Below are 60,948 nucleotides of genomic sequence, written 5' to 3'. Positions count from 1 at the left end.
GTGGATGGTGACGGTGGCGGTGGTGCGGACAGGGATGTGGATGGGGATGGTGATAGTGACAGTGGTGGGGACAGGGATGATGATGGTGACAGTGGTGAGGACGGGGATGTGGAAGAGGATGATGGTATGGCCGGGATGTGGAAGAGGATGCTGGTGCGGACGAGGATGTGGAAGAGGACGATGTTTCGGACAGGGATGTCTCGCCGCCCTTGCCGGTGCCGCTCTCCCCCGCCGCCCCTCCCGCAGCCGGGTTGGGCGGGCAGCAGGACAGGAGTGTGGAGCTGCTGGCCGAGCGCGTCGATGAGGCCGGCCCGCGGGCGGGGCGGTCGCTCGCGGGCTCGGGGATGGATTGCGGGTGTCCGGCGCGGGCGGGCGGTGCCGCCGCCGGACGGAGCGCGGGGGGCGCCGGGCCCGGCGCGGCCTCAGGTACCGGGAGCGGCGCCGGAACGGGAGCGGGGCCGGGAACGGGCGGGTCTCGCTGCTGCCGGGGGCACCGCGGGCGAGAGGCCCCGTAAGGCTGAGCGGGGCCGGGCCCGGGAGGGAACTTTGTCCCTTCGTGCGGGCGGAGTGGCCGTGCCCGGCCGGCCCGGGGGTGTGCGAGCGCCCCGCGTCCCGCCGGCCCTCGGCCCCGGCCGCCCGTGACAGCGGTGTGGGGAACGCGCTCTCCGCTCCCCGGCCCGGGGAAGCTCCCCTGGGCGGGCGGGGGGTGTGTGGCGGGCTCCGCTGTCCCCAGAGCGAGCCTGCACCCGCGGCGGTGCGGGCAGCGCGACCGGGGCAGTGACTGTGGCCCTGCGCTCGGCGCCGGCGGGGCCACACCTCGGCCGCCCTGCCCTGCCTGGGCCGTGCGCTCGCTACAGGAAAGACTCTGAGGCGCTGGAGCGTGTCCGAGAAGGGCAGCGGAGCTGCTGAGGGGTGTGGAGCACAGGTCCTGTAAGCAGTGGCAGAGGGAGCTGAGGGAGTTTAGCCTGGCGTAAAGGAGGCTTTGGGGAGACCTTGTTGCTCTGCAGAACCCTCTGACAGGAGCCAGCTGGGTGTCGAGCTCCCAGGCAGCAGTGACAGGACAAGAGCACACGGTGTTAAACTGCGCCAGGGGAGGTTCAGGTTGGACGTTTGGAATAATTTCTTTACAGAAGGTTGATTAAACAATGGAATGGGCTGCCCGGGGAGGTGGTGAAGTTGCCATCCCTGGAGGTGTTTAAGGAAAGCCTGTGCCACGGTCTGGTTGACAGGGTGGTGTTTGGTCATGGGTTGGATAGATGATCTCAAAGCTCGTTTCCAACCTAATTGATTCAGTGATTCTGAGCTGGCACCACTGTCCTGCGTTGCTGGGGCTGAGAGGTACGTGCTTCCCCTGCTTGGGCTGCAGGTCCCTTTCCTTTCCCCTTGCAGTTTCCAGTGTTCTACTTGTGAGTTTCTAGTCATTCTTCCTCCTCCGAGGTCCCCAGGGCTTGAGCCATATATCTTTTCTCTTAGGCATTCACTTTTCTGTGAGTGCATTAAGAAGACTTACTCATTTCCTTCTCTTTATTCCTGCTGCTTTTCCCCAAAGATCTCTGTGAGCAGGAATGAGACCCCTGTTCACTCCAATGCAGTGATTTCATGGATTTCTACCTTGCCTGGAAGGCTCAGCTTCCAGCTGCCAGGGTGTCTCTCTGCAAGCTGCCCTGCTGGTTCTTATCAGGAATCTGTCTTTATATCCTGTGACAAAGCACGATATGTTTAGTCCTTGCTCTAGACAAGATTAGATCTGGAGCATGTGAAATGGATGTCATTTGTAATCCTTAGCTGATGTTAAATGTGGAGCTACTGGTGGCTGGGATTGCTCTGTACGTGGTGAAGCTTAGAGAGGCCTTGGCAGCTTGACATGGAGTTTTTTCTCCTAATGTTGCTGGACAAGAATAACAAGGAGGTCAGTGTATGTTCTGCTTGTCAGCTTTCACTCTGCTGACCTGAAGCTGGGGTGTTTCCAACTCATTCAGTCAGACTTCAAGTCCAGCAGGGTCACAGGCTTGCTGGGGGTGCTGCAGGAGTTACTGAGAACTGTGTGCTTGGATGGCCTGGTAGCTGGTAAGGACTCTGAGATAGGAAACAGATTAATACTTTGCACTACTAGTTCTATATAGGAACATTTGTTTGAAGCATTGTTTCATGAATTTTGAGTAAGTGCTGAATAGGAAGCTTTCATTTCATTGGTGAAAATGTTCAAACATTCTTGTTATTTTTATTCCTCAAATACCCATATCCAGCTGTGCCATGACAGTTTGATAGCATGACTGTTACATACCAATAGATTTCTAAAACATACCTTTAATTAAGCTAAATTCTCTTATTTTAGTAGTAAAATTAATGTATTTTCTGTGCAGACTTTGTCTTGTGTAACTTCCTATGCAAATGGGAGCAGTGATCTCTACTTGCAGAACTCAGTACTGGTATGAAAAACTTGGTTGCTTTTTTGATCTTTTGCTTTGCTATATTCTAAGATCCTACAGGAAACTTTCTTTGAGTAAAAATGACAGGGCTGCAGTGAATGTAATAGTCATGTTGCATAAGGCTCACTTTTCTATCTCTTCTGAATATTCTTGCCTTTGCTGTCACCTCATGGTACCCTTTGGAGGTTGAGTAGACATCAGAATTGTGTTAGATTAATGTTGCTTTAATGTAGGCTTACAGATTTTGACATAGAAATGTAAATCATTTTACTTTCAGGTTTTTTTTTCTGGTTAAAGTGAAAGCAGGGTCTCTGTTTCTCTTATCTCAAAAGCAATCCAATATGAAACAAGAATCACTGATGACAGAACATGTTAAAAGGGGGAGGAGGTTGTATCCCAGAACTTGTATTGTTGGAGCAGCTGGTATAACTGGAAAAACTAAACCTTATCTTGATATGTTGTCTTTCAAATTGTATATGAAATAATCTTGAGTAAATACAAGGAAGAATTTCCAGTTGACTTGCTTGCACCATGGCTTGTGACTGAGATGCTGTTCTGTGTCTTTCTTTTGGCATTCTTGCTATGTCCTTTTTTTCCTGTATTTTGGTGGTAGAGGGGAGAGACAGGCTGTGTGTTCTCCTCCTGGAACAGCCAGAACAGCAATACTTCTGTTTTGCAATGATTTGGCAATTCTTTGGCCTATAATGTTCTTTTCCCTAGTTGTCAGTGCAGTAAAAGTTTGAGAATTTCATGTGATTTTTCTCTTCTTGGGCGGAGCTTGTAATGTGGAAATAATCTGCACAAAGAAACATTTGATGCTGTCCAAATGAGCTTGCACATGAAGTATGAGTGGTGCAGTTTTATTTCCTGCCCTCAGAAGTTGCTTGTTGCATGTTCAGAAGAGGAGAGTTGGACAGGCTGCTGAGCCTGGTGGCTTCAGTGCAGTCAGCTGTGGGAACATGCACTGTAGACTACACAGTGAGACTGCTTTTTATATCTTTTGATATCATAAATTGAAGTGGTGGCTCTTTTTACACAATCTAGGGTACTGCAGCATTTAAAAATCAAAAGTACAGTGTCATGACAAGAAAATTTTTAATGTTTGTTTTTCAGAAGATCTTCATGTAACTGGCTGAAAAATGGTTCTGCAAGATGACAGCACCAACTCTAAGACTGTTGGAATGGTAAATAAATTTTAAAAAGGAGACTTTAAAAGTTCTCAGTGCTGTTTGCTGAAAATCATAATGATATTAACAAAAGTCTTTTCAATGAATATTCCTTAAATGTCAGATTAGAGCTGGTATGTTTAAAGTTGCACCATGTGGAAAGCATATTTATTTCCTAATAATGGAAACAAAGGGCAAACATGCTAAAGTTTCTGCTCTATAAATAGAGTAGAATATGATATTTACTTTTAAACCATAATTTTTATTGCAGTCTCTGTGTCTTCTGGTGGCTTAAATTTATCATAACTTTTTGCACTTGATAAATTAAATGTTCAGTAAGGGTAAAGCCTTACTGAATACAATAGTAATGCCAAGGTTGTGGCTTCAATCCCTAGGCCATTCACTTAAGAGTTGGACTTTATGATCCTTGTGGGTCCCTTCCAACTCAAAATATTCTGTGATTTTCTGCCTTGGTGTGCAGGATATTCAGTGAGCATTGTCTTAATGGAATAGAAGATGGATAATCGCATGATTTTGTCTTAAAAAATGCATCTTCCAGTTTGTTGGGTCTTTTAAAGCAGTTATGATAATTTGGTAAACTGTGGAAAAGGTTTGAACTTGCTGTGTGTAAATGTTGAGTTCAGTGGGGGCTTGTGGGGTCCCTCTTAATGAGTTACCCCTTAATCAAAGAGGTGAAAAGCATGAATTTAGCTATTGCTCCCTGTTAACAGTTTACAAACTCTCAGCCATGCTTGACAGGTGATCAAAAGCTAATTTTGGGTAAGCATTTAATCCTGCTCTTGGTGCCACTTCTGTTGGGGACACTAATTTGAGACTCCTTAGCATAGTGTGTGACTCCTTTTGATTCAGGATATCCCTAAAACAGAGCTTAGCAACATTTCACATTAATAATAATAAAAATTCCAGCACTTCCAGGCAATAAAACTTATGGCTCTATTTTGTATCATGTAACCGTGGATTTTATTGAATGTGTTTATAGGATCTGAGTTTAAAAATTATAAATAAATTTTATGTAAGATGGTGTTTTGTTTTAATACACTAATAATTCTGTATCCATTTAAGGAAGGAAAGATACTGGGCTTTCACAAGACATAACATGGAGGTGCCTTATCTTTCTAGATTATTTTAAGGCCAACAGCCTGTATGTTCTTCCATTACCTTCCTAGTTCTAATGTTTAAATTCTTTGCTTAGGAATGTGCACTGAAGAAATAGTGCACATTTTCTCTGCACAGCTTAGAAAATCAGAATTTAACATCATCAGGTTCTTGTTCCTCATGTGAACCTCTTATAGTCAATTAATAAGGAAGAGATTGTGTTCTTTGTAATATCAAAAGTAGGTAAGGCTCTTGTTTTCTTGCAATTCAGGGCTGCCCTGCTGGCATTTTTGATGCATACCAGTTCTTAAGGTTCTAGATCTGTATGTCCCCAACACTTAGGACTTGAGCTGCAGAAGACACTTGTAGAACTTGAAATTTTAAACAGTCTTTTGCAAAGATAAATGCTTAATGTATGTAGGCACATGGTGTTTCACACTTTGCTTTTTTTTTTTGTTTTTTTTTTTTTTAGGAGACTGTCTTCACTTTGACATGAAGTGTGAAGTTTGTTAGTCACCACTTTTGTTTCTTTTTTGCAGTTATTGTGGAAGGTAATGTGAGAAAAATCTTGTTCTTTTGTGTTCAGTTCTATCAGAGCATATTACCCTCAATGTACAGAAGCCAAACATGAAAGTGTGGAATTGTATTTCATTGCAAGTTAGTGAGTACTTTTAATAAGTAACAATGTGTCTCTCTAAAACTTCTCAAAATAGTACTTTCAATCTGTCTTTGCAATTTTGCATTTTGTGTGATGGTTTACAGGGTTTTAATTCTGTCCTGAATCTTATTATTTAGGTTTCAGTAGGCTTTTGAATTTCTGCTGAACTTCACACATACATTTTAGTATTGCTGCTTGTTAACTTTTTTAGTCAACTCTTAGTTTGAAGGTGATCGTGCTGCACTTCGTAGTCACCTTTTCTTGTTAAGCTTTTTGCCTTGTTAGGGAAGGATCAAGCAAACGCTATATTAGGCACACAGAAATGTTAAACAGATACTTGGTAGTCAGATGAGAAGTAATAGCTGCTCTTACTGCAACATATAAAAAATTCCAACTTCCAAGGCATAATTATGGGCTCTTTATTTAGAATTTTAGCATCTACTTATCAAAGTTACAGAAGAAATGGTGTAAAATGTGCATAGACTCTGAATAACTTTGTGTAACCTCTTTTCTAAGAAGTGCTGGGTGTTCCATCATCCTTTATTTTGCTCCTGTTGAAGGATTTTAAAGGGATTTGTTCAAGCCAACATAGACAAGCTGAGCACAAGATTAAACAGCTGCAGAATGTGAATGTTATCTGTGCATGATCTCTGTTCACAGAGTGTGCTTTGAAGCAGCCTGTGGTGAGAGCAGCAGAGCTGTAGGTGTGAGGGACCATCTGATGTGGAGATGTCCAGTTGATCAGGCTGCTGCCATTCCCTCCTGTCTCCCCAGCTACCTCTCCCCTCTGCCTGCAGCACAGAGCTGTTGGAAGGCTGCAGTGCTTTCTATTTCTAGGATACTTTCCCACTGTCCAAGAGTTGTGCCATAGCCTGACAGGAATGAGATTTCTTCCTTCCAGCTTGTTTGAACTCTTCTATGCCCAGCTTCCACATTAGCTGCATATTATGCAAACACACGAGCAATTTTTAGGCTATATATAATATAACTTTATGTAATGGCTTGTAGGCTATTAGTCATAATAAAATGAAGGCAAAGTTTGTAGAGTATAATATGTAGTATTTGTTAAATCAATTCCTAAAAACTGAAAAAACCTTTATAAGCTTTCAAGCTTGAAAACCTCTATGTTAGTTTCTTCAAGTTTCATACATTTATTTGCTCTTTCTTTGAGAACAAATGTTTTCTCCTTTATTCTGTATCAAGTAGAAACTATAATTCCTTGCTGAGTCTTTCAGAAGTTTGCCTCTCTCTATTCAGAGATTTCTGCTTTCTTTTGTCAGTCCCACCATTTTATCAGAAAAGCAGAGTAATTATCCAGAACTGATGCCCACACATGGAATATATCGGCATAGATCTAGTGGTATAATTATACTTCAGGGACTCTGCCTGTTCATTTTCCTTTTGAAAGAAGCTCTTTAGAAATGGAGGAAAAAGTGTCAAGATTTGAACATGGCAGAGACTGTATAGAATATGAGTCAATGCAGAAAACATTGCTGTGATCTCCAGTGTGCTTGTGCATATCTGGGCATTTAAATCCTTAATCTGAGGAACAGGCTACTCTGGAAAAAAAGTAATGTACCTTCCTCACTCACTGAGGACATTATTGCACTGTCTCTTTCATCAATCATTTGTAAATAATGAAAAGAAGGCAAGTATTTGTATGTTGACACATTTGGAAAAAACCAAGTTCAATTAAAATTTATCAAGCCGTATTAGCAAAGAAGATGACCTCTATTTATTATGAAAGTCAGAAGCTGCTCTCTAAAGATGACTTAGATTGTAGTTCCTTGAGCAGTTCTCTCAGATGTGGTGTTTGAGTTTATGGTATGCTGTGCCATCTGTAGTTAATGAACTCTTAATAAATTGGTTCTTAAAATATATACATAAATAAGTGAAGGTTAATGATAGAAATAACATACATGTTTGGCTGACATGCTTTAGAGAGTTTGTAAAGGATTCTAGTACAAGAATGAGTCATCAGTCTTTGTCAATTGTATTTGAAGCTTTTTAGTAATATGATTGAAAGTTTTCCTGAATTTAGGCCATCGAATGGGCAGCTGGAAAGCTGTGTCACAAATCTGAATTCCTTTGCGGTAGCATTAATGAATTTTTGATAGATTTTCGCTAGAATTGGTTCATGCCTATGTTTCATAAATTACCAAATAGCCATTTAATAATTTTTTAATACTATTGAATATGTAGTCTACTTTTTTAAGTTTACAATTATTCTATTTTTTCTTGAATCACCTCTTGTTATAAGAATTTATAATTTACCCAAATGTTTTCCTATGTCTTCTGAAATATTTGTTGAATGCCTCTAAGTTTCAGCATGTTTCTGACATTTGTCACAACACATCAATCTAATTTATACTGTTTGCAGAACTTGTAGTGTAAATTCCAAAAAGAGATTGTGTTTTACCTACTATTTTCTTACTTCATTGCTAAAGAAGTTAAGAAATTTTTGTAAAGTCAAGATTTACTTTCTAGTTGTCCCTAAAAATCTCTGAAAATTTCTGCCGGATCGGTCAAAGATCTGCTTTTTAACAACACAGTCATGTGTGTCCTTGCATATTAGGTCCTGTTCATGTGTATGAAACAGTTGCCCCCAGTGTTTATTTCTTTGTGTGTGTCACTGTAACATTTTGTGTGTTATTTCTTTGTCTCCTTTGCCCAGGTTCCAAATGGTGTGGGTTTTTATCATGAACCGGATGAGCTCCCAGAGCAGCTCATCTGCCCAGCGCAGGCGAATGGCTCTAGGAATTGTCATTCTCCTCCTGGTTGATGTCATCTGGGTGGCCTCTTCAGAACTCACTTCTGTGAGTATTGCTCCACACACTTTAAGGGAAAATTAATGAGAAAAATGCAGCAGAATCATAATTATCAAACTTGGTGTTTCACCCGCGTGAATCCACTAAAAATTACAGATAAGTTCAACTCATTTTCTGTGTCAAGACAGAAGGTGTTACTGACAACTTAAACAGCATAAACTCATCACTGGGTACTGTAATCAGGGAGTTCATTTTGTTTTTGCTGTATTGATTAAAATAATGCCCATATGGTTCCCAAAAATTAGTAAATGAGCTGTAACATGGCAGGCTGATTGATGTGGTGAATTGCAGTTCAGAACATCCAGAAGTTCAGGATGAAAAGGCTCAAGTCATGGAGTTAAGCCCTGTAATTTCATCTAGTTCATATATTAACCATATTGAAACTATTGAGGTATTTATTTCATGTTAAGTTTTAGGACTTAAACCAGAGCTTTAGCAATGGAAATTGAGTTTTTAATGAATTCCTAAATTAATTTCTCTGAACAGTCATTAAGTTATGTTCTACATCAGTTTTGAAACTAAATGTATACAATTGTTTGTGCTTATCTTGTGATATTAATAAAACATTTTTTTCAATGAGCTGGTGGAGTCACTCTTGATACTGAAATGTTATTTAGCCAAAGTAGTCTTCTCTAATTTATGATTAATATATTATTGCTTATAAAAGTGGCCTTCAATTTAGAAAATATTTGTATGTAAATGTATTTTCAGTGCTATTTGAGTAGCATGTAAATGTGTTGCTTGGTGAGACAGAAGTAAGAAGTAGTTTTCTGTGGCATTGTTTCTTACAAAAAGTCTCCTTGTTGTTGGCATTGGAGGTAGTTTGGGAGAGGGTTCCCCCAGAACAGGCAAGGCCACTTGATTCCTTTGGTTATCCATGCCAGTACTCACAACTCTGGTATTTTGGGAAGCAGGCTGTTCTGGACTGTATATTTACACTTGATCGTTCATTTTGTGAACTCTTACCTACTTGGTAATTTTGGATACTACAATTACTTTCTTTCCACAGTATGTTTTTACAAGGTACAACAAACCCTTTTTCAGTACATTTGCAAAAACATCCATGTTTGTTCTATATCTTCTGGGATTTATTGTTTGGAAGCCATGGAGGCAACAGTGTACTCGTGGGTTTCGTGGAAGGCATGCAGCTTTTGTAAGTATTTACAACTCTGTAGATGTTGTGATAGTTGTCTAAGTTTGTACAGAAAAAAACCCCTTAAAATAGAGACTAGAGAAGAGCAAAGGTTACATATTTGAGGCATAAGCTGAATCATGCCACAGGAAGGCCTGGCAGCCATAACAGTTGTCATGTGAAAGGATGAGAGGTGAGAAAAAGCAATGTGAGATTGTCAGGAGCTGTAAGTAATGCTCTGCTGGGCCAGGCCATAGGTCCCTGCAGCCTGGTTTTGTGTCCTGGGCAAATGCAGAGGATAATTCCTCTTAACAAGAGCTTATGGAACTCACTGTTGGCTCTTGGTTCCCTTTAACTCCCCCCACATCTGCAACCAATGGAATCAGAACTTGATCTTTTTAGCTGATTTTTAGCACTGACTCTTTTTGTCTCTGGCACAACTATGAACTGTTTGCTGACTGTTTTGAGGGGATTAAAGTTACATTTAGTAAGGGTGGTAGAATTACATTTTTGTTGTTGTTAATATTATAGCTTTTATGCATGAGTGACCTTGTGATGCCCATTCCAGAGTTAGGCATAGTTTGTGCTAGAAGCTAAAATTGTTGTTATATGACAGAAATGCTGGGTTTTTTTCCAAGAGATGCTGGGAAGAGCAGTTGTTTTGTGCCAGTGTTTCAAGATGCTGAACAGCAGCACTCAGGAAGCAGGAAGGCATTTGGCCTGACACTAATCTCACATTAAAAAATCCAGAAAATGTGATCCAAGAACATGCTGTTAATCGACATGTCTTTATGGAAAATAGCTTGTGTGAAAGAGACTTAAGATTTTCTGGATACGTTAGACTTCACTGATAGTGACAGTTGCAGGCATAACATTTAAAGTGTGATTTTTTTTTTTTTAAAGAAAAGACAAAGCACAAAGAACAACTGAAAAAATATTTTTAAAAAATTCTTGAGTTAAACACATAAAGCTTTTAAAGTTGGCTGATGTCTTGATACAATTTTTGCTAGATCAGCCTTCAATACCAAGTGTTTGTGTGTAATATGGCATGTGTTAGACTTGATGTTGTTCAGGATCTTCATAAGATAATTTGGGAATTAACAGAACTTAGTTTCTTTGCTGACAGTAATGAAATACGAACTGGAAAGCAATGACTAAGAGTGCCCAGTCTGTCACATGTTGTATGTGGCACTCATGACACTGCTACTGGAATCCCATTGTTTTTCCTTTTCAAAAGAACAGTGCAGACAGGACTGTAATATGCTGTTAGAAAATTCCTTCCCCTTCAAGGGGTGTAGTTAAATCTTCAACTCTGTAATTATTGCAAGTGCCTTTAAAGTGTCTTGTGTATTAGTCTGGACAACACATCCATTTATATGCTTTTATTTCAATGATTGCTTGGAGAAACACTCACACATTATTTTGAAGTTCTCGTCCACATTAAAAGCTTTGTTTAATAATTTTGCTACAATCGTGGTAGAACAGCAAGCTGCAGGTCAGGGCAAATGGGTTTGGCAAGGTGCAGAAAGGAGGAGGGAAAGGAACTTTGCCTCAATAAAATGAAGAAAGAAGCATCTTGTTGTTAATAGATGCACAATCATTTAGTGGGTATTGTGTCCCTAAGACTGAATTTTGCAGGTTTTCTGTATCTAAAGAGCCTCATCCTGCATTCATACCTGGGTAGTTGAATTCAGTGGGGTTCAAGAGGTACAAGGAAATACTGAAATTATTTACTGAACTTGTAAGCCCTCTTAGTATTGGGGAGGAGGGCTGAGAGGAGAGAGGGAAAAATCCTTACTCTTCAAAAATTGCAGTTACTAATAACTTTGTCTTGGTAGTTTATTACATTAAAATTTCTGTAATTAGTTTGCAGATGCTGAAGGTTATTTTGCTGCTTGTACAACAGATACCACTGTGAACAGTTCTCTGGTAAGTGCCTTAATTTATGAAGGTGAATGCTTTACAATAACATGGCACAGCTATCTTGACTTACTGTTTATAAAATATGGCAGTTTTAACTGTAGTAGGTTTTGTCAAAGGGGATTGGTAACTTACATCCTTATATGTTACTAATAAGTACTGCAAATAATGGTATTGCTTACTGTAAGAAATATGGGTTCTCAGCTCAATAAAGCACTTAATTGAATCCTTCTGTAGTAGTTTGTCAAAGAAATATTATCTTCTACTGAGAAAACCTTTACATATTCAGCTCATACCATCTCTGTAATAGAGGGGGGAAAAGCAATTGAGCATTGCAAATTACTGTATGGATATTTTATACAGAATTACTTGAAGAGACATTTTTTTCAGGTGTATTCTTCATTTAATTTTTTGGGGATTTTTAACTTTATTTAAGAATAAAATCTTCTTGGCCTTCTCAATTCATTAAGATCATGTGACTCTAGAAAATTGAGCAATTTTGCATTAATTTAAACATCCACCAAAATTCTTATCCTAAGCAAGCCTAATGAAAATCCAACTACCAGATCTTTTTAATGACTTTAGAGTTTATCAGTTTAATCTAAACAAGCAGCTTAAAACATGTCTTGTTAGCAAAAGTTTTAATTGTTTGAAATACTTCTAAGTGCCTTATGTATTGTAGATATTTCCCAAAGTTTTTTGATGTTTAGGTCTAGGGTAGAAAATAAGGGCTTTTAGGGTCATGGGAAGAAAATGAGTACTTCAGTCTTTCTACATACAGTCTGTGTTTTGTGTGTCTAGTTTGTAATTTGGACAGAAGCTATAGCTAATGAAATATCTGTAATATTGATGACTTACTTTGTAATTTTAAATCAGTAGGCTGTCCATATGTTTTGTGTTCATGAGGATACACACAAAAGAGCACAGTTCTCTTTTAGTACTGTGTTTTACCAATATGTGTAACATGCAGTGTGTTGTATACATGTATTTTGACAAGTCTATCCACTGTGTGCAGACCTGCTTTAAGTCTGATTCTCTTGCTATTAACTTTTTCTTTATTTAGTTTTCCAATTCATTAAATAAATTCTGGTAATAATTGAATTATACTGCTTAACTGTATTTTTACTTATACTGATTCATTGCAGAGTGAACCTTTATATGTTCCTGTAAAGTTTCACGATTTGCCAACTGAAAAAAATGGCAGTAATAGTAGTGATGCAGAGAAAAGTGAGTAAAGACTTTTGGAATGCTGTAATGTTAGTTCTTTGGAGAAGGAGTTACTTTTCTCTTTGTTTAGTATAACTGCTGTCATGTTGCAGGACATGCTTCCCCTTCATCCCCTCCTTTTTGTTTTTTTCCTTTTCTGTCCTTTCTGAAATCTCTTATTGCATGAATTGCAGCCTCATATATTTACTTTCAGGTAGAGAAAACATAGGCCTGTCGTTCAGTTTACCTTTCTTGGTCACTACAGATGCAGCCTATGTTTATCTCAAGGGACCAACTAGGTTCAGTACTTGTGATTCTTTCCCTCTGGGCTTGTAAGACCAGCAGCAGTGAGTCAGCCTCTGGAAAAAAAAGCTATTGTCATTTTTAGAGCAGGAGCAAAGCAGTCAAAGTAAGAATTTTAACAGTCTATGTGCATTCTGGTTTTATTGAAGCCTCACTATCTTGTGAGAGTACCTGAAACAGGCCTGACTGGCCCAGACAATTGTAGGAAGGTTGGCTCCAGAACATCCAGTTAGCCGGTCCTCAGCAAGAGTCCCTGCTTATCAAAGGGAAGCTCTTTTAATTTCTCCATAGTACACATTAGGAACCCCTTTGGTAGGCTCTGCTTCCTGTGGCAACATGCACCAATCACTTCAGAATTGTTCCACTTGCAGCTTTCCCTTTACTTTTTTTTTTAGGAAACTAGGTATTGTTTCACATTGATTTAAGCTAATATTTGCCTGTAGTGTTTAGTGTAATGTTTTATTTATGGAGGAAACTAATGATACTAAAATAACCTTCTAAATAAAACCTAATCCTAGTTTGCAAGATTAGTTAGAGAGTGGATTTCAAAAGGGCAAGTGACTTTATGGTCTCTGCTAAGCTTTGAGGCTGTTGGACTTTAATCTTCTAAATGAAACATTGTCCTTGCAGTTAGGTATAATTGTGTGCAGGTGTTGGCTGTTTGGCTATTAGACAATTAAAGAAAATCATATATATATAATAGTTTTTAAGATGGAATAATTGTTATCTAAAAATTGTTACCTTTTGTTGATATTTTTGACAGGGAGCAGGGGTGGTGCTTTTCAGTGATGTTTTCGTGGGTGGACAACTTACTGATGGAAAACAGTAATTAATTGTACTTTGTCTTATTAGTGGCCTCCTAAATAGCAAAATATTAGTTTAATAAATCATGATGGCATGTCTTCTAATTGGATAAGAACCTGTTATTTGTGCAGTATTTTAATCAATGGTGTGTTACAATATCATCATTTTCTTTGCATATTGTGTTGGCTCAAAAAGTTTAAAAATAAAATGAATTTTTTTTTTCTGTTTTTTCTGCCTCTCAAGCACCCAAGAAACCTCGTGTGAGGTTCAGTAACATCATGGAGATCCGGCAGCTGCCATCAAGCCATGCTTTGGAGGCAAAGCTGTCCCGCATGTCCTATCCAACAGTGAAGGAGCAGGAATCCATCTTAAAAACTGTGGGAAAACTCACTGCAAGCCAAGTAGCAAAAATTAGCTTTTTCTTTTGCTTCGTGGTATGTGCTCCATTCTTTCAGAAAACTTAAGTAAAGATGCATTTAAAACTTGTATAATAATAGTATTGCGATGAATTAAGTATTGAATATTGAATATATTGAATTAATATTGAATAAGTATTGAGATGACTTGTATTCTTTAAACCTTATTTTATAAATGTGCTATAAGAAGTAAAACTTTCCATGTGCAAGATGTAATTATGAATCTGCTGGTAGATGCTGTTACTGCATCATGCCTCAGTTCTAGGGGGAGAGAGAGATTTCAGTGGCAGAAAAATGTAGAGGGCAGATCAGTGATACCTTTTCTAGAAGCACCTTCACAGCTACTGCCAAATGGATTCTATGTAGTGTGGACTCATCATGGCTTTTCCTCAGGGAGTGGAGCTATTTAAGCATGATTGTTATTATTATTGCTATCATCATCATCAACAATAATACCACTTATGCATGTACCAGAAAACAGTGGTGCAATTTTTTCTGGGGTAGTGTCCTCATGTCTAAAACAAATCTGTTTATTCTGTTCATGGACACTACTGGCATGTACATGTATTTCTTCTTGGAATTTGTGACTATTTCTACATAAGACTAGAATGGTTACTTCCCTTAGAATATATCTGAGATCTTACTAGTGAGATCTCAATCAAGAAGTGAGAAAACATTTGCTGTTTTTTTCCTTTATGGAGGAATTAAGAAATATTTTTTAGGCATTCAACGTAAGAGATGCTTGTTTTTAATGGTGAAGATGTGTGCTGGTTTTAAGTACTCTGAAAGAACCTCCTTAGGTTGACTAATGTCACATGCATTACTGAAATTTCTTTGCAGCCCTTGTGCAGTTATCATCTTGAAGCACTCCAAAACAAGTTAAAAGTACCTTTAGTTACTACAGACTAGCTATTATAATGTCATTTTAATTCTTTTTAAGTTCTGAAGTATGGTATTTCGTTATTAAACATGTACTTGAATGTGGTTGGTTTGAGCCAGTTCTAAATTTGTTGCTGTCTTTTAATGTCACTTCAATAGAAGTTAGAAGTCTCTTTAAGCTAAAAATCTAGCTCTGATTTTATTTTTTAAAAAATTGGATTTTTTTTTAAGTAGGATTTTATTGCACTGAGAAACTTAAGCTCTGTTGTTGTTACCCATATAATAACAAAATTATTTTTCTTTTTCCCCAGTGGTTCTTGGCAAATTTCTCGTACCAAGAAGCTCTGTCAGATACCCAAGTTGCCATAGTTAATATCTTGTCATCAACCTCTGGTAAGTTTTGTTTACACCACCAGATAATGTATTACAACACTGTTTATAACATACAAATCTCATTCATTACAATGGGTTTATGTGACATTTTTACCTGTGGATTTGACCTAAAGGCCTTGAATATGTGTGTTTAGAAGATTAATTTTGTATTTGCAGAGATTTTTTTAGAGTACCTTCCTATTTCCCCTGCTTTTTGTGTGTGTACTTCTGCAGCTACATCTGTATATTGAAGAAATTTATTTGGAGCTAATTTATAATAGCTTTGAAGTTGTATAGTTTTCTGAGCAAACTACTGGCAAAACTTGGTTGTATAAACTCCTCTGAATTTCTCTTGCAGGGCTTTTTACATTAATTTTAGCTGCAGTCTTTCCCAGTAACAGTGGAGATCGGTTTACCCTGTCCAAATTATTAGCTGTTATTTTAAGGTAAGGTAATGGGAGGGAACATTGGGTCCAAAACTCCCTGGTACAGTGAGAGGACAACTGTACCTACTGTACCTGTGCTATCTGTGACAATAAATGATACCCATCACTTTTTAAAAATCCTTGTTTCACAGATGAATTGAGCAACTGAATTAAGGATTCTTAAATGCTTCATATCATGAACCATTTCCAATCTCATTCTCCTGTAGGAAATTAGATTAATTTCTGTTGGAAATAGATGAAATTATTTCCTTGTTTATTTGTGGTTTGTTTTAGTTTTGTATGATGGTGAAAAGGTTTGACACTCAATGTTTCTTTATGTCAGGCTGTTTCATTAAATGCCTGGACCATTGTTCTGGGAAGTTAAAGGTGGGGTTGAGAACTCATTTTTACTTTCCAGAAAGGGGTTTGGTTAACTAAAAATGCCAAAAGATAGAACCGTATATTTGTTTTTCTCTTTCTTTTATCTGTTTTTGTAAAGAAATTCCTGAGTTCAAGCAACATTTTGCATTTCTTTTTTTTTTTTTTTTTTGCTAGCATTGGTGGTGTGGTACTTGTTAACCTTTCTGGATCTGAAAAATCTGCTGGAAAAGATACAATAGGTATTTACTTATGGGTTTTTAATCCTGGAATATGCAGTGATCAGTACCATCTTCTGACAGTACTAAGTAGTCATATAGCAAGCTCTACATCTCTTATTCATGTAACATTTCACTATCTGGCTTTTTATTTTCAACTTCTAAAACTTGCAATTTATGGTAATTTCCCACCCTATATGTATGTTGGGAAAGTATTTATATTCTAGAGCTTTCTCCATTTTCCCATGTTTTTCATTTAGTAATGGATTCTGTAATCAACAGAGGTTTAGGAGAGTTGATCCTTCTGTGCATAACATGTTTGGCATATCTCAAGGGAGTATTTTTTCCATTTTTCCAGGTTCCATTTGGTCTCTTGTAGGAGCAATGTTGTATGCTGTCTACATAGTCATGATAAAAAGGAAAGTAGATAGAGAAGATAAACTTGACATACCAATGTTCTTTGGTAAGACCAAAAGTAACTAACTCTGTTGAAAGCTTTAATTCAATGTGTGATTAAATGATATGCTTTCAGGCACTGAACTGTGTCTGAGTGGTAAAGGGGCTTAGAAAAGCCAAGGAAGTAGAGAAAGCCTCTTACTCCCACGGTTATGAATCCTTTAGAGGCTGGTTGTATGAATTGTTTCTTGTTCAGAGCCTTAACAACAAGAGAAACTTCGTGTAGGTATGCAGACAGCCCCACTGACTTAATGAGATTTCCTAATTTTTTTTTTTTTTCAATTTCAAACCTGTAAATATCTGATGCAAATTTAGTTTGTGAATTTCAGGTTAAATTTCTTATATTTATTTCCTTTGAAACATTTCAAATATTGCTTCATGGCTGCTTTTTTATATGCATATTGTCAAAATAGCTGATTTTAGCTGAGATTTTGATTATGTTGAAGAAAATGTATTATGATTTACTTAATACTGTTTTTATATCCAGGTTTTGTAGGACTGTTTAATCTGTTGCTGCTGTGGCCAGGGTTCTTCCTGCTTCACTATACTGGGTTTGAAGCATTTGAGTTTCCCAATAAACTGATATGGATGTGCATTGTCATAAATGGCCTTATTGGAACAGTTTTGTCAGAGTTCCTCTGGCTGTGGTATGTACTCCATACGTTGAATATAATTTACATGAATTATCTTTCCTATGTTGAGCTGTAACTTTGTGCCCTTTTCTTTTTCCTGTTTTTCCTGTCCATATGAGCAGTTTCACCATTGTGTCACAGTGTCCTGTTAAAGACAACAGCTAACTTTAAAAAGTAGCTGATGTGTGCTTGTAGTAATTACAATGCTGTGTCTTAGCTTATTGCAGAATTAACATTTGAGACAAAGAGCCTTTGTGCTACAGAGTTGCAGTAGCAGAAGTAGAGTATGAGTTCTGTTGTAACAGTTCTGTGGCAATACTGCAACAAAAGATTAAGGTGGGGTAGGTGGAGTTCCTTTTGGTTTTTTAGGGGTGTGGATTTTTGTTTGTTTTTTCAAGGTTAAAGTTATGTATGCATTTAAGTAATTTTTTGTTTATTGACAAATTTTTACACCAGTCCTAGTTATAAATGCATTGTAGCATGTGTTCCTTTGCAATTGAACTGGTTTGTTGATAGAATATTTTTGTGATGTTAATGCCATCCTGGAAGATTAAGCTGCAGCTCAGTATCAGTGTCAGGTTAAGTGAAATTTGAATGTAGGCGAAATAACAAACAAACACATAAACCCCCCAAACCTCAAACATTGTCTCTCCAAAATCAAGTACTAGCATAGGAGTAAGTGCATGGGTGTGCACAGATTTTTTACATACATGATATTTGTTTAATTACTCAGAATGATATTCCAGTCAGTTTAAGACTAGTTTTACTTCCAGTTCCTTTGCCCTAGAGTTTTGGACTGGTTCTAATTACAGAGTTTGTGCTGATATCATTCTTTACCAGTGTAGTGTGCCACTAGTGTAGTCTTCTTTACTTTTTTAGAAGTAAATAATATCATTTAACCGACTTGTTTACTCCACCCAAGCACATATTACCAACTACATAATGTAGGGATAGATATGACTCTTTGTGGTCTTTTTTTAAACTTGCTGATAAATTTTTCTTGGCTTCTGTACCTTTTATGCATTTACAGTTTTCTGTGGACAGGTTGGTTGTAATTCAGAAGCAATCTCTTATGCTCTAGAGAATCAGGGTATGGAAACAAAATGCAGATTTTTCTAGACGAAGTTAGTACATGTGAAATAGGGAAATTTCCATCATCTCAAAAGATTGGTATGGGAATTAAAACCTCAGCCCAGAAGACATTCATTGCCTAGTTAAGAATTCTGTGCATTTTCACAGATTTATGATGGAGTGTGATGGTGTGGGTTAATTTTTGACTATTAAACAGTAACTAACAGTTTATCAAATGTCTTCCTCTTTGATGTATTACTTTGGTTGTCTTTTAACTTTTAAGACCTCATTATTATAATTATTATTTATTGTCATTAAATTGTATAATTGTTATGATTTTATTGTCTTTTAGGGGCTGCTTTCTTACCTCATCACTGATAGGCACACTTGCCCTAAGCCTTACAATACCTCTGTCCATCATAGCTGACATGTGCATGCAAAAGGTAAGATACTACTAAATTTTGATCATTGTTTACAGAATTTCTTCTAATTAAATTATTTTAGGCTTGTACTTGTTTATTTGGTGCAAGAAATTAGTTGAGTTTTGCACTTGGAATGTTTCCAGCCAAAAAGAGGCTTTGCTGTTCAGTGTTTCTGCAAGCAAAGTGTAAATTGTAATGAGTACTTTTAGACTTCTGAAACTTTGTGTATGTAAAAGTGAAGTAAAAAACCCCAAACATAACTTGTATTTTGCTTTTACTTCATGTCAGTGTGGATTTTGGGAAATAAGTCAGAAAAATAAAAGGATAAATATAAGAAAAGTCAAAATGAGTCAGACCCATACAAAACTTTTGTAATGAACATGTGATAGGCAGTATATTTTGTGTTAGTCTTACCTGCATATTCCAGTCTGGAAATAGAGCAAACACTGCAGTGGTTCCAACAATAATAAAACATTTGTTGGTCAATACATGTGAGCTAATGCTGGTAGAAAAAATAAGAATTTTATATGTAGGTTTGTGTGTCAGTACACATTTTAGATATACACAGATGTGTGTGTATGTGCAAATACATTGGTAGAGGTGTATATATATAGTTACATATATCAAGATATAAAAATTTTAGGTTGTCTTCTGAAGCGATTCATCTAAACTTCTGGGATGCACTGAAAAATGGACTATACTTTTCTAATTCCCAGTAAACAGCCTAATCTCTAGGTTTTTTATTCTGAATAAACACAGAGTCCCGATCTTGTCCAATTTATTTATTCTTCATGTACTAATGCAACATGGAGGCATTTCAAATAGCAGAAACATCTCCTAAGCTCTGTTGGATGACTTTCAGCTGACATTGGTAACAAAAGGGCAAATTACTTTTTAACTCACATTGTGGGAAGTAAATCCTTTCTGTCTTACATTTTAGAAAATAAATTACTAGTATTAGAAGCACAAGTGAGGAACCCTGATTAAAGGCAGAGTGCTGCAGACTTGGAGGGTTTTTGGAGAGGTTTATTTGTGCAAGTCTGTGCAGAATCTTCTAAGCCAAGCCCTGTGCTCACTGAATTTTCAGGTGTCCACATCTCAGATAACCTGACAGAAATTTTAGCTGCCCTGCCTCTGGCCAGCCTTGTTTTTACTTAAAAGAACCCTGCACAAGAATGCCACTGGAATGGCTAACAATCATGGAATCATAGAAGGTGCTGAGCTGGAAGGGGACCCATCAGGATCACCCAATCCAGCTCCTGGCCCTGCCCAGGACACCCCAAGAAACACGCCATGTAGTGTAAAGATTAAAATACCAATACATGTAGCCTTCATATGACTGTCAAATGGCATGGTAATTATGTAATATTCATAATTACTAACTTTCTGGGTATTTATTTTTCTGTCATTTTCTAACATAAATCTGAATATTAGGAAATTATAACCAGGTTTCTAATGACTAATTCCTTTTGGCAACTTACATGTTCTAAATTTCATTAGAAATCAGTTGGGAAACACAGGGCTTAACAATTGCAGTTGATGAGATCTTTGAGGAGGATCATCAGTGCCAGGTGCCAAAGCTGAATCTGTTTTCTCCAAAGTCTTCAGTTTTGGATCTTCTCTCCACACGGGGGGGCTGTGCCCACGGCTCGTGGCTCTGTCATCCTGAGAGGCAGGTCCCAGGCTCCTGCTGTCCTTGTGCCCTTGCTTTGGAGTTACAGAACCATGGAATGCTTTGGGTTGGAATGGCCTTTATAGATCATTGCTTTCCAACCCATGGGATGTCTAGGAGACTTTCTCCTTGGCACCAGAAACACAACTAAAAACCTAAATCTGGGACTATTTGGGAATAGCAGTCTTCATTCAGCTCTCAGTGCAAACAGAATGTTCCATTGTTAAGAATGGGTTAGTGGGAACAGGTTATGCAGTCCTTAGAAGAAGCAATAACTATAGAAATTGTACAAAATAACTCACACTGTTTAAAACTACTCAAACTGCATCTCCAATTTACAATAATAATAATTGCAAATATACAGCATGTCAATTATTTTTTGAACTATCTAGTGAATGATGTTTGTGTCTCAATTCCAGGTGCAGTTTTCCTGGTTATTTTTTGCAGGAGCAGTACCTGTATTTTTTTCATTTTTCATTGCAACTCTCTTGTGTCACTATAACAACTGGGATCCAGTGATGGTGGGAATCAGAAGAATTTTTGCCTTTATTTGTAGAAAACATCGAATTCAGAGGTAGGGCAGTCACAAACCATAATCCTGTCTCTTTAGCCTTTCCAATATCCTATAATCCTCTAGTATTTTATTAGCCACAGTACTCATACTCTGTTTATTTTCACCTGATTTTATGTTCAGGTGCACTAATTTCTTAATAGCAGTAGTTGCCAATCCATTCATACAATTATCCTATGCAATGCTCAGAAAATGAAAAGATGTGAAGTCTGTTTACCTTTTAAAAGAAGTTTCCTAGTGGTTGTCACAATTTTTTCCCTTAATGCATCTGTAATAATTTCCAGCACATGCAGTGAAAATTGTGCAAACTTGAGTATCCACTTGATAAATTTAAGGAGTCTTTGCATGGTTTTAATGGCTAAAGTTCAAACAGCTGCATACTTGGTGCCTATGTTGGCTTCATAACAATCAATTAAATATTACTGTATGACTTGAAATAAATGTGTTTCTTTTAAGAATGCCAGAAGAAAGTGAGCAGTGTGAAAGCCTCATCCCTATGCATAGTGTTTCACAGGATGGAGATGGCTGCTGTTCATAGACAAAAGGTAAACCTTTAATAAACCTCAAACAATGCCCAAAATGGTGAGGATTGGTTTTCATGGTGGCATTTGTGTTATGCAAGGACACATTTTTAAAGAGCATGCAGTCAGTCTTGTTCTGTATTGATGGACAGAGTTTTAAAGTGTATCTTCAAAGTTATTATTATTACTTGTTGCCAAGCATTATTCTCACGGTTCTTGGTCAATGGTTTTGAAATACAGTTTTTTTCCTAAAGAGTATTCCAAAGTTCATCCAAAACTGGATGTGAGTCAATACACCAGAAGAGCCATACAACTTCTTGGCATGGGCGATGTGTTTGGAAGACATCCAAAGTAATTAATTCTCTTTAGTGCTGTTGGGGTCTCATTTTGGGCTGCTGAAGCTCATGAAAAACACCAACCATTCAGGGAAGTTTAAAGATTACCAGACTTTATCATTACTGGTCCAGAAAGTGGAAAGGAGCCCTTGTGTTTGTGGATGACAAGAATTAAGTTGGTAAATTCCATTAAATACTAGACTAAATATTTCTCATGGTAAGCATAAGGAAAATAGACTAGAATGGCTAAAGAGTTTGTGTACTCTTAAAAGTGGGATATTTTGCAATCTCTAAAATGAACATTAGATGGTTTGTCAGTACTGGCCTGGAGCATTAAAGCAGACAAAGTTTAGAGCTCTCCTAGCCCTGTGCTTCAGGTTTTTCAATAATGTGTGCAGAATTACATGAGAAGTATTTTTATTTATATTTTATCTATTTATATTTTATTTATCTATATTTTTATTTTCCAATGTTGCTTAAATCTAATAATGAAATTAAAAATAGTCTAATCAAAACAGTCATCTTGATGTCTTGAGACACGGAGTTATTTTCTTTGTTAGTAAGATGGAAACAAATACTTATGGTAATTTCTCTTTTGTAATCCTGAATTATGTACTCCTGATAATTTTTTTTTCTTCTCTTTCTTCTTAGTTTAAAAATGGAATGACGCCCAGCGGAGAGACAATCTTCTGGAAAAGTCCCTAAGGAATCAGTTTCAGTGCCTATTCTGAATTTGTAGTAAAAATAAGAAGTTTCAGTTCTTTTGAAACTCTAAACTTTTTCTCTTTCTTGCTTTCATCTGATTTTATAAATGAACAGATCTACTACACGCCTGTCACCGTGCGAGTCTTAGTCCATCTGAGCAACCAACCTGCCTTATAACACTTCAGCTGGTGACATTACTTGACAAAATCAAGAAAGCAAATGCTGTTAAGTGATTTGTTTCTTTTTTTAAGTCACAATTTTGTTAAATGCTGGACAATATTATTTTTAAAAGATACTTTAAAGTGAGTTCTGTAAATAAGTTTGCAGGTCATCAAGTCTTACAGGCTTTCAGATGAAAAGCTAAATAGATATGTTACCTGTAGTAGGTACAAATTAAATTTTTTATGTTGTATAAACTATTTGCATATTAATAGATGAAAATAGAAAAATAATTTATTAAGTGCATTCCTATAATTCCTGAGGCAGGATCTTTGTACGGTCCTGGAACACTACATATATAATGTCTTAGGCCATTTTGAGTAGCCTTGTCATGGCAATGGGTGCTGATGTTTAAAAATCAAAAAAATTGCCCAACAATCAGGAATGCTTAAAATTTTAGTGAATGGTTAAATATTTCTAATTACAATACATTTGGGTATACATCCTTATACATGATTTAAAACAGACTGGTTCTGTAACCCATTCTCAATCCCAGTTGTCTCTCCAACGTGGAAATTTTCAGGTGTAGCTGCCACATTGTGAAAGAGATCAAATTAATTGTGAAAGTTTTCAATCAGTGGGTTGGCACTACACTAATCTGCTAAGCAATATGAAGAGGAAAGGTGTTTGCATTGATTTTTCTTTCCCCCCAGCTGTATTAATAAATTTATTCTAAAACTGATAATTATCTTCATTCCACTGCAGTGTTTAATCCTTTTGAATCCAGAGAAGCTATTATAATTATATTCAGGAATATTTGAAATTAGTAAATGCTATTTTTCAGCTCCTGGCCTATAAGACACTTAGATCAAAGTTAATTTTGGCTTTTGATGGATTTGAGGTTTTTTTATAATGAATGTAAGATGGATTTTTAGCCAGGAGTATTTTCTTCCACATAACAAGGTTATTAATAATGTAGGGTATTTCTACTGTCCCTCCACACAAATGCAGAAGGATGACATAGCAGAAATGCCTCTTCACGTTTTGGCACTCAATAATGATTCTCCAAAAAGCAATTGTGATGTTTTGGTAATATAACTATTATTTAAGAGGTAAAGCAGGAAAGCAACATGCTTAAGCTCTACATTTATAGAAGAATTTGAACCAGCAGCTGGAATTTAATGTAAGGACTGTGTGTAGAGTAGGAAGACAAAATGAACCTGGGGCTATTCTGTTGAAGTATTTAACCTTTATCAAGTTTTTCCTTCTTGTTTTAATACTGAATTGCACTACAAATTTTGGTGATCTGAGGCATGTCTTTAAAATGAAATAGTAAGTCCTTCCTGGACCCTAAATAAGAATTAAAAAAAACCAAAAACCAACCACAACAAAATCACAAGCCCAAAAGAGACAAGAAAGTTAATTAAATTTCCAAACCCCACAAGTAGTGGGGTCTCAAATGCAGTGCATTGAACTAATTTTATTTTGGTGAAATTTTCAGGCATTTTTTTGATCAGTGGAGTTTCCTTAGGTTTTGGATTTGTCCTTCAAAATTATGACAAATTTAGAGGATGTTTGCTTTAACATTTTTTCAAGAAGTGTTGTTAATGCCTACTCACCATTAAAAAAAAAAAAAAAGTCTCTTTTCAATTAATGAAATGTTTCAATGAGATGCTGCAGAATATTTGATACCAGGCATTAACTCCAAATTTGAATCAGCTGCGACTTGTGGCATCTGTGCATTAAGCCTGGGAAAACCGAGTTTGCTTTCAGATGGGCAATGACAGTATTTGTAGCAAAATTTTCTATGACTGTTTTTTGCAATTGGTCATGCAAATAGGACTGGATCTATAATGTCAAATATGCAGTTGCTGTTTATATTTGCCCTTATGTTCATGGCTTAAAGTCAAAGATCATCATAGCCTCCCATTTATATGACTGTTAAGTTTCATTATTCATTAGTTTTAGAGAGGTTAAGAAAAGAAGTACTAAGAGAATATTCTTCTGTCTCTGACCCCAGGAATGCTGAAGAACATTCAGTACATTCAAAGTCAGGGCTTTCCAAATGTTTTTCACAAAAATGTGGGTTTTTTTTTTTTTAATAAGATATGAAATATTTTTATCTCATGGCAGTAGGTAGCTTAAGCTGTGTTTTTGCATTAAAGTACAATTCTTTAAATAGTAGGAACAAAACAAACTGTCCTTGCTGAAAGGCTTTTTAAACCCTGTAGTTACAGGAAACGTGTTACACTTTTAATTACAGAAGCTATGACATACAACATTGTTCCTGCATTTAATAGAATGTGATGGAGTTTTTTCTACAAAACCTTGTGATTTTTAGTACAATGATATTTTATAAATATAATGTCTGATTTGAAATGTAAATTGCATAGCTCTGTAATGGATGCTTGGTAAATGCACAAGAGATTTAGCTTTGATTCTCAGGTACCTCTGATGCAATGGAGACGTGCTGGGTTTTTCTTCCCTGTGACACACCTGGAATGTGAAGGAGCTCTCTCATGAATACTTTACCTCTGTGTGGTAGGGTATATTGTCATTGCTCTTACTGTTTCAATTTGGGAATGGCTTCATTCTGACTTACTTCTTGTAGGAACCACATATGCTTTAGAAAAATAATGTCGAGCATTTCTCTGATTGTCATCCAATGGTTAAGGAACAGTGATTTCCCAGGCCTGCAAAATGGGGAATGAATACTATGTGTTGCTCTGTCAAACAGTTGAACTCTTCCTGTAATCCTTTGAGACAACCAACAATTTCTTCTGTGTGTGCAATTGATGTTTTGGGGCTATTTGGTTTTTATATATGAAGGAAATTATGATAATTTGCCAAAAGCTACAGAGCATGCCTTTGCTTTTAGGGTTTTGGTGAGTCTTGCTTAGTTTGATAAGCAGTGTGCTGCACTTCAAAGGCACAAAAGGATTTCAGTTTTTCTGGCCACTTTGTGTTGGGTTTGTCATACTGAAAATATGTTCATTACAAGGGGCTGCTGCAGATGTAGGGCTGGTTCAGCAAGGGATGGAAATGCCACCTGTGTAACAAAGTCTGGGGCACATGAGTGCTCCTGAAGGTACTGAGGGCTTGCTCTTTGGCTTTCCCAGTCTTCACTGCATCCTGCTCCTTGGCTTCTGGGAATGCCTGTAAGGGGTAGGGGCTGTAGAACAGGACTGGGCTGGCTGGCTGCAGGGGCTGCACACAGACTCAGAAGCTGGAGGCTGAGGTACAGCCTGCGTGTCCCTGTGGGTGTCCTTGTGGGTGTCTCGTGGAAATGGGATGTGAAAGTTGTTCAACCCTGCAGGGAACTGCAGGTGATTCTTGGTCTATTCATGGCAGACCTCCTTGGAATGTACTAACAAAAACAGGAGGGCATGCAAATTGCTTTTCTTGGTGTGTGCTGCTGTATTTTGTCATTCCTGTCACAATACTCCTGCCTAGGTACTGCTATTCACAGCTGTGATGGCTTTAAATAAGGTGGCAAAACGATTTCTTTGTAATTCTTGGTTCCATTTCTCTTAATGTTGAATGTTGTCTTTGCTATTCCCTAGTGAAGATCCTCCTATCTTAGGGAAATTGTTACTGAGCTAAACTGAACTATCAGAGGTTGGGGAAAACCAGTTCAGTTTTGGGGATAGGCTGAGTTTATGGACACACTTTGAATTTCATATGGAAATAGACCTCGGAAAGGCAGAGTGTACCGGCATGCTCAAAAATCAAGAAACAAACTGATGTTAATATCACAGTGTTGGGTTATATGGCTAAGTGCAGGATGGTACTTTGAATCAGTTTCCTTTACTTGGCATAAGTTTTAAGTTAGTTACCATTTCTGTTCTGGCTGTCACATGTAGTGCCTGTGATTTAATAGTTATAACTCTAGTAGCATTTATGTGATTCTTAAACTGTTGTTATGCATTTTTTCCCTGTCTAATCCACAATTTCATTAATGTTGTATTTTGTTTTACATGATCATTTCAGGGCATGATTTCTCAGGGAGATATGGATGATACCATATGTTGTGAGAGCCAATAACTAATTCCTGCTTTTCAAATCACTACAAACATTTCCAGGTTTCACTCAAACATTTCACATCATGTAACTTCCATGTTGAATTTCCTTAGCCTTATCAGGTAAATCATGATGAGAATGTTGAGAACATTTAAAGATGTCAATAAAAGTTACTCTGCCCAACACTTTGTTACTTTATGAAGAAATGTCCATTCTTAGGAGATGAAATGTGTGTGATTTTCTATTTAATTGTCCTCTTTGCCATAGAAGTGAATAGTTAGTCTGCTGATTTTGAAGCTGAACTTCTGGCTTGACAGTGACATTAACTTTCAGGATTAGGCAGTGCTGTAATAATACGTAATCTGATTCTGGGATAGATCAGTATAAATCTCTAACATAAATATATTAATTTATATCATTAAATTTTTAAAAAGTCACATCACTTTGGGGGATTTTTGCGTGTTTTTCCAGTAAAGTTACTTTGGCCAGAATGGGATCTGATCCAAAGCCCACAAGAGTCATAGACAGCATTAATAAAGTAAAACTTTATTGAAAAGAACTCTGCAGTCAGGTTGACCTTTATGCCTTTGCAGTATTTCTGTCTGCAGCATGTATTTGGAGTGGTTTGCTTTAAGACCTCAGTAATATAAAGGAGGGATTTTAGTGCTGGTAAAGATGGTAAACACACTAGTGTTACTGTTCCCAAAAGGTTTTTCCACATAGCCAGTATACAGCTTAATTACTTAGAAGGTGAATTTGTCTTGCTAAGTGACTTTTGTTTAAAATCAGCAGCATGAGAAATTTTAAGCCCTGCACTTTGTTGTATAATTCTTTTGTCCATAGTGAGAACATGTGATCATAGTCATCAGCCTTGAGCATCAGCTTCCTCTTGATGATTTCTGCTTTGACATTTCCATTTCCATGCCCTGTTGCATTCATTGCAAAGTGAATTTCCTCTCTAGGTAAAGCCAGTGTAATTGTATTTTGACTGCCCTAGTCCTCTGTGGTGTTAGAAATCTGACATAAAACGTAAATCTGACATGTGATGTGACTACTTAGAGATCTGTGTTCTCACTCTTGTCATTACATCTGGTGTTAGTAGGTAACCAGACTTTTTCTGGATATGCCTGTCATGATGTGGAATGCATCCAGAATTCCATCTGGCTTTCACTTCCTACTTTTAAAAAGCATAAAGGGCTTTTCTCTGAGGATTTTTGTAGAAAGCGAGTCTCTGTACAAGTTCAGAGTCCTTTGACTGCATCTCAGTTTATGAAGTTGCATCCAGTATTCCCTTTCTTTTATTAATGAACTTCTGAAGGTTTTTTCAGAGAAGGTGCACAAATTTTCTTTATGTTCCACAGAAGAAATATGACTGGATACTGAAATGGCCTCAGAAATAAAAATTCAGGGCTGCTTATTCTGTAGTTCTTCACATATGTTCCTGATCTTTTTACCCACTTTTTTTTTTTTAAGAAACCCAACCAAATAAAATCAATCAAACCCCCATACTTATCAAGCTGAGAGGCATTAGCCATTTAACACAGAACTAATTTTATTATATGCAAATTATTGTATTTTTATCAATGATACCAGTCAATGTTACTGATGTGGCCAGTCCACAAGTCTTCCTTGTCGGTGTCACAGGTGATGCTTCTCTTCTACCTAAATCTTGCATACCAATTAAGTTAGTTGCACTGCCAGAATGAGTCATTTCTAAAATATTTTAGAATCTACTTTTTCCTCTAGCTAAGGGAACAGCAGAAACTTTCCAACCAATGTCACTTATCTATTGCAGAAGAAGGAAAAAAGCCTAAAAAAATGTAAAACATAAATGTTAATTGAAAATCAAGAACATTAGTAGGAAAGTAGAAAGCATATGCTGTAAAATCATTGGGCTAATTTCTTGCATAGCCCAATTCCACATAGGCAGTAGTTTGTTGGATTGATCTCTGGTTGGGTATTTTAAATAATCATTTCATATTGAAGTTGAAGGCTTAAATTAAGCCCTGTGATTGTTTAAAAAAAAATCATGGGAAAAAAAATTATAATTGGAGATTTAGGAGGTACTTTTTGTTTGTGGTTTGGTTTTTTGAAGTCCATCCAATGCAGTTACAAAGGAATGCTCTGTGAATTGGCACTCTTGAGAGGCTGTTTACACAAGGCTTCTGGAAAATACAGCCAGGTGTGGAGCTGACATTACCTGAATGGAATTAGAGAAATGTACCAAGTATGAGGTACAACCTCAGCATTGTAGAGCTGAAGGGCCATTTGTAATGATTTAAAATTCCTGTAAGGTCTCTTTGGAGTAGATATTAGTAAAACACAATTGGTTTTTGAATCCTTGAGTTCTGAAACCTGAGTGCATTAAAAGATGCACAAAACCAGTCGGAGTTTTGATGGTTGTTCTGGTGTTGTGTTTTGTACTGACTTTCAGGGAATTCTCAGTTACACTCTTAAAGGGGAAGCTGCTTTAACTGAAGAGCTTTCACCTGAAGAAAACTTTTTTTTTCCCCCTGAAGTCTGTATGGTTTGCTGATAATTCAGATGTTCTGGGAGCACAGCAAGTTCCAGGTATCTAAGTATCCTCTATGAAACATCTTTATGTATCATCTTTTAACCATTTTCCTTAGTGAAAGCAGAACCTGAATTGCTGATGTGTATTGCATTTGCACTTGAAAACCTGATTTCAGAGTGTGTTAAACCTTGATCTATTTTTGATAAAAAAGAAATGTAGCATTTTAATCTAATTTCCATTTAATGGCAAGGATATTCATGCAGAGAAAAACACATATCAGGGTTTGATGCAGTGATTTTTAAGCCAAGAAAACAGCAGGATGGCAGTGGTAAATCTGAAATGGAGATGCATATCTCTTCAGAAAATCTGGTTTCCTCCTGCCCTTTTTATACCAAGATGTGTCTCCATTATTCCAGGATAATGCAGCTGAAGCAAGAACCAGAGCTTTTACCCTTTGTTCTCTGAAAGTGAACACTGGCTTTTGCCTGGGGTGTCTTTGTCCTGTCACTTCATTTTCTGATGGGAGGTCAGTTAAATAAAAAATATAGAATAAGTATTTTTAATTAAAATCAGATTTAAGCTATTAATTATTTTTAAATTCTCTATATTAGTAGAGATTTAATGAATGGAAATTGAAGTCCTATATTGCAAATACTGAACAGTGCTTATATATTTTTAACAAAACCAGTATATATATGAATATTTGAAGCATGCATGAAGGTGGAAATTGGAAGTTTGTTTTTATGTTAAAAGGTTTATAAATTGGAATTCTTGATATCCAGTACCAAAACCCTATAAAAGGGCTAATGAAAAGAAAATGTAATGTATTCTGATTAACAGCCTGTGTAATACAATCAATGGGTGTGATGTTTTTGTTCTGTATTATATTTATTATATGTAAGTAAACAATAAAGATTATGAATCTTATTTTCTTAACAGGAATTGGTATTTGGTTGGGGTTACTGCTTGATGTGTTTTATATCATCATTTAAGAAAAAATGGTCACTAGGGCTGGGGTTAAAAGTGAGTGTTGGATGTCTCGTGTTCCCTGGAGTCAGCCAGGATGTGGAAGGCTGTAATTTGGTGTCAGCTTGATGTGAGTGCAGGTTTTGGCTGGGGCAGGGTTGATTTTCTTCCCCATGGCTGGTGTGGGCTGGTTTGGGTCTGTGCTGAGCACGGGGTGATGATGCAGAGATATTTCTGCTGCTGCTGCTGAGCAGGGCTTGCACAGAGCCGAGACCTTGCTGCTTTTGCTGCTGCCGCTCTGGGAGGAGTTTGGGGTGCATGGGAGGGGACACAGCCGAGAAGGGGGGCACCAGGGCTGACCAGGGAACATTCCAGACCATGGGACAGCATGCTCAGTACCTACAGTGGGGGAGGAAGTGGCACTGTTGGGAGGGATACATGACATACACACCCGCTTGTGCAGAGACAGCAATAGCAGCTTCATTATTACAAGTTGTTCTTAAGTTGTTATACCCTTAACAGAGTGTGATTTTAAGTCATTAGTTACATTAAAACAGCTCATTGTATTCACTGGACAAAGCCATAGCTTATTGTGTTTTACTGGTATAAAGTAATTAACATCAATAATTAATTGGTCAGAATTTACAACAAATTAAGGCACCTACGCTGCTCACTAAGGCATGTATCTTCCAACTGCCAGTATCTTTTATGTGTTTATTTTATCAGTTTCCTTGCTAATGCCTTTACTTTCTTCTTTGTTATAGATAAACTCATATTTTATCAATTTCTTCTGCTAACTCAGTTTGGCTTGCAGACTAGCTGTTAAGGCCGTCTATAGGAAAGAAAGAAGAAGAGGGGACATTGGGATCGATGGTGTCTGTCCTCTCAAGTGCCCATTGCACTGGCAGGGCTCTGCTCTCCCGGGGATGGTAGGAAGGAAGAAGAAGGGACATTGGGATCGATGGTGTGTGTCCTCCCCAGTGCCCATTGCACTGGCAGGGCTCTGCTCTCCCGGGGATGGTAGGAAGGATGAAGAAGGGACATTGGGAGCGATGGTGTCTGTCCTCCCCAGTGCCCATTGCACTGGCAGGGCTCTGCTCTCCTGGGGAGGGAGGGCTGAACGCCTGCCCGGCCCTGGGAGCAGGGCACTCACCCTCGGTTTTTGCGGGCACACGTGGCTTCTTTCCCTGTTTCCTGCCTTATCCCAGCCCACGGCACTTCTCGCGTTTACCCTCCCCGGTGTCGCTCTGGGCTGGGCTGTTCGCTGGGGTTAAAGCACCGCAGCCGGGTAATTTCCTCAGTCAAACAGCGATTTTCGGGGTGTTTTGGGGGCCGCGGGTGGTTTTATTGGCGAGCCCCTGAATGGCAAAGCGCGCCCAGCCTGCGAGCAGCAGGGGGAGCTCCGGCCGTGCCCATCCCGCGGCTCCGGCTCAGCAATTATTGTGTAAGTGCTGAAAAGATAATTAATTTACCTGTTTATCATCCCCGATTCCCGCAGTTAGCCAGGGCTAGACATTGACCTTTCTTCTTGCAGCTGAACTTTCAGCGTCTTTAATAATTAAAACCCCGAGGATGATAGGCATTTACCTAAATACTTCATCAAAAGGAAAAAAAAAAAAAAAAATTCCACCATAGGCTTTTCTGAGTTTTCTGGATTAACTAAGCTGAATTATTTTTTACCGAGATCCTAAATTTTACTGCACAGCTATAGCAAGAAGCAGATTTTTACACTAAAACAAGGGGATACTTGCTTTGCCACTAACTAAGGAGTTAACCTCATATTCCCTGACAAGCAACAGGAATTCTGGAGCTCAAATGAAGAATTTTAAGCAACTTTACTTAGAAAGTTTCTATATACTTTCAAAGGCAAGTTGGCAATAACAATCCCTTTCTTTTTCTAGTGTCCTAACTGATGGCTAGAATCCCAGTCATTGTGTGATTACTCCCTTTTAAGTAGCAGAGATAAAGTAAAATGTGGAATAATTTTTCACAGGTTCTGCCAAAAAACCATAAAACCCTAAAATGCATCACTTTCTTAGGCTCTGTCAGTACTCGATGAGTTGTGCTGAGGGGACAGCTGGCTGCATAAATGGCTGGGGCAGGTGCTGACAGAACCACAGGGAGTAGATTTTGCAGTGAAGGCTTTGCTAGAGATGTGGGGAGACCCAGGAGGAGTTCCTGGGGAAACAACCGAGGTCAGAACTTGTTTTGTGGTTTGGTTTTTCTGTTGTTTTGTGGGTATTTGTTAGTTTGTTTTTCCTTATCCACAGTGTGAATCGATGTATTGTTATTCTGTTAGGCTGTTAAGATCTAAACTGTCCTCTGTGATATCCTGACACCCGGTACTTTTCTGTATACAAAGGAATCAGTCAGGCTCTCTGGATTGCTTTCAGTCTTTAGGATGCAATTTGTTGGCACATTATGTTCTACTCTGTATGCTCTTCAGTTTTAGGAGACACATTTCATACATGAAACTGCCACTTGCCAGAAGCTCAGTGTCACTTGCTACAAGGTGAGGTTTAAAGCCTCTGAGAAGGATGATTTAAACCCCATTTTCAGACTTCTTTTTCTATCAACAGTATGCATGTGGGAGACATTCTTGGGTTTTATTTATATCTGCAACCCAAGTATATTCTGTTTCTATTGATTTTGAAAAACTTGGACAAAACTTAAGGTTTCCAAAGAAACAACAGTTTACTACCTCAATGTGAGCTTTTCTTCCTCTTTTCCCCTCACTTTCCCCTCCTCTGCTCCCAGCCACTACTTCAAGATCATGTGAAAGAAAAGCCAGTTCTCGTTTGTGGCTTTGCAAGCTTCCAGGACTTTTTTCGGCAGTGTTACCTAATGTGTTATAATTTGCTGGGAGATGAAAATCTTCATATCATAAAGATTCCTTAATTATCTAAGTAGGCTTTTCTTTGTGGGAATCTTCCAGTGGTGGGGCATTTTCTAGGCTTCTTTGATTTAGCTGCTGGGGTCCTGCTGCTAATGGTGATAGAAAACTCATGATTACACTGCAGAGTGTGCATTCACACAGCACTAGAGAAGCTGCATAAACATAAAGGAACATTCTGTCTATCTGTAATAGTGTTCCCACTTAGAAAGAAGCTCATCTGCTAGCAGATCTACTCTTTTTTTTAATCCCTTTGGAAGGGGAAAAAAAAAGTTTAGTTATAAGCAGATGGCTTTTGTGGCTGTGGTGTTGCAGGCAAACAGGAAAGTGAACCCATGAGAGGTTTCTGACCATGGGGCATGTGGTGGTCTTAGAGCAAAGGGAAATAAAGAGGAAATCTGAAGCAAGAACCATGATGGATGGAGTTGGGTCTCAAGCACACCTCTCCCCAAGATCTCCTTGCCTTTTTGTTTGTTTCCCTCCTCACAAAGGAATATACAGAAGATACTTTTCACTAATTGAGAGGATGTCATTAGTTCATAGTATAAATATTTAAAATATTATGGATATGTGTTAGTAATTTAACACATGTCTTTTGTTAAAAACCCACTTTTTGTCAATTTTGACAAAAGGGCTGAGACTGACTTCTACCTCTCCTTTCACTGTTAGGTAAAAGCTGATACAGCTCCATCTGTCACTCTTTTTGCATGTGATGTTTTCCCCAGTGCTTAAAAATGGAGTTGGATTCATTACTCTTCCTACAGGAATGTGTTGGCCATAGTGAGTTTCAAGTGTAGGAAGAGAAACTCGTGGAAAATGTGTTCCTAGGGTAAAACAGAGTCTCACTGAAATATTTTCCTCAAGGAAATGGTGATGGACTAAGCCAGTGTCCTCTCTGAGGTGCAAGGGGACAATCAGGACCATCCTAACCTAGAGAAGAAAAGAACAAAGGGATGATCTGTCAGGAGCTGATGGAGAGCCATGGAAGGGAATGAGCAGCCCCTTGGAATTAGATGCATAATGGATTTCCAGTAAATGAGGTCTACCTGAGCTCTTGCAAAAGGAGTCAGCCCCAGCTGAAATTATTCCTGTCCTTGTCTGCTCCTTTTGTGCTCAAGGGTAGGGTAAGATGTGAGTTCTTGTTAAAGCTTCAAGACAGAGCAATTTTGTGAGAGTCTCAACTGTTCTGTGCATAGTGGATGAATCACCTTCAGATTGTCATGGATTAAAAGTTTCAAAACACCCAAAAACTGAAGCGTTTCATTATTTAAAAAAACCACTAATTTGCTTTTAGGGGTCTAAATGATATAAAGGTTTGGTGACACATCACGTCTGTCATGAAATAATAGTAATGTCATATTGGCACCCTGACAAAGTAATTCCTCAAAACACTTAGTTAATGCTTTTAATGATGTATCTCTGTTTTCTGGCTCTGGTCTGCCATTATACTTGCCAACCTACCTCCTCCCTTTGCAGATGATTTCTAAAACTGACACATTTATGTCTCCCTTTATAAATTCTTCATTTTTTTCCTTTTTTCCCCCCTTCTCCTCTCACAGGTTTAAAAAAAGACAGTTCAATTCTAAATTGTTTGAAAAATTGACAGCAGAGTCACCATAGCAGTATAGCAAAGAGGCACAACTACAGAGGAGTTGAGAATCCTGGTTTTGTGAATTTCTCCTCACATACCAGACTATTTAAATCTAAAGTGTTTGTTGGCCTTGAAGTGGATCTTCAAGAGAACTCTTTAACAAAGCTGCTTGTTGCACATAACAATATTTTGTTATATGTTTAGAAAACACAGTGCTTCTTGCTTAGCTTGGCTTTTCAGGAGAGGATGGTAGTTTCAAGGTAAAGGTTGCTGGGTGTAAACTCAAAACAAAATGAACTCTTAGAGAATCTCTAGACTCCCACAGTCAATTCCATAGTGTCCTTCTGAATTTGACCTATTCCAAGGACCCAATCTTTTATGTGCTGCTTTGAGTGTTGTGAGTAGACACAATACTGATCATATTTGGAGAGTTCCTTCACCTTCCAGTGGTTTGGGTTTGGGTTTTCCCCTGAGATTCAGTGTTTAAGGAACTGGCCCAGGCTCCCAAAATTCACATCTGTAGGAGACCAGGGAAAGGACTAAGGCAAGAAGGAGAGAGGAGTAAGAAGAGAGTTAAATAGGTGAAGGTTGTGCAAGTCCTCTCCCTTCATCTCCAGTTCTGCCCCTTAAGGTAGTTATCAATAATTCCCAAAACTCTGGAAGATCAAACCTTTTCCATGTTTACTGTTCTCTAAGCCATTCCTTCTTCCAGCAGTGAAATAATTTTTATGTTCTGTCCCCTTAGACCAGACATACCTCACAGCATTGAAACACCCAAGAGGTGTATGCATTTTTTCTGTCTTAGAAAATTCTGTACCTAGTGAAAAACGTTTTGAAAACATCCTGCCAGAGATAATTTCATCACTCTCCACCCACAATCTATTGAGTCTGAACATTTACTTCCTCTGAGCCACCTTGCTGCCTCTAAACCTACTCATGGACCTCTAAAAATGCTTTTCCTGCATTCTGCTAATCAGCAAACTCAGGTTAGGTAGGAGAAATTCCTCTACTGGTAAATGGACTCTGCTGGTTAGTGGTACTCTGGTGTGCTTTTTGTTTGGTTTTTAATCACGTGGTACTCCCACAAACCTACTGTGTTTTGCTTTTTCCCATCTTTGTATGCACCAAGTTACTCCTTGGAGATACTCTGGCTGCCAGAAATTGGGAGTCTGAAATGTGTGTCTTGTACAAAAAGTGTAAGTATTTACATGTAAATTGTAACCCTCTGAAGGAACATCTAAAAAATTACCCCTCGCCCACATGTTCACTGTCCCACTGAGCTGAGATTTCTTTGTGCTTTATGGGCTTTAAATAAAGGGTGTCCCTTTCCCCCTTCTTAATTTGCTGCTGTATTGGAAGGGTTTTTGCCTTCCTTTGCAGACAAAGCAGCCTTTTGGAGAATTCAGGAGAGCTGACACATCTCAGCAGGTGTGGTGTGAAACTGGGCTTGCTGTGAACACTGACTTACAACTTTTTGCTCAGAGACATCCCATGGAGTCTCTGTTCAGGTGAACAAAATCTCCCTTCTGAGACTGTTACGGGCTGGATCATCAGCTGGGAGTCAAAGGCATGGCCCCATTTATTTGGATGGAGCTGTGCTAATTTACATCAATGAAAAAATCTGATTTTAATGGATAATCTGCAGTTAATCCCTACAGTGGGTAAATAACTGTCTCTAAATGCCGTCCTTAGAGTGCTTATTTTCTGTTTAATTGATTTTGTAACTTTTCTGCAGATTTTTTTGGTAGCAAATTGAAATGTATGTGACTAGAAGAAAGATATACACCTGAGGCTTGTTAAAGTAAAAATGAGAGTAGGAACAGAAATGTCTTGCTCCTTGCTGATTGCATGAGCCAATATGGATCACATGAACCAATTCTTTATATTTAATGGAACTTTGTTGTCCATCACCCTAAGAGCATCACAGAGTTTTAAATTTTGTCTTTCCATTTCTCTCTTAGTTTCTGCTTCAGTTCTTCTCTGCACTCTACTTGGAATGGAGCTTCTTAATATCATTTCCCAAAGTTGTTTAGTTTTGGAATGATATTAACGTTATTACTAACAGTGATTAAAGTGCAGATCTTGGGGTTAGTGATTTCATGGCTATGTGCTGGTTATAAGTTTCTGGGTGGGGTTTAACAAATTGTGCCAAGAGAACAGAAGGGCAGACTGTCCTTGACCCTTTGTGTTGTTGATTTTCCTGAAGAGAGTTCTAATCACTAATCTTGATCCTTTTGCAAAGTAAGTACATCCCTGCTGCAATTTTCTGTCTGCAGAACATCCTTTTAAGAATCAGTTATGTACACTGCAATAATTATTTACTCTTAATTAGTGTGATAGTTTTATTGATGGCTTCCTTTACTGGTCGTCTGTTCTGCTATTTCAAATCCAGGTCTGGCAAAATTTCTTTGCCTGCAGTTGCTTGAGAGGAAGATTATACAACTAATTGAACTGCCTGGCTGTGGTCCATGGCCTCTAAATGTCCATCTTGCTCCAACAGCTGTATAGAATTTTCCAGACCAGCAGGCTGGTCTGGCATGCAGAGTCAAGCTTTATTCACCCAGTATGATTGTCACTCATCCCAAGTGAAAGGAAGGTGAAGACACCTTCTTGGGAAGGATGCTTGTAGAATCAGGAAACTGATTAGTAGATCAGTTTAGTTAGGGGTTTAGTTATCAACCAGAGTTCATGTTATCAAATATGCACAGTAGGAATTATCTAAATAGTAATATGCACAATTATTAAAATATCCAGATTATTAAAATATCCAGACAATTGCACAAATAAGGCAGGAACCTGAACCTGATAGCTGCCACAATATCTGGTGTTCAGCTCACTATTGCTCCTTAGTCTGACAGACATGGCCAGGGAGAAAGGGAGAGGATGCCCATGTTGCAATAATGGATCACCACACTGAGGTGTGTCATTCAAACTCCCTCCAGGAAATAGGTTCAGGTGTGTAAGGTGCAATAACAAAGCGCTTTGGCAGGCTGGGAGCCGCTCTGCTCCCGCACGTGCTGCAGTGCCTGGGGCACGGAGCAGCCTCTGGGGAGCTCCTCCTGGGCTGGAGGGCAGGTTCCTTGGGAAACCTGAGAATTCACCCCCAGCCCCTCCTGCCAGGCTGCTGATCCATCCTGGCTTGGCGTGGGCAGGTGTTGGGGTGGGCTTGTCCCTGTGCTGGGAAGGTTTTGAGGCTCAGGCTGAAAGTTGTAGGTGGTTCTGTCCTTGAACACTCCAGCCTGAGCCTGGTTTGGTCAGCAACACCTCAGGGGTGTTACACCAGCTGCTTGCAGGGGTGTAGGAGCAAAGGTGGTGCCTCCACTCCCTCCCTAGCAATCCATCCAATCTGGAGCAGTGTTGGAACCCAGGAAATTCCTCTGGCTGCCCTGGAGGACTGGAGCCCCTGCTGGGAGGCTCAGAGACCTCGGCACAGAGCCCAGGACCCCTGTGCCTTTGATTTTAGCCCATGGAATGAACAATTACCAACCTTATTTGAGGATCTGCAAGCCACGAAAGTCTAAGTAGAATAATAATTAGTTTGCCACAGGGTGGAAAAATAGATTTTTTGGGGTTTTTAGAATGGGGGTTCAGGGGGCAAGATGGAGGAATCTGGGTGTGTCCAGCCTTTCTCCTTCTTCTTCCTAGCCTCCATCTTCTGGGTGATGTTGGCACTGTTGGATTGGTTTAGAGTAGAAGCTCACTGTCTAACATAGGTGATAGCTGTTGGGAAGTTATGCTAAATAATGTACACGTAGTTTTTAGTATAAAGGACAACCCTGCCCTGAGGGCGTCAGTGTGCCTCTGTCTGTCTGTCCTGCTGAATGGATCTCGGCAGCCAGGAGGAAGAATGTTATAGATCAGAAACAATAAACAACCTTGAGGCTGGGAACAGAAGAATCCTGACTCCTTATTCCACTGCCAGGCTGGGAAAAAGAAGCTTATAGGTATCTCAGAGTCACTCTGGCCAGCAGAGATTCTGAGAGCCAAAGCAATGGGTGACAGATCTGTCTGTCCTGTCCAGCTGCTCCTGTCTGACTGTCTGGGCAGAGCTCCTGCCCAAAATCCTGCCTTTTTGGAACAGCAGACAAGGTCTTCTGCTGTGCTCTCTGATTCGAAATTCTGTGCGCTGAATTTTAAAATTCCAAACCTTTCTCGCAGGACACGGTGTTGTCTTGCAAGCCAGGCCTGAGGTGACTGAATGTGACAGCACTTTGTGATTTTTGAAACAGGTGCACTCTGAAAGTGAAACAAACCTAATGGCTCCATGTTCCTTGGATCAGAGTTTTCCAAGGAAGAGACCTTGGCTTCTTTGCACAAGCACAGCAAGTTTTCACTCCAGTAAAAATTTTTTAAGATGTAGAATGGGGAGCTAAATAACCTGAAATACAAAGTATTAAATACAAAATAATTTAACAATATATGTAGTCAGTTCCATCCATCACATGTGATACTCTTTCAGACAGTACTAGCAGTAGTATAAACTGCTCTTCTGCATAATAAAGCAAGTGAATTCAAACAGCCAAAGTTGCTGTTTTCCCCAAAAATTATCTTTTTTGAGAACTAAATAAGACAAACATATAGAAAATAACAGAGAAAAAAAAAATAAATCCTTGTCTAGAGGTAATTCTTGCTTGCAGCCTGACAGCTGAAGAATTCCAGGGACCCTGAGCCACTCTGAGACTGCCAGTCTGCATGAGAGCCAGGCTGCTTTAAACTGCTGCTTTTGGAGCTCCTCTGCTGCTCTCAGCTCCCAAATCCACTGGCTGAGCTGCCTAAGCCAGGTTCTCTTGAGAGAAGAGGGATAACAGTAAGGAGCAGTTTACAGAAGGAGAAGGAAACTTATCAGGGACAGGAGGCTATCAGGAATTACAAATCTTGCCTGGTGGTGTGTAGGTGTCTCAGGCTGATGGAGATAGAATTTCAGATTATCTTTGCTCCTGTGTCTGCTCAGGATTTCCTCAGATGGGAGCTTGATGAGACCTGGGTGGTGTCCCACTGTCTTGGGAGCCCTTGAGGAAGGCAAGTCAGGAGAACAGCAAATTGTTTTGAGTTCTTCTTTACATGGGTGCCTAACAAAAACTGAGCATAGTTACCCCAGAGGGATGGGTAAATAACCAACCACCACATCTAAATATTTTTTAAGGATCTGTTTTGAATCTTGGCATATCTTCTTGGTTTCACTCATTTTCTAGTTGATTCTTCTTTTGTTTTTTTTACTCATAATCAGAACACCATTCTTGGTAATATTTATGTATTTGTATAAATTTAGACCAAATAATATTTTTGTGGTAAAAATTCAACATTTTTATCATCACTGGTAGCTGACCCTTTGTGAGCTTTTTTCTGTGCAAGAGCTATGTTGTTCAGGACCCCTTGAGGCCCAGTTGTGAAACTTTCCCAATAATGAAATTATGACCTCACTGAAGCCAGTGGGAAAACACCTTTTTTGGTGATAGAGATTAAAAAAACCACACTTTTGGGGGAAATGCTGGACATCCATAAATATAAGTGCATCTCTTATGTCTCTTTTTATACATCACTTTTAGATCTAAGATGCTCTCCACTAAAAGAGGCTTAAATACCTCTTATGTTATGTTCTCCTGAGATTTCTCCCTTTCCAGCTCCCATCATAGGGCCTTTTAGTAAGTTCTGAGATCTGTGGAAATTTCTGACTCCTGGAAGTGCTTTTACTTTTAATTTAAGACTTTGAAGTCCTAAATTTCTTACACTTTGTAATGCATTCTGCAGAGGAACCATAAGAATTGTCAGACCAAATAATAAACACAAACCTGTACTTACAGACTGTGGATTTCATACAAATAATAAGCATGCACTACTCATTCTCAAAGAGTGTGCACACAGCTTTCCTATATTTCTAAGATTTTTTTGCAAAATTTCATGATGGTCTTAATTATTCAGTACCTATTATGAGCCTCCAAGATGGGAATGAGAGCTGTGTTTCCTAGAAATGAAACATGGAAGTGTTCTCCAAGCTATTTTAATGCTAATTCTTGTTCACTTTTTCAGAGCCTGAGCTTTAAACACCACAACTGTGAAAAGATCAGGCTGAACTGGGAAATGTATTTTGGCCATAAACATGAAATTGTGAATTGGCATTTAATTGTGGGAAGTGATTGTGTAGTAGGTCGTTTTAGATCTTTCAATTGATGTGAGTCAGAGAGCTTTTATGGCAACAAAATTGCACAGTAGGCTTTAATTGTGCATAATTATTGCACTGCATGGTGCAGATACTATACTGTAGGCATTCAGCTGCATTCTGTTAGATGTTTTTATTGAAATCTCTGAAGAAGTGTACCTGATGTAATTTGATATATGTTTGTTTTATGTGCTCATGCTCTTCTTTGTCTTAGGAAAATGAATAATTAGAATAGAAAATTTTTCCTCCCTCCCCCCCATTTTCTAGTTGACTAATTTTACTGTATGGGATACCTGTGGGCATCTGCTAAAATTAACTGGAGTCTGATTTCAGCTGCAAGAATCTTACAAAAGGTCTTTGGGTTTAGGAGTGTAACTTCAAATAATACAGACTAGGACAGGGTTCAGGGTTTTTACACCCATCTGCACATTCTAAAGGCTGAATGATACTTGGTAGACTTTCATCTTGTTACTTCTGTAATCTGCAGCTGTTTCCAATTTGATTATTTTTCTTCCTGGAGTGTTTTATGTCTGCTGGATCTGACAAATGCACCCACCTACAACACAGCCTGTGCCTCGGGATTAGGAAAATTTTATTTCCTCCTCTACAAGTAAGTAAAACATTTTTATCACTATGGACCTAGTGATTTGTGAAATCCTGTTGTACTTTCTTAATTCTCCTGCTGAGCTTTTAAGTTGTCAGCAGTGATCTGATTGTTTCCCACCATTTCAGCAACAATGGAGCCCAGGCCAGCACTCTGTTGCTCTCATGAATTCAGTATCACAGCTCTCAGCCATCAAAAGGGCTTTATGATGTTTCTAGGCTGTGACATTTCTGTGGAAAAAACAGCTTTGGGTTTGGAGCTTGGGTTTTTGGGGGATGAAAAAATAGAGTCTGATATTATTGTCATTATTCTGCCACAAGATTCTGTGTTTCTCCCGCCTCTCCAGGGATGAAAGTACTGTGTAACAAACAGTGGCTCTGGCAGATCCTTTTCCTGTCTGTGCTGATGAACTTGCCATTGCTATAATGTAGATAACAAACCTCACAATAACCCTCTTTCTTGTTAGCATCTCCCAGCACAGAAGCTTCTGGCCTCAAAGAACAAGAGCAGGAAGAATAAATGTTGATTGCACCACTGCAAAGCCTTTCATTGTTCTTGTTTGTATAGCAAAAGTGAAGTAGCAGGAAGAAACTCCATTTTTTTTAAATAACTATTCTGTATCCAAGACAATCTGAAAATATTGTTTCAGGCTGGATTAAGCCAGGCAGGGATTTTCCCCTCTTCCAGACTATTTCCTGCAGTTATTCCTGGTGATCCATGCAATTCACAAAGAACATGTGAAAAATTCTCTAAGAGTCTTACAGCTCTTTTCATAAGAATGTGCATTTGGGAACAGTGCAGGATCACTGGCATCCCACCTACTCTGAATTTTACCAGGGAAGTGAACTTTTATCATTTCTGCTTCACTACTTGCCTGAGTGGGCAATAACTGTACAAACACCATGTCCTGTCTGACATCTGCCTTCCCACAGTGCTCTCAGCCCAGAGGGCAGAGAACAAACACCTCTGTGGGAGCTGAGGGGCAGCTGTTGATAGGAACTGGGAAAAGAAACATTTAAACACAATTTAAGACCTTTCTCTTCACAGGCTCCACCTGTGAAGTGGGGTCTGAACCTCAGTTAAATAAGGCCACTTTATCACGAGGCAGGTTTAAATGTTTGTTTACTTCAAAAGCCTTTGCACTTCCAGAGATAATCAAGTCTCAGATAATGTGCTATAGAACTGTATCCACTGTGATGCTTCAGTCTGGTTTTTTTTTGTTTAGATTTTTTCTGTTTTGTTGTTTTGTAATTTTTTAAAAGCTTGCTATTTCAAATGTTCTTTGTTTTCCTTGCTTCCTCCTAGCAGGAGGAAGAATGAGCAACAATAAAAGGGAAGAAATTCTTACTGATTTTCTTACTGCCTTAAATGACAGTTTGGATGTAGTCCCAGATTGTACATCTGCCCCTCTAATGTACATCTGAAATGATATTAATACCAAAGCAGACATCTGTGTGCTGGATGTGTTCAGCTGCTTGGGAGAGTGGTGCTGCTGCTGCTGCATCTGCAGAGAACAGCCTGAGCTCCTCCTGTGCTCAGCAAGGAGGGGCGCGAGGGAAGAGCATCCCTGGTGCCTGGGCTCTCCATGGGGTTCAGAGAGCTCTGAAATTGGCATTTCACCCTTCAGTGTCCATCCTGCTTTCTCTAGCTCTTGTCATGAACTCCAGCTCACATCTAGAGCCAGGTTATGCTGCGGAATTACAGCGGCAATGGAAGAGAAAAGGTTTTCTCAAGGTGTTGTTAACTGGACACCCTGAGGTCCTGATGGGATGGGCAAGGGCAGCCTTTCTGTGCAGGCTTGGGGCATGAAATGGAGAAAACTGCAATGCCCTGGCTGCACCAGCTGTTTAGGCATACTTCTGTGACTATTCTTATGGTTATATTAATTAATTAATTAATTAATTAATCACTGGATTAATTAAGCGCCTGAAAAAAGGGCTGAACCTTTTTTCAGCTCAGGTGAAGTTACAGACCAGGCTAGGAGAGTAAAAAGGTCAGGACAGGGAAGAGGTTTTACCACCCTTGTTTATTCATAGAAACACATTTATATTTTTGTATTTTGCTAATAATTCTAACTTTAAACTAGTCCCAGAGTGGAAAGACCCATTTGCACTTGAGATCTTTTGTGAGGGAGCTTCATTTACAATGTAGGAAGATGACTGATATTCAATAGGTCCCTTCTTCCAGGTTCCTTTTCCAAAGGCGTCATTTACGGGTTGCCAGGTAACCATAAGTCTTTGACTTTTAAATAATACTTCATAGAGGTACAAAAAGCAAGATTTTTTTTCCAGAGCTGAAATGGCAAGAGCTATCTACAATGAACAGTAACCTTAGCAAAAGTGTATGGAGCTGGCCACTGATATATCCACGGCAAAATGTGGAAAAAGCCATTTGTCAAACTCTCCTGTGGCCCTGTGGATCCAATCCCAAGCACAGGCAGTGTGCATTTTCCTAGCTGGTTATTAGATTGAATCTGAATATTCTTACTTGCGGTCATATTATGTTCAATAGGAAAATAATATTCTTTATCACCTCCAGGAAAAGCAGGTGTCTGCTGCTCCCAGTCTGCTTCTGCTTCTCCACCGAGCTGGCTACTGTTTCTGCAGTGTGGGAGAGAGGAATAAAAAAGATAAGTGTAATTAAAATTGTCAGCATTAACATAAGAAACCAAATGTCCCTAGAGGACAGTGCCAGCTCTTCCTTTCTCCTTCTGCTTTAATCTGAGAAGAAACTGAGTGGAATGGCCAGGATCACTCATGGAGCTGGAAGAAAGAGCTCAGTGACGGCTCTGCCACTTTTCCAGCCCTCTACAAGGCTGAGGCTCAGTCACCACTCAGGTAAGGTACCTTATTCTGAGAATGTACCCCACTATAAGCCAGAGCTAGACCCATGGCTGTTACTGCCCTGTGCTAAGCAGCACACCAGATGCAGTGATTTTGGTTTAACCCCTTGTTACCCAGGCACCCCAGTCCTGCCTGTGGGACTCAGCCTGGGGAACAGCGTGGATCTCCAAAGTTGCTGGTGCTGCCAAAGGTGGAATCGACTTTCACAGCAGTTAAAGGAAGATGTGACAATGTGGCCTTAAAATCAAGAAGGTCATTGCTCAACACTCCTCCTGCCCTAGTTGGCTTTGCTGTGAATCTTGCTCAAGAGCAGCTTTAGTCTGTGTCTTGCAGTGAGTCCAAGGGGCAGGGATTGCCCCAGGTGATTGCCTCTGGTTCTTGTCTCTGATGTTTAGTGGCAGGGCAGGAGCTCCAGCCCAGCCCTGTTGGCAGGGAGCTGCCCAGGGCCAGGAGCTTGTGTCACAGGGTTTGCTGCTTGTCCCAGCGTGGCAAGGAATTTCAGTTCTTGCTTGCCTGGCTTTGAGTCTAAAACCTCCACACAACTTTCATTTCCCCTTGAAGGCTGGCCTTTGAAAGTTTTCTCTGAGGCCATTGTGGAATATCTTACTCAAACATTCAAGCCAAATGAGTTCTATTTCCAGACCTTCATCATGGCAGCAATGCATTAGAACAACTTGATAAAATGTTTATACCAATGTCTGAAGTTCACAGTAATCTGAGAGTGTGCAATGACATCCCCAGGATAAATTGTACAGCTCAGCATTGAAACATGACCACAGTACAAAGATTGTTAGGAAATCTACTGTCAGACAAGAAATCCAGCTTTGCAAGTTTGGCTTCAGAATTTATACTGACATTTCTTTATCATAAATGAGATACTTACATGCCATCCTTTTGGGCATTACAGAATACTTCAGGATCAGAACAGGTGCTGAAAACACAGCCCATGTACTACTAAAACCAGCCAGATTTTTCCTAGCAGTGTGCTCATGTTAACTTTTCTGATAAGGTAAGACTGATAACACATTTATTGTGTGATTTGCTAAGTCTGTGCTTCTGATGAAGAGCTCTGGCATTGCAGCATAAAGACTGCAGGCTTATTTCAGCAGAACATGAAAGTCTTAATCCTTTATTGCTGCAAAAGCAAACAACTGTCCTTATGAGCAGCCTAAGTCAGGACAACAAAGCTCAGAGAAGAATCCTTCCACCCAGAGTCACTGCAGTGCTTGGGTAGCAGGTTACCCTCTTGTGCCTCAGCGTGTGTTTGTTTATACAGATGTTGCTGAACTAGGAGGACTTTAGTAACTCAAAGTAGAAATCTGGCATCTGCAGCCTGCTTTTCTCTCTTTGCATTCCTACCAAACCACAGTAAAACAGATTCACACCTGCCCAAGTCCCAAAAAGCCTTCAGCACAGCTAATACACTGGTTTGCTCAAATTGCAAATGGAAGTGATTCATCTTTTCCACACACTGGCTCCCTGCTGTTAGGTCAGGAATAGTAAGGAGGTGTGGGGGAGCTGCAAAGCTCACCTCAGCAGCTTTTTTCATTCATAATTCAGTTGGGGTTGGACCCAAACCTGTTGAAGAACTATTGCAGTTGATTGCAGTAGGGTTGTGGTACCCAGCCATTTACTATGCAGGCAGAGCATAGTAAATTTACTTTTCACCAGAGCTTAGAAATTAAATACAGCCATGTGATGCAATGGAATATTCCAGTCAAATCACAGCCTAATCCTTCAGGCCCCACTCAAGTGTTAGGCTGCTTCCAGGTGAAGACTGCCAAATTGTCTGTAGTGATTCAGAAACGTTCAATGAATTTTCTTGGTTGATATCACAGCAGGAAGACTTAAACAAAGCAGCAGATCTGGTTGTCTTGCACTCTACAAAACTGAAAAGAGGATTTTTAAAATGGCATCTCTGGCCTTTGTGATGCTCTTTTAAAATGAGGAAATGTGGGGTAAAATAGCTAATGTAGTAGCTTTTTCAAAAGATTTAAAAAACTTGACATGGGTATGAAACTACACCCTTCTCCTTATGTTGGCAAAATAATGAAAAAGTTAATAAGGGATTTAAATTATAGGGATTCAGAGGACAGAAATATAATGAGTGTTAATCAGCAGAGTTTTTCTGAACAATATAGCTTATCCAGGAAGCCTGATTTTGAATGAGATTACAAATGTGTTGATAATGGCTCTTGTATAGATATTGATAATATTTTTCTTATATTCTGTTGAAAAATTTTGCATTCTGCAGCTTCAGTGAACCATGCATTGAAAATGAGCTAGCAGATCTCAAAAATGAGATATCATTGGCAATTATTCCAGAAGTCTTCAATTGCTCCAGGGAGGTTGGCTGGGGAAACATTAAACAAAGTGCAGCAGATCGACTGATGAGCTCGGGCTAATCACGGGCTGGAGCTGGGCACCCCCTCTGGGAAACAGGAAAACCTGGATCTGTTTCAGACAGTTCAAACAGCATCTGAAACTACTGAACGTTTTCATCAACGATCCAGCTGCAAGCACATGGATTAAAGCCTGGGGCAGTGGTCAGTGTGAGGGCAGGGTATCCCAGTTTGCTCTACAGTTTAGTCGATAAATCTGAGCCCGTGCACAAAATGCAACCAAAAGACCTCCCTGTAAGGGATGCTTCTGCAGAAGGGAGAATTCCCTGGAAATCAGCAGCTTGAAAGATGTTTTAGGAGATTAATTGAAACTCAATGCCATTTGCCAAGGTGATTCTGTAGCAGAAAGGAGGAGGAAGAATGAAGTGTTAGCTGAGAAATATCTGATAGGACTGGGAAGGTATCTCCCAGGTGTCCCACCCTGGTGGGGCTAAAGGCATTAATGCTTTTCATGGGAAATCCTCACCTGGGAGGTGTAAAAAGCTGAATTCCTGGTGGAAAACAAACAAACATGACCACAGCCAGATATCTTGGTATAAGGAAGAAATAATCAGGAAGACCACACACAGGTGACAGTACATGGGTGACTGGAAGAGACTCTAAGTCCCTTCTTAAGGGCTGTTTGACTTAAATTAGAGTCACAACAAGAGGCAGAGTCTGCAGGCAGAAATCAAACAAGTGCAAATAGGAAGCTGTACTCATATTTTAAGGAACTACAAAGAGAAATGATGATGCCTCCATCTCTCGAGGTCTCTGGGTGAAGAAGGGTACAGATATCTCAGCCAAACAGAAGCTAATGTGCTCGCTGTGGGGGGACTGGGGGATTGTCATGGGATCCAGCCTGTTCCCTTCTGGTCTTCAGTGTAATGAGCCCAAGAGGGAAAAAGCACAGTTTTTATTGAAGGCAATGAAATTTTGCCTAAAGATGTTCTGCAGCATAATTCCAGGTTTTTGAAAATTGAACAGAGTTCTTGGTTCTGAATACAAATCTTGCCTTACAGTGTTGCTGTTTGCACACATCACAGAGTTCTTGAGCTATTTAATCCTCATTAGCGAAGCATTATTAATCCACAACACTGAAGGACAGAAGGTATAATTTAGAGAAATCCTTATGGGAAGGATCTCATAGGAGATAAAAAGGAATTAAAGTGTTTCCATGGACTAGTAACACAAATTGTGGCATTCTAATGCAGTTATTCTATTAATGTTGTAAATCTAAAATTCTGCACAAGAGTTTTGGGTTCCTATGGGTGCTATAAGGTTGGGGAATAATGTTCATTTTTAATCTGTGTTATATCTAACCCTGGTCTGTGGGATTCCCATCTTGTTTGCTCCTTCAGGCTTTTCAGTAGTGTTAGAGAACTGAACTGTTCAGTTTACTATCTTGGGATTATTTTCTTTTATGCTCACTACCAGTTTAACCTGTCAAAAACAATTATTAAGCAATTTGTAACATAAAGATGTAAATGGTCTCAAAAAGCATGTGAATGAAAAAAAGAGCAATGACTGGATGCTGGAGCTTGCATACTGTAGGAATCTGTAATAACTTGTTTCCCAAGGGTTGGACTGCTTGAAAATATTTTGGAAGGTTAGAATAGTCAGGAATTATCAGACTGGATAAAAGGGGAAAGGGCTTTACAGCCACCTGCTCAGGGAGAGGGAAATCCCCCTGCTCAAGGGAGGGATTTCACACAGAACAAAGAGGAGCAGCTCTCAGGGACACATCCCAAGTTCCCTGGGAAGGATGTGACACCCTCGGTCTGAGAAGCTGGGTCTGTCATTTCTCACAGCTTCCAGGTAAGAGCTGCAATGCCTTGGAAACAGCATCTCCCCAAGTGATGCTGCAATCACAGAGGGAATGAAACAATAGTGCTTTACACAGCACAGACAATGGGTGTGATACTCTATTCCAAAACGTTTCAGAGTGGGAGGCAAATTATCTCTGCCAGTAACAAAGGGAGCAAATATAAGAGCTTGTATTTTCACTGAACAGAGCAAAATGGCTGTTTTGATCACATTCAGTGGTTCCTCAGCTCCTTCTCACTGAATTCCCCACACAGAGGAGTTAAAGATGTAAAGTACTTAGATTTCAGACTGACATTTATTTTTTATGGTAGCACTACATAACTTCCAGAGCAGTCTGGGGCTTCCTACAAGCCCTGCAGTCAGGCTTGACCTCAGTGTTGGTAGTAGGAGACTTTGTCAATTCAGGGCCAAAAGAGGAGAGAGAAACCTCAGCAGGCAGGAGTTTCTCACTGCAAGGCTGTGGAGCTTGATCTAAATAAGAGAACTAAATAAGAGAATTATCCTCTGGCACTCACCAATCCTCAGACCTGCCTCTTGATTTGCTCCCTTATTTCCTTTCCTTTGCCAAGCTGTGTGCATATAGCCCATGTAGGAGAGCAGGATGTCCATGAACCTGCCCTCTCCTGCCCACTCCAGGTTTCTGTGTGGAAGGTGCCCTTCAGCTCTCTCTCTCCAAGGGTGTTCTTGGGTGCAGGTCCTCTACCAAGAATTTATTTTGGAGGTGAGTGCTGAGAATTGGAGGGGGGTCTGTTGTAAAGCCTGTGTAGCTGCAGTGGAGCTGCAGAGTCCCTGAGTCAGTCATCCACCTGCAGAGCTCCATGCAAGTCTCACACAGAGGTTGCAAATGCATTTTTAAACTTTGCTTATGTAGACATGTAGACAGAACCCAAGACCGACTCCAATCTTGCAAGCACTTACACACAAAACATTTTCTAGAAGACCTCCCTGACTTATCATCCCTTTAGGATTTTGGTTGGTGTTTGACAGTTCCAGGTTGCTTTTTTTGCCCTAGAAAGCCTTTCCTTCCTGTAGATAATACATAAGTCTGAGTTGAAACTTTATATTTTTACAAATTCCAGATCCTTCTTCCTGGGTAGCATCTGGAGAGACTATCTGTGGATTGTGGGCAGTATGTCCACATAATTTCTATTCTTTATCAAATGTTTATTTAGGAGCAAAGCAGGCAAGTCCATTTTGGAAGAGTGATTTCCTTTGACCTAGACCCCAGTCCTTTATTCATCTGAATGGATGTCCTGTAACACTAATGACTCTTGAGCATTCTGTATTGCTAGCTGGTTCCTGCATGCAGTGATTCTTCCTGATGGCTCTTCAATCAAAGAGAAGTTAAGACTGGGAGCTACAATAACAAAGAGAAGTCACCCAACAGTTGGGCAATCAAGGGAACATTCACAAAATGTGTGGGATATGTCAGCTGATGCGATCACAAAGATTTTTACATGCTGTCCCCAATGCTGTGTTTGTGCTGGGAGCCCTTTCTGTCAACAGAGAAAAGAGAGACTCCCAGGGCAACAGGAGTATTTTGCACATTTTCTTCAGGATGGCATCAATCAGGTCTTGGTTGCAGTGAGGAAGATCTGCAGTGCCAACAGGCAGTCCTGGGGTGACAGTGTCAGGTGTCACAACAGGCCTGGTGGCAGCAGGTTGGCATTTCCAGCTGTTCAAAGCATATGTTTTCTTAGTAGGAATAGCATGGTACAGAACAAAGATAGAAACTATTGTCAACAGGGGTGGGGATGAGGGGGAGAGAATTAGAGATTCAGAGAGCAAAGAAAAAAAAAGGCTTAACTAAAATATTTCCATGTTAACTTGATATAATTCATGCTTCGAGATTTATATAAAAGCACTCAGTTTGCTGCAGACAAAGGTGGTTTTGTATTTTTCCCAAACAGAGGAGCTTCACTTACCTGGGGTGTGGAGTCATAACAATTTATTGATCATAGGTATGTCCTGTTGTGCTTAAACAACCACTTGCAGAGAATGCAGGACCACATAAACCCAGGTGAAAGAAACAGTTTGGGATCCCATTTCCTGTTTTCCCCATTTAGTTTTGGGATTTAGATCTGTAGGACAGTGAGCAGCCACTTCCCATGTCATTGTTTAATAGGAGCATTTCTGCAATAAAGGAAGTTACACAGATAAAGTGAGCATAAGTGCATGCCCAAAGCAAATGATGAGCCCCACACGCACACACTGTGCAGGGCCATCAGAAATCAGCACTGCAAGAAATACAAACTTTAACTCTGAGGTAAAGCATGTGCTCTCAATTTAGATCAACTCCCTTGCACGTTTGTTTGTTTTATATTTTCCTTGCTTGACTTGCATTTATCAATATAGTGCTAAATTGCCAAACAGTCCCATTACACTGTTAATATTTGCCTCTGCATTTCAATGACAGCTGAAATGCATGGAAGAAAAAATTCAATCCTCCATGAGTCAACACTGAGCTGGTGGTGATAGAATATCCTGGAGCCAAATTCACCTGATATTTTTGCTGAGAACAAGAACTGAAGCCCTGCATTCTGGCCAGATTTCATCTCTGTCAGAATTTACACATATTACTTAGAAACCTATGTGTGGCATCTGCCAGATGCATAAATTACTATATAATATTAATTTTCCTGCTGTATCCAGAGGTGACTGTTGCTACCTGTTGTAGCCCAGATCACAGCAACAGGTGAAGAACTCTGCCTTTTTTTCTTACAAGCTATTTAAAATTGAATTTGTTGATATTTCTGCAAGGGAATAAACTATATAATGGTAAAACACAAGATCCTTAAAATGAGAAATTGGATATTTTGAATTATATATATTGTGAATGAGAAGGAGCAGGGTGGCAGGAGTGTCCTTGCTGTGGTGATGTGCTGCTAGGACTCCTTAGAATTGGGTCAAAAAGCTGTCATTGGTTTACTCCAGGCTAAACTTCATCAGCTGAGTTCTGAAGAGAGGCAAAATTATTCTGTAATAGCTCAGCTGGGCACGAGAGTGCAAGTCCTGACAGTGACAAAATGGCAAGCACAAGAATTAAGCAAGGAGATAATTTTTGTTGTTTTTTTTTCCCCAATGATAAGGCTTAGTATTTCTATAAAGAGATTTTTTTTCAGGAGACTGGGATTAAACCATCAACATTTTTTAAGAAGATTTTTCTATTGGTTTGGTAGAGAAAAAAAAAGCATGAGCTCTGAACAGCAGTGTTTTGGTACCTGCATGTGACACCCATTTCCATAGATTATCGACCTTGCAGATTAAAAAAAAATTATGGAAAATTCAGGATGTGAGATGCATTTTTACAGAAGTTCTCTCTCTCTTGTCACTTTCAGCAACGAGCTTCATTCAGAGAAAGAAATCTCAAGGTTTTTTTTCTAGGGCAGTTGCATAGCAGCATCCAAAAGTGTGAACCTCTGTCAAAAGTTGAGCTGGAAAAGTACACTGCACAGAAGAGTTTCACTTAAAATATGGCATAAGGAACTGAGTATGCTCTCAACTAGAAGCTTGAATTGTATTTTGCAGCCATTAACATCTGTCTGGACAAGGTGGCAGTTTAGAAGTTACACAGAGAAGAATGGGATTTGATTCAGTGTGCTGGGGATTGTGCCCCAAGTCTGAGATTTGTTGAATCAAATGTTGTGCTTTGGTGCCTCTGTGCTTCAGACAGAGGGAAGTCTGACAGCTATTTCAGGATATGAGTTGATTTGTGATTATTGGGACCTGGGCTTAGTGTATGTGTTCATTTGGGTTGTAAGTTACAGCTCCTTTGTCAGGGTTGGGATATAAATAAACTCATTTCCTTTGGTGCCTCCTGCCCATCTCATTTCAGATTTACCTGCATTTTCCAGCCTGTTTAATCAGCTGCTCTCCATTTGGGGGCAGGAGTGGTGGCCTCTCCTCAGCCTGCTAACACCTCCTGCAGTGTTAAGGGACAGAGAAGGGCAAGAGTGGAACATTAACCCTTTCACTTCCTTGCCAGGCAAAGTGCTCTTCCACCTAATCCCAGCAAAGCACAGAGCTCCTGGTGCATTTGGTTTACTTCAGACAGCATTGCAATTGAGTGAAGGCTTTGAACAGCTTTAATGCCTTTAATTTACCAGGGAGATCCGACAGCAGGTGGTGCATTGTTCAACAGTTCCAGATATGACTGTGTTATGTGTTTTGGTGCTGTACTCCTGCTTTAATTACCACGAATTAACATCAGTTAAAAGCACCAGAGCAGCCAATGAAGACCTGTGGAAGTGCATTTCTTGCTCAGCAGTCTAGGTGCTGCAGGTCATGTGAGGAAGTCAGCAGGAATCCAGTGTACTGGTGAGGAGGCTCAGGTGTTGCACAGATTTTCTGTATTTTGGAGAAATCATTTATTCTCACTGTGCCCACTTTGTTCTCATGTTGCTTGCCAGTTTGTAAAATACACTGCAAGCAGAGAAGTGCTTTCATCTATTTATTTAGATGGAATGATTTGGAGCAGAGATCTTTTTCACTGTGTATCCTGGAAGCACTCTTGAAATCCCATCTCCATCCTCCCAATAAGCAAACACTCACAATATACCGCTCCAAGAGGATGGCATTACAGCAGGTAGCACTGCACAGGGCTGAATAAAAGATGCCAGCTATCCATGTGCCACCTTTGTGGAGGTAATCTAATTCCATTACAATTCATTATGGATGTCCAGGTTACATGGAAGATCCGCTGCTCAGCTCACATGACCCAGTCTCTCATGCTGCCAGAAGAGAAGGAGCCAAGCAGTTAACAGCACAAGGGTCATTAAACTGTTTCACTCACACTCCTAGGGAAATTAATAAGAAATAAACTTCAAAAAAGGCTTGTATTCATTTATATTATTAGCTATCACAATAATCTTCCAAAGGAAAAAAATATGGTTCAAGAATAACTCACCAGAAGAATAGAAAGGGATCTTAAGGGTAAAGAGGCTGCTTAGATTCCAGAAAGCAGAAAGAAGCCACAAGTTATCTGAGAGCTGTCTTTAATTATTTAAATTTCTAATGAAAAATAATTTACAAAGCCAACATGGGCTCTCTTAAGCAAATTGATTTCTTAAAACATTTAAAATCACTCGGACATTTCACTTTTGTCTGTGTTGCTTCTTCCTTTCATTCCTGCAGCACTTTCCCCTCTGCCTGTGCAGATCAGAGTAGCTGTCACTGCAGAACAGCAATCTCATTTTGTTTACTTTGTGTTTCAAAGGGAATCGAACAAGCCCAGGATTCACTTTCTCAAAACAAATACTGGCAAGACAAAGGAATCACAGCTATTCTGGGGACAAGAGGTTCTCTGGGATGGGAAATGGTAAAGACTGGCAAGAAAAAAACAGTCAATGTGTTTTTATCTGAAAAAAAGTTAATCCTTTTCACAGCCTCATTTTCTTTGCTTTTGAGATAGCTCTCCTTTTTCATTTAGGTTTTAGAGTTTTTAAGCTAAGGGAAGCAAGAAACCGAGATATTTCCTTTGTTCCTGTCAAGTAGCTTGAACAGTTCGAGAACAGAAACCAGTCGGAGCAGTGTGATTAGCGTAGCCAATTAAGGTGGATTTGCATATTCACAACGCAGCTATCGAGAAATAACTCTGCAGAGATAACGGGAGTGTGGCAGTGCCAGTCAGAGCAGGCTGGCACTGTGCTGTGTGGTACTCGAGCAGTAACCACGAGCAGTAACCACGGGGCGATGCTGCACCAGCCTGGCACAGCAAGGGAGGGAGAGGCTCTGGGCAGGCAGGGAGCAGCCTGGCCCTGCAGCCTGGAAAGGGTTAATCTGCAACCTGCTTACCCAAATGCAACAGCCTCTGTTCTTCCAACATTCATTCCAGCCACGATTTTTTGCTACCTGACAGTCTTTACCTCTTCAGGAGTTTGGGATGCCAGGTGCACGGGCACGGTGGGGGGCAAAGCAGTGGGTGAGCTTTGCAAGGTGCACAAGGGAGCTGCACTCCGTGGATGGATGGTAAAGCACACATGGATGGTAAAGCTCTGCTTTCTTCAGCCCCAAAAGGCTGTTCACCATGGGGGCATCCAAGGACCAGGCAAGAAAGCAAAACAGCCCTCTGGAAAACCTTGTACACTCTGTTGGATAACAAACTGGGGCTGGCCATCAGCAGCTTTGTTATCTCTGAAGGTGAAAAATCACTTTTTGCATTACAGCAACAACAACCTGTGCTCCATCTCAGTGATTCTCTGTGCTCATTCTCAGTGATCTCTTACCAACTGCATTGCTACAAACATTTGTGAGAGCATGGAGTGGCTGAGTGAGTGGCACACAGAGCCAGCTGCACCCCGAGCCTGTGGGATCTGCATCCCCAGGAGGCTCAGCTCTCTCACCAAGGGGCTGACAAGGGAGTGGCAGTGTGCAGCATCCACGGGTGCTGATTTGGAAGGGAAATACAGTGGGTTCTGTCCTTGATGCTTTTGCCTCCTCCTCCTCAGCAGCTGAAGTCATGGTGTGCAATTGCGACAGACGGGGTCCGGAGGGACTCCCTGGAGTGTTCTCCCAGGTACAACTCCACACTCACCTTCAAAACTGCTATGGGAAAGGCAGCAACACAGAAGTTAACTCATGGTATTCACTGCTACAAAATATCAAGGAAAACTTAATGAAATGCCTAAAGTTGGACCATTGCAAAAATCCTAAATTTATAAACATCCACCGGGCTAAAGACTGTGAGCTCTCAACCTCCATGCCACAAAGAGGCATTAAGCATATTTAGTTGTGGAGAAATGTCTCTCTCCAGGAAGATATATCTTTCTGTAATCACCCACAGTAGGCATTTTACTCTGGAATATTCACTCCTGGTTTATCTAGTCCAGTAACCCATGGAGGATTTTTTTATTTTTAATGGTCTCCATCTGTGATTATCCACAATTGTCTCTTTCCTTCCTATCCCCTTTGTGGCACCAGCTCTTTATTAGAAACTTAATAAACTTTGTGTACGTTCTAAAGATAATATTGAAAACGTAAAATTGTGTTCTGCATTTTATAATTGGTGTGGAAAAAAAAGGGGGAGATCTAATCCTATTGGGCCTTCTCTTTTGCTCCCTCTCTCTCTCCCTTTTCCCTTTTGATGGTAAGCAGCAAATTTTAATTAGCTTCATTTCCACAATTCAGTCATGCATATGTAATCTTTGTTCACACTTTTATAAAGTAAAATTAAGTGAAAGAAATGGGGTAATAATAGAAAGCTTGTCTGAGCAGAACAAATGTGAATTATCAAACGTAAGGAAAGATGACTGGGACTACACAGCTTGAAGTTCTGCCAGGTTTGAGGTGATTTTTCAGAAACAGGAGTGCATAAATAATGCACAGAAACAGGTGCTGATTATCCTGTTTGGGGCATCTTTTTGTTCATTGTGTACTTGGGCTGCTGAGGTACAGTGATAACCACTGAATGTGAGGAGACTGTTAAATACAATTTCCTAATGTTTCTCTTTTATCATGAGCTGCGAGTGTCACATGAGTTTGTCTAGTTAATAAAAATCACTTTGTGAGCCCACTGCTCTTAGATTTGGCACTGGAGCAGATCACTGTACTGGGCCTCTCTCTATTACAGCTGCAAAAGCTCTGCTGTCATTTTGCACTGTAATTTAAAGGTTTCCTAATCTATATACACCCCCTCTAATTAAATGTTTCCAGGGGTTACCTTGGGAGCCTTCAGTGCTATGGTTTGAAACTAAAACTAAAGACCACATCAAATTCTTTCTCCCTGGTGTGAGACACAGGAGGGGGAAGAACATTTGCATCTCTGCTACTCCAGATTATTTGACAGTATTGGCATGACTGGGATTACTGACTTGGTTATTTCTGTTATCTTACATGAGAAGATGGAAATTTGAAGGGAAAGAATCCACGTGTCTAAATCTAGAGCTCATCTTATTTTATAACTTCCAAGAAGCCTCTTTAGAGTCTGTCTAAGCAGTTATTTTAAGCAGCTACCAGTTCATTAACAGCAGCTGAAAACCAGAACCTCCTGTTGATGTAAATCAGTCTGTGGCTGCACAGGCTCCATAACCAGCACTGCAGATGCGAGGTCTTCGTTAAAGGAAATGTGAAATAGTGTGGGCAGCAACACACACAGCAGTGAAGTCTGAAGCCCAGGGAATGTTAAACTCATGAGGAGACACTTTCTCTTCAGCACCATTCACACACACAGCCTGGCAGCCAAACCACAGCTTTAGGAGAAACACCTTTTCCTGTGACAGGAAGTGACTTTCAGATATGAGGGGCTTGCTTTGCTTTTTTTTATTTTCTCCCTCTCTCGAAACCTGCTGTGCTGCCAGTGACTAAGGATGGCCAAGATTTTGGTTAATGGTTAACAGAGTAGCATAACCACAGAGACTCTGACTTCCTCCTGCTGGGGCCAGGACCAAAAGCTGCTTTGCTTGCTGGGGAACAGACAAATGTGGAAAGCAGAGCGGTTCACACCGTGAAGGGCTGGAGAACAGGGGCTTCACCCTGCAGAGAAAGGAGGAGGAAAATCCAAAAAGAGCAAGAGGGGTTTGCCATAAAGAAAGGTAAGAGCTGAAACACTTTGCTGTTTAACTTACTGACTCAGAGGCTGTTGCTCACAACGCAACAAACCCCACAGGCGTGGCTGGTTGAGACACACTCGTTGTACCCGGCTGCTCGGGGAGAGGGGCAAAGTGAGGAGGGATCTGTTTGCTGTGAACCTGAGACTTGGAGAGGGCAGGAGAGCACCTCCTCCACCCTGGGGCTGCTCATGGCAGGAGAGACACCCGCTTCAGACTGCTCTCCCCTCATCGACCACAGCCACGTCCCGGAGTTTGAGGTGGCTCTGTGGGTCAAGATCACCTTGGCCTTGATCTACGCCTGCATCTTTGTCGCGGGCCTCTTGGGCAACAGCGTCACCATCAAAGTCACCAGGATCCTGCAGAGGAAGGGCTACCTGCAGAAGGAGGTCACCGACCACATGGTGAGCCTGGCCTGCTCCGACCTGCTGGTCATCCTGCTGGGCATGCCCGTGGAATTCTTCAGCGCCATCTGGAGCCCCTTCTCCACCCCCAATGGCAACGTGGCCTGCAAGCTCTACTACTTCCTCTTCGAGGCCTGCAGCTACGCCACCGTGCTGCACGTGGCCACGCTCAGCTTTGAGAGGTACGTGGCCATCTGCCACCCCTTCCGCTTCAAGGCCGTGTCCGGGCCCCGCACGGTGAGGCTGCTCATCGCCTTCGTCTGGGGCACGTCTCTCCTGGTGGCTCTGCCCCTGCTCTTTGCCATGGGCACTGAATACCCCCTGGAGCTCATCGAGGGCTACCAGAGGACGAGCTCCTGCGTCAAACCCACTGCCAGGCACTACATCCCCGAGCTGAAGCACAACATGACCATCTGCACCTGCCTCTCCTCCAGGTGGACGCTGTTCCAAGCCAGCATCTTCGGCGCCTTTGCCGTGTACGTCGTCGTGCTGGGCGCTGTCACCTTCATGTGCCACAGCATGATGAAAGCCCTGAGGATCCACAAGAAGGGGGCGGTGGCAGTGAAGGGTGGGCTCAAGCAGCAGGAGCAGTACCTGAGGAAAAGTGAAAGTTCGGAGGGGAAGAGCTCCAGGAGACAGATCACTTTATTCCTGGGTAAGGGCCACGTCCTGCTCTGCCTCCCCTCCCTCCCTACCACCTTTCCACTGGGAAGAAAGCCCAGAAACCTCTGGTTTTATCTCACCAAGCTCTCCCAAAGGGTTTGAAAGCGATACAAAAATGAGGGATAATACTTTTGGTTGCGATTTTACATTTCAAGAAGCCTGATGTTTCTCTGTGCTTTTGGTTCTTTTTGTCATTATAACAGGTGGGAGGGGAAAAGAAGGAAAAATCCACTTACTGTCTGCTGTTTCTGTGGGATGTTATTACATGCCACAATATGGGTGACAGGCTGTGCAGCTTGACCTTTGGGGTAGCAATAGGCAACAGTTGCCTGGATATAAAGCAGCTCTATTGGATGTTTTCCCACTAAATTACAAATGTGAGTGTATTTAGTAAGGCTGCTGACGGGAGGGAAGACTGTCTTGCAAGATCTCGAGCTTGTCTCTCTGTAGAGGCATTTCCCTGTTAATCCAGGATGCACCTTGGAGAGTTCTCAGCCTCAGCAGTTGTGGCTGTGCTGCATGTGAGCATTGAGGAAGCTGGACTGGAGAGCTGATTTGGTCTCACAAATTGCAGTTGCCCTCTTTGAATTTTTTTCCCCTCTGGTTTTGTTTGAAGGCCTGTAACCCTGAAATTATGTTTGATTCTGATCTCTCTCACCACATTCATCAGACAAAAAATGAATCGAGCTGTCATTCCACCAGCTTGGACTCTCTCTGGGCAGTGATCCATGCAGTCTCCACGTTTGCTGATAGTCTTATAGGCACCCTTAATCATGTCCTGCCTGCATTACTGTTAATTCCTGTTTTGTTGGGTCCCTTATTATGGCGCTGGATATAAGAAATGAACCATCTAGAATAGAAATGCACAGTACACCAAGTATTTCTCTGTTGCGTTTTGGTGCTCTGACTGATATGGCAGAGAGGGACTTGAAATTGGTGCATCTGTCCACTTCTACAAATTTAAGTAGATTAGATTTTATTTTACTTTTTTCCTCCTTATAATATTTTTTTTCCCCTGAGGAGCCTCTGCTTCCTCATCTAGTCCTACTTTTGCCATGGTCTGTGTCAGGCCATGAAATGAAGAAATCATCTCCCCTCACAAGGTGTGGAGAGGCCCCATCTGTGGTTTATTAAAAGGGCTCTCTGTTCCTCACTCCAGTGACAGCATGGATTCCTGGGGTTTGAGCTCAGCAGTGGAGCTAAACACACCTGTGGCACAAAGCAGAAAAAGAGATCTGCTCTTGAAGTGCTGCCTGGGGGATCCTTAGAGATGTGTGTGGCTCTCCCTCCCTTGCACATTGCCACAGCTGCCTTAAAGCCAAACCTAAGACCCAAATCCTGGCTGGGCTCAGAGTGGAAGGTAAATTGCTGTGGCTTTTCCTCCCCTTCTTGATTATTCTTCCTGGTACTCCAGCATGGAGCAGGAGATGCAGCACTGCTTGAAAAAGTGCTGAATAAATGAAAGCAAATGGTTTGCCCTTTATGATAAGGGAATTTGCCACCCTGTGTATCTGACACTTCCACTGTACTCTCAGCTTTCTGGAGGCAGGAGATACTTGTGTGAATTCCCCAAAATTATTTCAGAGGCGAGACTCTTAATACAAGTCTTGCTAATTTACTTGGCTTGAGGAATAAATTAATAAACTGAGGAGGAAGAAACTCTGGCTTGCATTTCTGGGAACAATGTAAAGCAATTTAATTTGGAGATTTCATAACAGTGATGCTTTAGGGCAGTTTTAACCCAGAAGAAATGAACATATAAATTGTTTACAAATTGCTGAATTTAAATATTGTGATTTAGAAGTCCTCTTTGTTTTTCATTTAACAGATGGGTCAAATTAAAACCAATACTTGCACATTCACGGCATATTTCACTTTTAATGTGAAATGTAAATGACAGTATATAGCATCGTGTCTTTGAACATCTAACAGCAATAAAAACAATTTAGCATTTTCTTCTGGTTGTTAAAAGTGATAAGTTCTATAAAATGGAGATTAAAATCATAAATCTGACTATGAGAGAAAGCTAAGTAGAGGATGACACCAGGAGGAACTAATGCTTTTTTAGTGTCATGTTATTGTGTGGCACTTGAGAACATTCATGGAAATTAATTGTAAATGTGGAAAGATTACTCGCCATAGATGCTTGCAGGAGGGGCTCTGGATGGGGTGACACCACTGCAGAAACTGGGCAGCTGGAATAAGTCTGAAAACACTTGGCTCTTTCATGAAATGCAAGCTTTTAGCAGTATTTAAAACGTTTTAATATGCTTGACCCTCCCTGACAGGAATCAATTTAGTCTTTGTGGCTACTTGATCTTGTCCTTCTCCTAGGGCCAGGAAGGCAGTGACCACCTAAATGGTCACAAGGTGCCACTGGGGACCCCTTGCTGCTCCAACACCTGAGCTGAGGCCCCTGCACTGTAGCAGAGAGCTCTCAAGAAAGGGTGGGTTTGGAGGGCACATCTCTTATGATTATCAATGTTATAAGTGGATTGTAGCAAACACAGAAAGGGAATGTAAAGGAAGGATTCCATAAAAGAGAGCTCCAACTGATGCAATAATTATAAATATTTTAAATATTACAAAAAGAATGTTTCCATAGCTGAAAGTAAGTTAAGAATCCTCAGGAAGTGTTAGCACTGGGAGAGGGGAGCAGTGTGGGAAGAGGCTCCACACGAGGGAAAGCCCCACCAGCAGTGCCCGCTCCTTGGCCATGGCTACACCCACCTGGTCATTGTCCAGAA

The 60,948-nt window shown here is 40.2% G+C and overlaps 2 protein-coding genes across 4 annotated transcripts in view; both read left to right on the top strand.

The window, feature by feature from the left end:
- The first annotated feature begins 398 nt into the window (after positions 1-398).
- Positions 399-30,250, top strand: SLC35F5 (solute carrier family 35 member F5). Of its 3 annotated transcripts, XM_084209540.1 has the most exons (18): positions 1,283-1,338; positions 2,364-2,429; positions 3,543-3,613; positions 5,184-5,262; positions 8,044-8,185; positions 9,207-9,350; positions 11,196-11,258; positions 12,395-12,476; positions 13,806-13,996; positions 15,169-15,250; positions 15,588-15,675; positions 16,210-16,274; positions 16,609-16,713; positions 17,194-17,353; positions 18,762-18,852; positions 20,923-21,077; positions 21,531-21,619; positions 22,582-30,250. In XM_084209540.1, exons 5-17 carry the CDS (start codon positions 8,051-8,053, stop codon positions 21,610-21,612), a joined length of 1,443 nt encoding a protein of 480 aa, XP_084065666.1. In that variant the 5' UTR covers positions 1,283-1,338; positions 2,364-2,429; positions 3,543-3,613; positions 5,184-5,262; positions 8,044-8,050; the 3' UTR covers positions 21,613-21,619; positions 22,582-30,250. The 3 variants fall into 3 exon arrangements, with proteins under 3 accessions (XP_084065665.1, XP_084065666.1, XP_084065667.1); XM_084209539.1 differs by lacking the exons at positions 1,283-1,338; positions 2,364-2,429 and adding an exon at positions 399-426; XM_084209541.1 differs by lacking the exons at positions 1,283-1,338; positions 2,364-2,429; positions 3,543-3,613 and having other exon boundaries at positions 5,068-5,262.
- A 27,075-nt stretch (positions 30,251-57,325) lies between these two features.
- Positions 57,326-60,948, top strand: part of GPR39 (G protein-coupled receptor 39) — a gene marked incomplete at both ends in the record, with an annotated part of 73,241 nt that continues 69,618 nt past the window's right edge. The window contains one exon of the mRNA XM_084209265.1: positions 57,326-58,193. Within this exon, the coding sequence (XP_084065391.1) occupies positions 57,326-58,193 (868 nt within the window). The remainder of the gene's footprint in view (positions 58,194-60,948) is intronic.

This window comes from Fringilla coelebs, assembly GCF_963513975.1.
Source record: "Fringilla coelebs genome assembly, chromosome: 7".
Classification (NCBI taxonomy): domain Eukaryota; kingdom Metazoa; phylum Chordata; class Aves; order Passeriformes; family Fringillidae; genus Fringilla; species Fringilla coelebs.
The sequence above is the reverse complement of the archived record's forward strand: the minus strand, read 5'-3'. Positions and strand labels throughout refer to the sequence as shown.

What these genes read in the sequence shown, in the direction of transcription:
- SLC35F5 (XM_084209539.1), top strand. Translation starts at nt 8,051, where the DNA reads ATGGTGTGGGTTTTTATCATGAACCGGATGAGCTCCCAGAGCAGCTCA. An exon ending in CCTCTTCAGAACTCACTTCT is followed by an intron (nt 8,186 to 9,206) that starts GTGAGTATTGCT and finishes TTCTTTCCACAG; the next exon opens with TATGTTTTTACAAGGTACAA. An exon ending in AGAAAACATCGAATTCAGAG is followed by an intron (nt 21,078 to 21,530) that starts GTAGGGCAGTCA and finishes GTTTCTTTTAAG; the next exon opens with AATGCCAGAAGAAAGTGAGC.